Source organism: Barbus barbus (assembly GCF_936440315.1).
Source record: "Barbus barbus genome assembly, chromosome: 8".
Classification (NCBI taxonomy): domain Eukaryota; kingdom Metazoa; phylum Chordata; class Actinopteri; order Cypriniformes; family Cyprinidae; genus Barbus; species Barbus barbus.
The window spans coordinates 29,883,695-29,955,783 of NC_136736.1; the positions used below are offsets into that span (position 1 = coordinate 29,883,695).

General features: G+C 35.9%; 3 protein-coding genes and 1 long non-coding RNA gene across 5 annotated transcripts; all 4 read left to right on the forward strand.

The window, feature by feature from the left end:
• Positions 1-3,278: 3,278 nt before the first annotated feature.
• Positions 3,279-9,258, forward strand: ifi44a1 (interferon induced protein 44a1). Its single transcript, XM_079424018.1, has 8 exons — positions 3,279-3,312; positions 3,410-3,476; positions 5,884-5,917; positions 6,414-6,621; positions 6,820-6,966; positions 7,073-7,250; positions 7,409-7,509; positions 8,845-9,258. Exons 2-8 carry the CDS (start codon positions 3,434-3,436, stop codon positions 9,016-9,018), a joined length of 885 nt encoding a protein of 294 aa, XP_079280144.1. The 5' UTR covers positions 3,279-3,312; positions 3,410-3,433; the 3' UTR covers positions 9,019-9,258.
• Positions 9,259-10,961: 1,703 nt separating this feature from the next.
• LOC306874181 lies at positions 10,962-16,539 on the forward strand. Its single transcript, XR_013784601.1, has 6 exons — positions 10,962-11,090; positions 11,305-11,447; positions 11,920-11,977; positions 12,674-13,224; positions 14,952-15,369; positions 15,590-16,539. It is a non-coding gene; the product is annotated as an uncharacterized lncRNA (long non-coding RNA).
• A 523-nt stretch (positions 16,540-17,062) lies between these two features.
• On the forward strand, positions 17,063-20,433 carry LOC306874180 (monocyte to macrophage differentiation factor 2-like; the record flags this gene model as incomplete). The annotated part of the gene is made up of 6 exons (XM_079424019.1): positions 17,063-17,140; positions 17,957-18,117; positions 18,367-18,441; positions 19,092-19,193; positions 19,907-19,976; positions 20,059-20,433. 6 exons carry the CDS (start codon positions 17,063-17,065, stop codon positions 20,260-20,262), a joined length of 690 nt encoding a protein of 229 aa, XP_079280145.1. The 3' UTR covers positions 20,263-20,433.
• Positions 20,434-27,272: 6,839 nt separating this feature from the next.
• On the forward strand, positions 27,273-49,261 carry LOC306874424 (ras-associating and dilute domain-containing protein). Of its 2 annotated transcripts, XM_079424461.1 has the most exons (16): positions 27,273-27,437; positions 27,525-27,854; positions 29,161-29,732; positions 34,577-34,857; positions 35,584-36,261; positions 37,134-37,171; positions 37,329-37,486; positions 37,643-37,758; positions 40,216-40,480; positions 41,589-41,761; positions 42,827-42,977; positions 43,076-43,266; positions 44,280-44,697; positions 46,038-46,177; positions 47,904-48,043; positions 48,191-49,261. In XM_079424461.1, exons 3-16 carry the CDS (start codon positions 29,198-29,200, stop codon positions 48,288-48,290), a joined length of 3,384 nt encoding a protein of 1,127 aa, XP_079280587.1. In that variant the 5' UTR covers positions 27,273-27,437; positions 27,525-27,854; positions 29,161-29,197; the 3' UTR covers positions 48,291-49,261. The 2 variants fall into 2 exon arrangements, with proteins under 2 accessions (XP_079280587.1, XP_079280588.1); XM_079424462.1 differs by lacking the exon at positions 27,273-27,437 and having other exon boundaries at positions 27,754-27,854; positions 46,125-46,177.
• Positions 49,262-72,089: the final 22,828 nt, after the last annotated feature.

The window sequence follows — 72,089 nt, forward strand, 5'->3', positions numbered from 1 at the left end:
TTGGTTAGCAGGTAAGGGCACTCTTTTTCTGCCGGTACGAACTACACCAGTCTCTGAATCACCACTCTGCATCAACTTTACCACACGATGAGCAGTTTTCACTGTTATTGCGAAGGCTTTACTCACTTTGTGTGCCAACTGTTTTTCTTCACCTTTAGTCTTTCTTTCATTTCTGTTAATGATGACCTCAATGACGTTGTAGCCGATGATGGGGTCACTGGCAACTGCTGGGTCGTTCGACACTAGTATTGGCACTTGTAAATCATTTGTTGTGGTGGGGTCACTGCCTAATCTGAAACTGACTTCAATCCAGCCGATATATGGGATAGGCATGTCATTCGCAGCAAAGACTGTCAGTGTCTCATCCTCCAACAACTCTGAGATGGGTCTAACGATGGTGTGGGGGAGATGGTTCAGTCGCCAGGGGTCATTCACTATGCTGGACTGTGCTCCCGTGTCCCACAGGGCTCTAACTGGGCAATTGTCCATTACACAGTCCACTATACACCTGCTTCCTACAAGGCTTACCAACTGTGACTGGTGTCGAGGGGGTATATAGTTAATACTGTTTGGATTGCCACTGTTGAGTTGGACTCCTTGGGTCTAGAGGGGCTCTGGGCATGTGTGGATTTTGACTGAGAGTCTGATTGGAGCTCCTGTACTTTGGGAGTTCTACCAGCGGTGGACCTTTTCCGTTTCTCCTGTCTCTCACTTTCAACTTTGGCCGCTTCGTCCACTTTCTGTATAAGTTCTTACGCTCACATCATTGAGGTAGGGTAGGATTTGGAACTTCACAGAGTCACTCAACAGTCCAGTTTCTATTGAGCGGAGGAACTTGCGCTGAATGACAGCTCTGCTGTACTGTTCGTCAGTATCCTCATTTGCTGCTTTCCATAACAGCTTCTCCTTAAGCTCAATTGCACGGAATACAAAGTTCAGGGCAGTCTCTTTGGGCTCTTGCGAGATGTTAAGAAGCCGGTGGTAAAGGTCGGTGGAGCTATCTACCTGATAGTGGCCTTTAAGGATGGTGAGGAGTGCATTAAGGGTCAGCCCACGTTTGATCTCTAACATGTCTCTCAATGGCAGCCCCGGACTGACAGCCCTGATTACAGCTTCGACTACTTCAGTCTGTGTGTGCCCCTTTTCTATTCCCAGCTCAATCTGGCGGACTAAACTGAGATATGACACTTTATCCCTCTGACCACTCTCCCCAATTTGCCCACAAATTTTAAACTCCCTTCGCAGCGTTACCTCAGGCAATGGGTGAGTTGGCTCTAGACGACTTTTGGATGTGGAATCTGTAGTCTTTAGAAGTGACGTATGTGGTGAGAAGCATTTTTCCAGTTCCTCCGTTGGAGCTGGCTCTTCTGATGGGTATTCTTCGTCTTATCTACCACACCTTTTACTTTGTCTTTCAATGAATGTTAATAGATCAGCACAATACTGTTTAACTTCATCACTCTCTTGTTTCTCCTCAAGTTCATCTAATACGCCCTCGGCCATCTTGATGAGTGCCCTCCGTGTCCTGCTGCGGGACTCTCCACTGTCCAGGCCATCACATTTCAAGTACCTGCAGACATCTACGAGAGACTCTTCCCCAAGCTGCCACAGAGCTGCACTCACTTGATCACGCAGGATCTGACTGGCGTCCATCTTGCTGAAGGCTCGTCTCATTGGGAAGGAGGGAGGTTAATGGTGCTGGTCACTCTATCGCCTCCTCCTGGCTGGCTCGCCAAAATATGTTACACTTTCAAGAAGGATGTGACATCCGTTCTTATGGCAACACATTTATTTTCTGTTAAAACAATATGAAAAACACAGGTTAAATGGGGAACGCTTTCCGTTGCGTGTACACAGACACTAATGACGTACTGAATGCTATTTCTGTTCTCTCAGTCAGCTATCTTAACAGAGTATCATAAACAATAACATGTCTTATAGTGCATATGTTTATGCAGATACATGGCACTGGACACATTACTCTTTAAACCACACTCAATTCTCAAGAAATATCTGCTGTAAACTCATAAACTTCATTATCTACTAGATCTGAATGTGTTCTGTGCCCACTCGCACACAGCGTAAAGAAAAAGTATGACAAATAACATCTAAACATCACAAACCCACTTTAACATGAATACAAGCGAGTAATGCAAACCCTATAAACAAACTATGAGGATGACTAATTATTTTATATCCATATTACTCCAGCATCGATAACTGTATGAAGCTGTATTCATACTCTTTTTAATAATTTTGAATCCTCTATGAAATATGCTAATGAACTGACTTTATCTCATGAACTAGATCTTAACCGAACACCAGTTACTATGTTTTCCATAACATTATGACAACATGATTAATAAAAGCATTTTACCACTGAATCTGACTGGAATTCTTATTAACTGTATTTCACGAATGTTCTTTCAAATGTAATGGCTGACAGAATGACGTCAAATGAAGTTTTATCGTGTTAACGTATTCTCATAGACACGTGTGTTTTCTTAACTCAGCTGTATGTCACTACACATGACTAATCAATGTTCGTACACATCTATTTAATTCAACATTTTGCATTCTTATCTCCGCTATGTGTATTTTTATACATTTACTTCTCACTTTGCTCGTGCTGAAAGTTACTAGTCTTTCTTGGAGTTGATAACACTCTCGTCCGCCATTTTATGCACGGCACTCCTACTCACGGTTACAGTCACCCTTTCTTAATGTCTCAGGCCAGATATCCGACTCTATAGGAACACAATATACTGTTGGGCATCACTACTGTAATGATTATCGTCAGCTTACCTGTTAAAACAATATGAAAAACACAGGTTAAATGGGGAACGCTTTCCGTTGCGTGTACACAGACACTAATCACGTACTGAATGCTATTTCTGTTCTCTCAGTCAGCTACTGATACGTAGTGTAAGGCTTGGGTGCCCCCTGCTGGCGAACCTGAGTTTAACACTAACCAGTTTATGCAGAACAAGAATCCAGTAATGGAAGTTAATGACAAAATCATTTTCACTGTTCCCAGACAACAGTTTTCTTTTTTTTTTTTTTTTAATCCAACTTTCTTAAATACCCGAGGCTACATGTGCATGTATGTGTGTGTACATACAATGTATATAAATTTATATATATATATATATATATATATATATATATTGTTTTGTTCGAAATAAAAAAAAAAAAAAAAAAAAAAAAAAATCTATTATTTAAAGTGAAACTGAAAGTTAGACCAGCATGTATAAATACAGCCTCTGATAAGAGCTGCCATCACATCACGCCTACACATCCCAACGAGCACAAGTCAGTAGTAGTCCTGTGATTCTTATTACTCTGTTCAATTTAAAAAGCTTTGTGCATTTCTGCAGTGTGGTGTGGTATTATTTTCTGGGTTTTTAAGGGGAAAAACGACAAATAGTCAAAAATGGGAGGTGGATCATCAAAACAGACAAATGCAGCACCAGAAGGTAAGTATTGCTATTTAATGAAATTTGATCTTTTCAAATTCATAAAATGTATCCGTTTAACAAAATGACCTTACAACATTCAGAATTCAAGGACTGCATTTAAAAGTCTGTTTGAATGACTTGATTAAATCGGTTTGGATGCTGTTATCACTTCCAGGTGACTGTTAGAATACAGTAACCTGGCAAGGACTGAACTTTTGCAGTGTGGGCAAACAATGTCCAAATAATATTGGTACAGCACAAAAATGGGGTGTGGTTTTGAAACAGAAGTAAGCAAATAAAATAATAGCAAACAAATAAAGATAATTACAGCTTGCTCGCAGAAGTTTTCTATATAATGTCTAAATCTAATCTGTGATTGATGTAAACAACAGCACTGAACTGCGCCGTAGCCTATAAACGTGGCTGTTCCGAAGGGAACCCATTTCTTCTCGAATCCACACTTACATGACATGATGTCTCTTAAGACTGTCGGCTAGAAGTCTGCTGCAGAGCTCAGCAGAAGTGTGCAGATGAGGCTCATAGCAGGATGCTTGCTGAAACCTAAAATAACAAATAGGACAACCAATACGGACATGCGTGCGTGGCGGCCTTTTATGTGCTCAAAACCAAAAGTGCATGTATATGGTAGTGTGCTATTTGGACGTCACTTAGGGCGGGTGACGACCCACTCCCCCCAAACTTGTTACAGCTATGTGTAAAATTATTAGAAAACATGTCAGTCAGTACAAGCCTCTTTATAAAATGTACATTTTCATAATAAATATTTCAATAACAAAGAAAACCAATTGTGTGCGTGTTATGGTGTATGTCTTTGGTAGTCAATTTCTGAACTATAACAAACAGTGGCGGCTGGTGAAAAATATTTTAGGTGGGGCTGTTTGTGTGGGGGGTCTGGGGGCTCCTCCCCCTGAAAAAAATTAATTTCATAAATGTGATTTCCTGCATTCTGGTGCATTTTAGGCCACCCATGTCCTTTGCTTATACCAATAAAATAACTCAAACCAGTCAATACCAATGGTCTAAAAAGACAATATTATTTGGACTGCCATGTAGAAATCAACAGTTTCACAGGTAATGATAATTAACAAGTTGCATGTTTATTATGCTCCGTGTCCAGATAGAAAAAGTGCAAACGCATAACGATAAATTATTATTGGAAATACAACAATCTAGTTCTTTAATCAATCCCCAGCTGTAGACTACATATCTTTAAAGTTCACTGTAGACAAATTGGATAATGGATAACAGTCTGTGTTGATACTAGAGAAAGAGAGAAGGCTCTCAAAGAAAGGGTGGGACAACATTCTTGAAGAACACCAAGTATGAGAAGAAAAATTATTTTAACATTTTAACTAATATGAAACACAGTAATCCAGCTCAGAACTTCGAAACAAAAAAGCAAAGCAAACATACAGTTACATTCCTATTGAGATTACTATTTTAATGGCAAATGTGTGTGAAACGTGGTGTGTGACTGTGAGTGAGAGAGACTGAGTGAGTAAGAGAACGACAGCATAAAAATGAATCAAAATTGTGGCAACAGATTACAAGCAATATTATTAAATACATTTAACAAATTAGAATTGAGTAATAATTAATCTAAATAATTCCTTAAAAGTTAACCATTTAAAATGAGTAAAATTTACAAAAAAAAATTTTAAACAAAAATATCTGAATTAAGAATTCTTTCTTTTTTTTTATTTACATTAATGCTACTCGACGTCGCCGGCGCTGCCATACTGCACTCGCACTCCTCTGAGGTAAATGTCCCGCGCAGCAGGTGCACTGCTCTAATCTTGGTACTAGGGGCGATATTTTCCAAACCATAAAATTCGACGACGATGATTGTCAAAATATAAACTTTTTTGCGTAGCAACAGGGGAACCATTGGCTTAAATTCCAGCACTGTAGGGCTGAGCGAACTGGAGCCCAGGGAAGACAGCCTATTGGCTAATACTACACCAACATGAAGTGAATGCAAATATCATTCTGGAGAGTTCTAAACACATTCTAAAGTAAAACCATTAATAGCATGTCATTAACACAGATCATTTTTCAAAATGAGAGATTATTAAAAACTTGTTATTATTAAATAAAAAAATAAATAAAAATAAAAAAACTGGCAGAGAGGTCGGCGCCCCAGCGCCCTCTATGGGCGAGCCGCTGCTGATAACAAACGTTGGCTTATGTTGGCTTATGTTGTCCACAAGTTGGTGGTGGTCATGCATGTTATTGAGTTCATCCCATCTAATTTCTAAGTAATTTTAATGGCATTACAAGCATCCTCTGTCTCCTATTTTTTAAGCAGATTACACAATACTGAGAAGCACATTCTCAGAAAGAGATACTATTATTGTTCAACTGAACTGTTTATTTCATCTATATGTTTTCTTTTTCTTCACAGAACTGGATAAAGCATGGAGGAAATTTGACTGGGGGTCAGCTAGTTACTTAGACAAATGCATTTCTACAGTATTATCAGTATCTTATTATCAGATAGCATATTAAGAAGATGAAATAGGCTACTCCGAGACACTCATGTGGTGAAAATAAAAAGCCTTTAATTCCCTGGGATAAAGCTTTAAAACTGTTAAAAGTGTAGAGCTACACTAGATGATACATTTTATTTATTTATTTTTTAAGATTATATTTGTTGCTTATTATTGTTTTTGCTGTTTTGAATTGTTTTTACATCGAAGGACATTGTGTGCAGGCATTTGTTCCCTTTAACCTGTTTCAAAATATCAAACTATAAATGTATTTAAAATGGAGATTAAAAAATGCATTTGAAAAATTTTAGAAATTGACAAACATATCACATATCGGCTGAATAAAATGCCTCAAAAAATTATCCTCAAACAAAAAGATCCAAATGTTTATTATATAGTCTCATTTTTTATTTATTTAGTGTGCAGATAAATTTGTCTTTTGTAGACAGAAGGAAGTGCTGAAACGCCATCTAGAAAGGTTTGGACTGAGTAATCCAGATGTGACAAGCATCAAAATCCTGGTGGCTGGACAAATTGGAGCAGGGAAGTCCAGCTTTGTTAACTCTGTCATCTGTGCCTTTCAAGGAGAAATAGTTTGTGAAGCACTAGCTGATGCTTCTGAATCAGCTGTCAGTCGCAGTTTCACACGAAGAGTGAGCATCATTTGACTTCTCCACAAACCATACTTAAAAAAGGTCTTAGAGCTAGGAAAATGCAGCTGCTAAAATTGTAGGAATATGTTTAAGGAAATATAGATGAATCATCAATCAAATAAAATCAATCAAATTTGTTTAAAATCATGAGTATTGTGTGATATCGAATAATAAATGTGTCTTGGTCTTTGTTTACAGCTGAATACATACCACATCAGAAGTGAAGATGCAGAATTGCCTTTTGAAATCATTGACATCATGGGCTTAGAACCTAGAAATATATCTGAACGTGAACCAGATGACATTGTCAAAGCCATATATGGTCATGTGAAGGACGGATATAAAGTAATAAATTCATTTGAAAATACATACATTAATTTGATTAAAAATTGATATCTGAATATGTGCAATATCTCTCACATTTTCTTTATTTTGCCTTTATTTCACATAGTTTAGCGAGGAGAATTCACTTGCAAGCGGCAGTGAACATTACAATGAAACCCCTTCACTGTCTGATCAAGCATTCTGCCTGGTTTACGTCATAGATGCAAATACATTCCAATTGTGTAAGGATGATGAGATAATTATCCAAAAGTTGAGGAACATCCGCCAGAAAATCAGCGATAATGGTAAAGGAAACAAAAAAAAAAAAATAAAAAAATCATGATTTTTGGATTAATTTTAAAGATCATATGAATATTTGATCTACATTTCAATAATCAATGAAGTTAATTAATACTAAGTGCTCGAAGTATATAATTCATTTAGGCATTCTTTCTTGTTCTAGCTATTCCACAAGTGATTGTCATGGCTAAAGTAGATGATGCATGTCCACTGGTCAAAGATGATATAAGGAAGATCTACACTAGCAAGAAGATCAAAGAAAGGGTAGGTCATTTAAAGGGTAACTAAGCCCCTGATCAGAGCCTAACTGTGCGTTCACACCGCCGCCGGCGAGAGCGTCAAAATTCGCCCTAGCCACCCTGACAGCGACGCTATAGAAAAGATTCGTGGACGCGCTGACGCTCTGACGTCGATCGTATGCTCGTCTTGTATTTAAAGGAGCCGCAAAGCAAACAAGCAGGTTGATCTTGTGCCGACTGACCACAGGTAGGGTATAAGTTAACCTCATGAAATATTTTAAATGTGAAAGTGAGAAATTTATCAATGGAAAGAACTTTATTGTAGTTCTTGGTATGTTTGCTAACGAAATAAACCAATTAAAAGCCATTTGTGTGGTGTGGATTTGTGTTCATGGTTAAATGCTAGTCTAATTTCAACATTATAGGAGACATTTACTAGCTTTGGTCTTTAATTAACATTAATTTGTGTGCAGCCTACATTACAAACTGTCCAGATTGAAGTGTAGCCTTAATGCAATTGGTCAAATCGGTGTTGTTTTGAGCAAATAAATTGCATTCCCGCTGAAAAACAAACGTTGAAAATGCCCCCTATATTTTTATTTATTTATGTCCCTGTACACAAACAAGGACACGTCAAATATTATCGGCAAACCCGCCACAGCAATAATTAATCTCTCTTCCATTTTGCTTGGGAACTAATGTGGTCGGAACCAAAGTTTACAGGGCTGCGTTCTCTGGAACCCTCTCAAGCGGAGGACTTCTGCATTCCGATTGGTTGCCGCCCAACCGCGTCATAGCTCATTACCATAAAGTTTACCTACTTCAACTCTCCTCGACGCTCTCACCGTCCAAGACGCGCCGCGCCGCTCTCGCCGGGGCTCACATTGAAAATTAATGACTTCCGGCCACTTTGACGCTCTCGCCGGCGGCGGCGTGAACGCACAGTAACTCCACCCACTGGCAATATTTGAAAAATGCTGAAAAAGAGGGCAGAGCCCAGAGGGCGGGACTGAGCGGGGGGCGTGCACCTGAGACCCGCGGTGACGGATTGATTGAGCTCGTGCAGGGGCGTGGTTAGTAAGTGCCATCATACGTCACAGGGGTATGCAACGTCCAATAGGAAAATTCAACTGCAGCCGCCACCGTTCAACCTGAAGAGGCCAGTACTCAGACGTTTTAGTTTTTACACCATATATTGTAGAATTAAAACACTTTATAATCAATGCACAGCACTAATAAAGACACAGTCTTACAGATCATTAACTCAAAAAAGTTGTGTTAGGGTTTAGTTACCCTTTAATCATCTATGCATGTTGTGTTCTAGGTTTTACCAACAATTTTGTATTCTGTTTCTGTCCAGATGGAGTTGTGCAGTGTCAACGTGGGTGTGCCATTGAGCCACATCTTTCCAGTGAAGAACTACCATGATGAGATTGACACAGATGATGATGTTGATGTTTTGATTTTCAAGGCATTTGATCAGATTGTGCGTTCTGCTAATGCAAGACTGAGGCGTGGTGCTTCCAACCAATGAGTTTTTAGGACAAAAACCATCAATTTTTTTTTTTGATTTTTATTTGTATTTAGGGTTGAATGAAAGATAAATAACTAAAAGTAGCCTATATCATCATCTGACTCAAGACAGGTTCTAACCAACCATTTGACAACAGTAAAGTGACTATCACGCAGTATTAGAAATTAATACACAAATTAGCTGTGTCAGTGTGATTGACTTGAACACAATAAAAACAACAACAACAAACTCAAATTGATGGTCAACTTTGTGCATTTTGCTCCCTACTGAACTACTGTACAATTTTGTACCCTTTTGGTATCAACTGGCACTACATTTTAACTCCTTCAGCATCTACACATAGCCTAGTGCTTAATGGCAGCAGAGAATGCTAATCAGTATGACTCTATTATATAACCTTTAATTAACCCTTGTGCATCAATAAAAAAAAGTTACATATAGGTCCATAACGGACAAAAATGTCCATGTCAAAAAAACTCATAAAAATGTGAAGCTTGGGAGCACAGACTTAAGTGTGGTCCCATTTTAAAGAAGACCCATGGCAGATTATTGTTGAAGTAAAAAAAAAAAAAAGATTAAAAAATTAAATCAGAGTTATAGAGGTTTAAGTTTATGAAAATGATTTATGAACAATATTTTATATAAAATATATTTTATGAAACATTGAACTATAAGCCTGCTAGAAAAATCAAAACCATAAATGTAAACAAGTTGTGTTTCAAATTTGAGGTTGATATCTCAAATATTTAGCTTTCAGTACGATTTTGTTTGGGTGCAGTGCCATATTTTTCCCATTAGATGCCAGCAAAACTCCGCTGGTGCACACAGTGATTGGATTTGTGATTTGTAGTGGAGTTTTTCTCTCTCAAATTTTACAAGAACACACACGCAAACACACAATTTTTTTTATGACACACACTGACATCATTCCAACACACCCACACAATTATAGTTGCATTATTTATCCAATTGGCTCTATAATATGCAGAAGAAGAAAACAGGAATAAAGCAAGTTTTGCTGTAGGCCAACCCTGAAAAATGGCACCATCTGGTAAAACATTTAGAATGAAACAGAATGAAAGCCTATTAACAAAAATTGCATCATTTTACAATTAAACGGCACTGCGATTAAAAAAATAGCAGTTTTAATGGGTTTCAATGGGGACATTTTTGTCCAAAATGTACTGAGAGGAACATTTTTTTTTTTTGTACCTAGTGCAAAATAGATTTATTAAAGGAAATGTGGGTGAAATAGTACAATTCCAATAAAAATACACACCTGTGCCAAAATATATACAGCTGGCAATAACACAGAAAAAATTATAAAAAACAACAACAAAAAACGAAACTGAAAATGACAAAAATGTCCAAAAGGTTGCACAAGGGTTAAGTACTATGTGATGCAAAAAAAAAAAACTTTTTTCAAGTAAAGTCTCTTCAAGTAATGATATGTACTCATTTAATTACATAAAATTCCACAGTAAATTTCCAAAGAACCCATGGTCTTCTGGTTTTGCCGTAGTGAGTTCTACTGGTACGGCCCAAAAACTAGTCGCTTGAAGTATAGGCTACCACTATGTTTTGTGAGGCACCCAATTTGCTCCGGCTTTCCCAGCATGTAACAAAAGCATCTGGTAAATACAAACATATTTCCAAGAAAAAGGCTGAACATAATAGTTATGTTAATAGTGATGTAATAGAAAATGTTATAGAATAAAAAGCCATATAAAGATATGGAACAAATGACAAGAGAAGTTATGGCAGCATGCTATACCGAATTCAGCTTGTCTGCATGGAGATATTCCTGACAAAGAAACTGTATCTAAATTAAAAATAACTTGTCATTGGATACTTGTTATTTTGTGGTCATGTCTGTATTTTATGCAAAGACTCAAGCCAGCCAGCAGAGGACATGCATGAGCTTTGAACGCATCTTTGATTCCGCTGGTGGAGGTCACAAAGAAGACTTCTTATAAAAACCGTGGCACAAAGCTAGTCCTTCCTTTTTGTTCAGTGAGAGTGTTGCAGTGGAACATGTGCGCTTCAGAAAGTCGCAATGTGATCGCAAGCATGTAAGTACTCTTCTTTTGCTTTGTTTAGTGCTTCAACGCTTTCTTAAGAAGGCGATCATAATGATTTAAGACTATCAATGTAACGGTTTAGTAATAATGTGTAAATTTAAGGCCTTCGTTGCGTGTGATTTCGTTAAACTCGTAAATCTCCCGTTAGATCTTCGAGGGGCTTGAGCTGGGTTTACACATGTTAACTTCTCTGTTCTGCTTGTAGAGTTTCCAGTCTGTCTCGTGATGGGATTGCTGAAGCACGTGGCCTCGGAGGCCTTCCGCCATAGGAGTCTGTAAATGTTGAACATCTGGGTTTGATGCATCGATTATGGATCGCAATGAACGCAGCGAAGAGTTGAGTTTGTGGTAAGTGAACTAAGTTTAGTCAAATTATGCTTTATTTTGAGTGAATGTTGGAGCCGCTGATGACTTCTAATACTTTTCTGACACCTCGTATGAACGCTGCATTACAGCAGCTGATTATAAACTCTAGTCTGAGGCTCTTTTGATTGATAAATGCCATTTTGTGAGTTTGCAATTGTTTTTTTCCACATGTTCTTTGAAATTTGTAGAGTTTAGTCTTTAGCTAGTTTAATCCAGGCCCATATTATTAGTGTCTTATTGTGTAAACTGTGGTTCTATAATATGAGAATTAGGCTACCATATGATATACAGACGTGAATAAGCCCCGCCCCTTTTGGGTGAAATTAATTACTTTAGATGAGCACCTAGCTACAGCAGATATGGACACTTATTGGTCAGTGTTTAAACGGACTTGTGGTGTTTGACATTTAAGGTATGATGCTTGTTACTAATGTACTACTTTTGTTTCTATCAGCTGTCGGCTTTGGAAGAATGAAGTTCCCGTCTAGAAAGATGATGTGGCTTCATAAGAGGTGAGACCCTTTCATTTTCCCACAATTTATTTCTTGTGGTTAATTTCTCGCTCAATTCAAGTGTGCTTTATTGGCATGACAAACTATACGTTTGTATTGCCAAAGCAATTGCAGCTGGGCTGCTTACAAATAGTGCACATGGGTATTAGCAGAAAGAAAAATAGTGTATAAGTATTTAGCATGTAGTGCAAAATGAATTAATGTAAGTATATAAACTAGAAATACAAAAATAAGGGATTTGACGATTTACAGAAGCAAAATGTACATCCAAGTAATAGAGTAATATGGCTTAATAATCTGCATAATGATATTAGTATCCTTAATCTTGATCTCTATCAAAAAATCTGTAAGCAGTTGGAAGTAGATTACAACTTTTCAAAGTTGTCCAATACGCATTGTTGTTTTAAGACAACTTTGAATATATATTTTTTATTTTTTGAGCCACTTCAAATGTTGACTACTATGAGAGCCTGGTAGTGACCTGTTTTTAGGAGGTTGTGGGAATAGTTTATAATGGCATATATTTGTACAAACACTGCAGTGATGAGAAACTGTTTAACTGATCCATGGTTAATGGGTCTGATTGTAAACTCTCTCCCTGAGCTGTGCTAAATACTATAACGTACCAGAATGCATCTCTGGACTGGGCGAGGCTGCGTGGTCAACTTATGTTTTATATCCGTTTGTTGTTTGCAGGTGTAAGAAGACCAAGAAGTCCATTGGTGTAGTTTGGACCGCTCTGCAAATGTAACTCTGAATGTAGCGTTATGGGACTTTGTATGCACTTTAGATGCATGGATGAGTGTCTTTCTCAATAAAAGTGAACAACCATTAATTTGTGTAGTTATATGGTATCATTTGAGATACTGGAGTGGTGCTAGTTTCATTAATCTGGATTATGGTGTCTTAATTTGTAGGTTTGAGGTATTATGCACATCAATAAATGCTCTTTACCATTATGAATCTCTAATAATTTGCTAGAGCATATGGCATGCGTGCAATATCAGAGTGACTGCACTGATCTAATAGACAATGCATTGTATAAACCAGCCTCCTATACGGATGATCCACTCGTTTCTGACGGCAGGAAGCCCGTTACATGCTCCCTACTTCCGGATTACTGCTCATAATGTTGTGTAGTTCATCAGCCGAATGATATTTAAGAGCGATGGTTTTTATAGATCCGTGTATCTGAAAGCCGCTCTGAACTGTTTTCATCTGGACTCGAGCAACTGTTGGATTTACGCGTTTAACCTTAAGTTATCCTCTGGGGTCAATATGACCCCAAGCGACTTTTCTTTAGTTAAAAATAATGGTTCCCTTTATCTCAGTGGAATAAAATCTTGTGACTTTTTCTAAATTATCTATCCATACACACACAAAAAAACTGGGCTTGATTTGGTTGTTCTAAAGGTATGTAAAAAAAAGTCACACTCATGACCTTTGGGGTCAATATGACCCCACATTGAAATGAATGGGAAAATCAAAAAAAAAATGTTTTTTATTTTTCATTTGTCAAAAAAAATCTGTAAATCCAGAATAAACCTGAAAATTTCCATACCACAATGAAGTCCTGGTACTAGAGCACAAATGTAATGTGGAACGAACATGATCACTTGCACACACACATGCTCACGCACACAAACACACACACAGGTGTGACTCCAATTGAAAGCATTTTTTTTAGAAATTGACAAATAAAATCAATAATTCCAGCATAAATCTGAAAATTTCCACACAGAAATGAAGGCCTGGTACTAGAGCAAAAATGCAATGTAGAAAAGACATGCTCACTCAACACACACACACACACACACACACACACACACACACAGACAGGTATGACTGCCACAGCCAAATAAAATCAGCCACAAATGCAGAACAAAGATAAAAGGGGTGAGACCTAATGCACACACACATGCGCACGCGCACACACACACACACACACACACACACACACACACAGACACACATGCGCACGCGCACGCGCACACACACACACACACACACACACAGACAGACAGAGAGAGCAAGGGAGAGATGAAAGGCAACTGACCTGTTCAACTTTGAGAAAGTTTACTCTGAGATCTAAGAGCTGCAACTTTATTTTGAAAACAAAGAAATAGTTCCCACACCAAAGGTATAAAAGAGGGTCTTTGGTGTCACACAGTTCATTCTGTGTCAGTATGGCAAAGCGTTACACTCTCCTGGAGACTTTAGATTGCCTGCTTGATTCAAGTGAAACTGAATCATGCCTGGAAGACACTGAGGGCGATGACTCTGAGCCATTTGAGACATTTGGTTCATTAAAATAAATAATATTCAACTACAATCTGATTCTAAGTCTTGTCCTTTAGGTGTTTCTTATGTGGCAATTTCTGTGGTATTTTGTAAAAACAGACATTTCAAATCGCTTCAAAAACGACCAAAATTCTACTATTTGAAAGAATATTTATTTTTAATGTCTTTAATAATGTTTATACATGTATAAATTCACAAAATCTATCACAAAAGTTATAATATGAGCAGTTGGCTACATCCAGTAAAATGAATGGATCTCTATTGCCCTCTTCTGGGTATCTATGGACAATACAATTTCTTTCTTAAATTTTAATTCCTAAAGGTTTGTCTTTGACCAACAGATGGCAGAATTGTACAGCTAACACCTAGATCAATATCCAGAAACAACTTATATTTAATTTAGATCATTGTTTAAGTATTTTTTTCATTAAAAAATAATATTTTACATGCAAGCTAATGGTATAGTTGAGGAATTGTGTGGTAAATAGGTACAAAAGTACTTTGTATATCCAAAAACACAGCATTACTGTACAGATGAGAAGTAAACAAAAAAAATAATATATTATATGTACTATTAAAAATGTACATTTTTTTCACAATCATTCTTTAAATTTTGGGGTCATATATACCCCAAATGCAGTGAGTGTGAACAGGAAACTAAGGTTATAAGAAGGTTAAATGAAACTTGTAAGGTGAGTAAATGTCGGAGATGAAATGTGAAGTTTAGCATGTAATATTTTCAGTGCTGTTCTTTAAATTTGTCTAGAGCTGTCTTTTGTGATGACACCCACGCGCCGCAAAGAAAAGCTAATGTGTTTATACGGAAAATAAATCTTGTCGTTAAACGTGCACGTGTTGATTAAATCGCGTTATAATGTTTATACGATGGTAATCTATAAACAAGCGTCGTTTTACAGATTTGCGTGTTGTCTGATGTTTGAGGGATTGGTAGAAAAACACGGCGTTTTGATGTTTATTAACGAACAATTGTGACTATTGTTCAAATTCGACCATAAACGCAAACCGGGAGCGAAAGAGATGAAACTCTCCGGGATTCAGCAGTTCATCTGGATCAGCTCGGTTCAGGACAAGTATAGGTCTCTGCAGCAAAGTAATGGGAGTTACCAGATCGGGGCGTTTTTAGACCATGTGTCCTGATTGGCTGACGTCATAGTGATGGTAGGTTTAGGGGTGGGGTTAGGTAAGGGGGATCATTTTGTTTGTATGATTGAGAAACTCCCAGCAGTTTGAAAACACCCACAAATTCAGAAACGCCCTCTTTTACTCTGCAGAGACCTCAATCTCGTTCAGGAGGATGCTGATGGGAGAGACTCATCCAGAGATGCTGGACTGCCTCTTATGGTTTCAAGTTAACATTGTTTTTATGGCATAACGACGTGACTTTATGCAAAAAAAAAAAATTAAAAGACGGTTTGGATGGTTTTTGTTGTCTTTTGAGTTTATAGTAAAACAATGTCTGGGTGGTGTCATACAAACAAAAAATGTCAAATTATCTGAGTGAATTAAGTTTGAAAATATTTAAAACAGAACCGTCAGAAGTGAATCAGATTGTTTTGATAGCTATTTGGACCCTTTTGTGGAAAAAGCATATTTTGGATTAAATTAGTTTATACATTTCTTGTTCTAGCAATGCCACAAGTGATTGTCTCACAACATTAAGACAACACTAAAAGATCAGATCAAAAATTTTATTTTTGTGGGGTGCATGAGTTTCAGCAAATGTTGCTTGAGTGACCAGTAAAATGTATACTATAACAAATTTAGGCCTTGATATTTGGGTTACTAACAATAGAAATTAGGACAGATGTGTGTTATACGTTGAACTAGATGTGGTCATTAAGAGAAACACCATACTAAAAGTCAAATCAGACCTAATTGCAGATTTCAGTCTAGATATCGTTTAACCTCAATGCATAAATCTGTCTATATTGTTTCATACCGTGTGCTCACAACTACTGTTATTCTTGCTTGCTTTCTTTTTGGTTCTGGCAAATAGCTACTCCAATCTCTTTTTAGTATTCAACCCCTCTAAACATGAACATATGAGACTGACATTTAGGAACATAATGTACAAATCATCCTGCTAATTAAAGTGAAGCTATGTGTAATCACTACATTGCTACAACTGAATTGTCCATCATTGCATGGCATTTCTAGCAAGGTCTAGGTTTATTCTACAAGAGTTTCTCTATTTGGCATAAAACAGTGATCATGAATTCAAAGTGTCACGAAAGAAGTAGAAAAAAGAAACCACACACAGCCTCATTCCTTTTTCGTCACAGTCTCTATGTTTCCATGACAACAGTGACATCAGCTCTGTGCAGAGATGTAAGGATGAAAGACTCCTCTGCTGTGGTTCTCTATGGTTACTAGCCTCTTCCAGCCAACAGCAAAAGTTATTGTGAGTCACATGATCATTTGACCTAAATGGTGACTAACTCATTAATTACAGTAAAACAATACATATAATACAACAATGCAATAACTGAAAAAGGCAGGTTTTTTGTTTTCATACATCGGTTAAATATGTACACCAATCCCATGGAAACTTTATAATTCATTAGACTTTATTGAAATGACCAGTTTAAAACAACTGATTTAGTTAAACAACATTTAATCACAAATTTCAGGAGCAACACTCACTTTGTCCTTTTAAGTATGCTTTAGGTAGGTATTAGTAAGTTATGCATTACTTTTTTAGTTTGTAGTTAGCATTACTTCATCCTGTACTTTCTAGCTCTTTTTTTTATATTTTTTAGATTTATGAACAATCGCGCACCATCTAATAAGAGATATCAGCCGACAGAATATGAGCACGCTACTAACTGTGCCACACATGCGGTGAGTTGTGTGTTTACAGTCTTAAAGGAATAATTCACACAAAAATGAAAATGTACTCACTCTCAGGCCATCCAAAGTGTAGAGGAGTGTGTTTCTTCAAATGAACAGATTTGGAAAAATGTAGCATTTAATCGCTTGCTCGCCAATGGATTCTCTGCAGTGAATGGGTGCCAACATCAGAAGACAATATCACAATAAGTAATCCACACAAATATGTTGGTGGATTATTTATGATGTGAGAGGACAATAGGATTATGGACTCATATTTTAGACAGAAGCAAAGATTTAAAATTGAAACGTCTTAATGATGGATTTGTTTCTTACAAACACAGCTGTTCACTTCAAGACATTATTAACTGGAGTGGTGTGGATTATTGTGATGTTTTTATCAGCTGTTTGGACTCGCTCTGACGGCACCCATTCACTTCAGAGGATCCATTGGTGAGCAAGTTATGTAATGCAATTTTTTTCCAAATCTGTTCCGATGAAGAAACAACTCATCTACATGGTTGCAAAGAGGCAGAACACTTCTGGAAATTTTCGGTAAATTTCTGGAAACTTTTTTGAATTTTTGGAGTTTCCAGTATTTTTAGGAAAAATTGGGAAAGTTTATTTATTTATTTTTTTTACAGAAATGTTCTGCCCCTTTTTAACCCTACTCATCTACATTTTTGACGGCCTGAGGGTAAGTAAAAAAAAATCATTTTAGGGTGAACTATTCCTTTAATCATAATTATGTATATAAAATTATTTAGAAATTATTTCCTCTACAGTTTACACTGGTGATCATGATCTGTGACTGTATTTTATCCTCAGCTCTGGATCGTTCCTAGCATTGTGGGTGGGATTTTGTTGTACCTCTTATCTGATGACCACTGGGAAGAGATTTCAGCATGGCTCTATGGGGCAGGACTATCAAGCCTTTTCATCATATCCACAGTTTTCCATACTATCTCCTGGAAAAAGTCTCATCTCCGGTAAGAGTATGACCTAAAGCTTTTTGAATAGTTTGTGTACTTTGAATCCAGACTCTTGAACATGAATGTCTGTCTAACGAGTTGCAAGTGTTTTTTTAATTTCCTGAAATGAAGCTTGTGTAGCTGTAAGCGTCTACATGTTACTTGCAATATCATCATCTTTCAGGCCTAAATGATAATCCAGCTTCATATTTATTTACAGATGAACTGGAGAAGTCTGTTACTGTTATCTGTTACTTTACTTTCTAGATCGGTTGAGCACTGTTTCCACATGTGCGACAGGATGGTGATCTATTTCTTCATTGCAGCGTCCTACACACCTTGGTGAGCTCATGTCGAGAGTGAATGTTGTTTTTGCAGCAATTTGAGAAATTGGTTTTTAGTCTGCATTAGTGGATTTGTGTTTAGCTTGCATAAATTAACACAGAGTTTCGGGTGGGGAGATGGATAACAATGTAAAGACCAAGGGTTTATAGGTGACCAAGGGTTTGTTTCCACTAAGATTTGTGAATGAAATACTGATGGTGTCAAAGATTCTGATTCCACAGAAAAATGTTGGAGCACCAATAATTAAACGGCTTAAACGATTTCAATTTAAAATATTATGTCAAGCCAAACCAGTGTTTTCATAAATTTAGATAATTTTCTGAACTACGTTAAACTGATAGTTTAAAACAATTCCCAGCCCAATTCACATATTTAGCTAAATAAACAGCTTTTGCCTTGCTTTGGGTTTTAGTCATTTGAACTGGTGCTACTTGATACACAGTTGCATAGCTTTGAGTTATGAATGTCAATTATACTTGTATTTATTTATTTGGCAAACTTCTTTCTCCAAATTGACATACTGTACAGTGCATTTAGGATTTACATTTATGAGTACTTATATATCCTGAAAATGAAACGGTGAGACTTTCACAGATAGTTTGATGTTCAAAATACCTTTAAATAAGAAACTAATGTATTTATGGCAGGCTGACGCTGCGGGATCTTGGTCCATGGGCTGCCCACATGCGTTGGGTGGTCTGGGTGATGGCATCTGGAGGAACTGCCTATGTGTTCTTCTTCCATGAAAAGTATGCATGTGTTAAGAGTATCAAGATAATCATTAATAATGATTAAGAGTGTTATGATGAATAATGATTAAGATAGCATTGATTTTTATAATTTGTTGATTACAGTACCCTGCATCATATTTGCTGAATGAAATCAAACTTACTAATTTTGAGGTGCTGATTCCAAAACTAGTGTCTTTTTTTTTTCTCTGGCATCTCACATTTTTCCACAAAATATGTGCATTTCATAGATTTTTTATTTATTTCTACAACCATTTGAAGAAGGTGAAGAAGTCTTGTATTGTAAGCAGAAACACTGCCACAAAGACATGATTCTTGTCTTTCTCTGAGCCAGTTATTTGCTCAGTTCTCAGCTGATTTTCACATACATGATTGATTCTGAAGACATCATTTTATGCCTAAACCTGATTTTCACTTTTCCACTGCTTTGCAGATTGTAAGTTACATAGTATTTTGAATACACATTTTTTGTTATTAAAATGACTTTTGACTGCTTTTGTTATTTTGTATTTAGTAGTTTTCCTTTTTTGGTGAACAATTCCCTTAAACCTGAGACATATAATTTGAAATATCTTGAAAACATTCTAATACATATAATTTGAAATGCATGGCTGCTTGAAGATGCATGACTGTGTTATCTTTTTTCTGTAATGATACAAAAACATTTTCTGTGTTAAAGGTGAACATATTTCTTGTGTAACTTTGTTTTACAGGTTTAAAGTTGTAGAGCTGATCTGTTACATAGCAATGGGTGTTTTCCCTGCTCTTGTCATCCTCTCTATGGTAAGAAAATGAATGCTTGTTAATTGAAAATGTTAAGACAGACTAATTAAATAAATGAAATGTCTGTCTGTTTTCTTTACAGGCAGACAGGTCAGGTTTATGTGAGCTGTTGGTTGGTGGCGGGTGTTATGTGTTGGGCATGATGTTCTTTAAAAGTGATGGAATAGTGCCCTTTGCTCACGCTATATGGCACCTGTTTGTTGTAATGGGAGCAGGCATCCATTACTATGCCATCTGGAAGTACCTGTACACACCTGTCAATCAACCAACCAGTACGGCCCGGTGACACACACACATGCATACACCTAACCACAAAATCAATTGAATATATATTTGTCACTAAAGTGCTACAGTATTGTTTATTTGCTCTGTTGTGTTTTTGCTAGCGAACGGTTTGACTGACGCCGTTCTTGTCACTTATTAATAGGTCTTTAACTAGCACATACAACAGAAATGACATCTAGTCCAGGCAGCAGGGGTCATTTTGGACCTGAGGCCGTGTGGATCCAGAACAAGAACGTTTCTAGAAAACTATGGACGTATTACATGAAGGTTTACAATTTGTTTTAAAAGTAAATGTAAAATCACTGCCAGATATTTGAAAAAACACTCATCCTGGATAGTAATTACTTGACGACAGTTTAAAACCGACTTGGGATTATTCCACAGTAATTCTGCCACTGCCAGTGTGGAGATTGTCTTATTCTTGTCAGAGATATGAGTACATTTCGTATTACTGTACACAGCATCAATTATCCATGCTTCTAGTCTAGTCTGTTGCATTTTTGGATGTGTAATGTCTTTGGAAAATGCCACAAGTGCTTGATGACTATGTCCAGGGAAAGATTTTGCCTGGACTGGTCATCTGATTTCATGGTTTCATGGAAAAGTTCAGGCTCTCATATAATGATTGCACAATTTATTTATTTTAATTTTTTGTGACCTTAAAATGTTTCATGTGGTAACATCTATTTATTGATTTTAATCAAGTAAAAATAATATTTATCATTTTATTTCATATTAAATGACTGAATCACCATGACTACATCATAGGATTACACCAACAAATCATTTAAAGGGTTAATTTATAGAAAAATAGCTAACTTTTTACAGCATTGAGACTTGCGTGGTGCCAATTTAAGGCTTTTGCCTGTTTTACTGCATTCCATTTCAGTGAAAATCTGAAAACAAAAATTGTTTTTAGTTGTTATTTATTCATTTCAATTTACAGCTGCTGTAGATGTTGTATTACAGATCACTTTATATGAGAACTTAATAGGGTATGAAAAACATCAGCTATTTGCCTTCATCGTTTAAAGGTTTCACAGAGAGGAGTAAAAACTTCATTTTGAGAGAATACTGATGTACTGACTTTAGTCAGATTCACCTTAGATCAGTTTGAGAATCAATGCACCCAAAACTGAAACCTGTCATCATTTACTCACACCTTTTTAGTTCCATACCTGCATTTTTTTTGTCTTTCTTCAGTAGAATGCTAAATTCAATATTTAGCGGGATGTCCAGGCTGCTCGTTTTTTTAATGAAAGCTTGTTTCCACCACAGGATCAAAAAAGGCAGTTGTGACTTTTTTAGGCCTGCAAAATCGTGATTAATTGCATTCAAAATAAAAGTTTTTATTTACATACTATGTGTGTATATTTATTATGTATATATAAATACACACACATAAATGTATATATTTAAAAAATATATATTTGTATGTATATGTATTAATACTTGTATATAATTAATAATTTATATAAATATTAGTGCTGGGCAAAGATTAATCGTGATTAATCGCATCCAAAATAAAAGTTTTTCTTTATATAATATATCTGTGTGTACTGTGTATATTTGTTATGTATATATAAATACACACACATGCATGTATATATTTAAGAAAAATATGTTATGTTTATATATTAAATATATTTATATATAATATAAATTATATGAATATAAATATATACACGTAAATACATGTAAATATTTTCAAAATATATACTGTATGTGTGTGTCTTTACATATACATAATAAATATACACAGCACACACAGATATATTATATAAAGAAAAACTTTTATTTTGGATGCGATTAATCACGATTAATCTTTGCCCAGCACTAATAAATATAAATATTTTATATATAAAACTAACATATTTTTCCTATCTATATATATATATATATATATGTGTGTGTGTGTGTTGCATGTATGTGTGTATGTATATACACAATAAATATACACAGTACACACACATAACTTTTATTTGGAATGATTTAATTAATCGCGATTATTCGTTTTGCAGCCCTTTTTTTATCTCACAATTTGGACTTATTCTCTTGAAATCATGAGAAAAAAACAAAAAACTCAGAATTCAAAGATGTAAACTTAGAATTATAACTTTTCTCTATGAATTCTGAGTTTACATCTCGCAATTCAATTTTTTTTTTCTCACAATTGCTAATTTATGACAATCGCAATTATGACTGTTTTGAGTAGTCATAGGAAAGAAATTGAATTTTGAGATAAGTAGTCACAATTAAGTTTATTTATTTATTTATTTATCCATACATGCATCCATCCATCCATCCCTAGGCAGAAACAAGCTTCCATACTTTTTGGAACTGGGGCCGTCCAGCTTCATAAATAATAAGAATACAACAATAAAGTACTCTAAATGTTGATTTACCTCCTTTCGTGTTCTGTGCAAGAAAGAAAATCTTACAGGTTTGGAACAACATGAGGGTGTAAATGATGACAGACTTTTCACTTTTGCATTAACTATAATACACATTTAGCGCATCGTGTGATAATACTTACTAACGTCTCAGCTTCATGGTCTGTATACCACTGGTCAAGGTTTGTAAACTAGCCATCTGTTCATTGGACTGATCAGCCAAAGCTCTTGCTCTCAGGGTTGTCATCTCTCTGGCTGGAACCATAACAATTTCTTAAGCATTCCATTTGTGCTGTGCTCCCTTGGGCCATACATATTTTAAATAAATAAAATAACTGTTTAATATTCAAAATGAACTTGAATTTTGTAGATAACTTGTAATTTTGATCAGGGGCATGTTGGTTGTCACAGATTGTAACGCAGACACACTCGCACACAAACAAACAAACAACAAGTTTGCAGTTTTTACTTCTCAAACTACTATTGGGAAGTCGTGGCTTAATGGTTAGAGAGTTGGACTCGTGATCCAAAGGTTGCGGGTTCGAGTCTCGGGCCGGCAGGGATTGTAGGTGGGGGGAGTGAATGTCCAGCGCTCTCTCCACCCTCAATACCACGACTGAGGTGCCCTTGAGCAAGGCACCGAACCCTCAACTGCTCCCCGGGCGCCGCAGCATAAATGGCTGCCCACTGCTCCGGGTGTGTGTTCACGGTGTGTGTGTGTTCACTGCTGTGTGTGTGCACGTTGGATGGGTTAAATGCAGAGCACGAATTCCGAGTATGGGTCACCATACTTGGCTGAATGTCACTTCACTATATTAAACAAGTATTTAAATTTGTATGGCCTTCACAATCATATAAAACTCTTAACAGTTACTGGTTGTAACAAAATTTTTCTAAATGTGTATTGCTTTGCATCTTAAAAGAAGTAATATTTCATGTATTATGAATATAGAAAGTGTTTGGTCAGTAGCTGTAATCCAAACATACTTAGCTACAAATTGATTATAGTGTTGATATTTATGTTCGCTGTGTTAATATTAAACATTTTGCAAGCATCTCATTAGTGATTTTTGATAAAGATGTTTTATTTGCTGAAATGTGTATTGAAACACCTCGCCTTATAAGTGAACATGTATTTACGCTTTTAGTGTTGTAACACTCTGTCAGGTACGTTTTTGCTCCCTTAAAGATTTAGATGATAGCAAGGGCTGTTTGTGAAGGTTTCAGTTTGAACTTGAAATTACTGTTGATTTATTTTGCCTTTTATTTTTATTTTTTCTATACGAGTTGCATTAACGATATCATTTTCTGTAGATAGCCTACATGAGACCGTAAAGATACTTTTATTAACCCAGCAAGTGTTAGGCTATATTATTGGTGTTATGGAAGTGTTGCATATAATGTTACAATTGTAATACATTTTTGTATGTTTCTAAATTATTTTATGACTTTCCGTTATTCTGTTGCATAAGTGTTCCCGTTTTGCCATTGTTGACGGTGTAAATATCTTTGTTTGGTGTATTATTTTTTATTACAATGTGTTTTGATGCAATATGAAGTTTACATTCATCATACAGCTTTCACTGCCACTCAGCCTGAGATTAATGCATTTATATTTCCATTGACCTCGAATTTAGCAAAACGACACAATTTATTGAAACTGATATGATGCTTGAGGAGTTGTGTTAGCTAGCTAGTAAGAATGCTTTCTGAATGTACAAAAATCCTTCCTCTTACTTTCGAGCACTATACAATTCTGGTTGGCTGGTGTTTGATAAATGCAGTCATTAATTGTGGATTTAACATGTAAACATGATTTAAAGCAGTTTACCTCTGACTCAAAGCCAAAAGAAAATACACCGTAAAAAAAGACCAAATTATAGCACAATGTAATGCTGTTTTACCCTGACAAATTTTACATAATGTATAAATGTAGGATTTTGCACAGTCTGTTCATGATACTTGATACCAAACTTTCATACATCAGACTGCCTAGCTGTCCTTGAGTTATGAAAAATATTAATTCAGTAAAATGACTGAATCCTCTATTGAAACTGAATCCACTTGAAACCCTGACCTCACTGTAAATATCATGTGCCTTTTCTAGTTTGGGTGTGTTTCAGAACAGTTCGAGGCTTTGTGTTTTCACTTTCTGCTGATTTGCTCTGCATAAAAAAAAAATGTTAACCTTTCACATGAAGGTATTTGTGATTGTGATTTTGCTGCAATGTTTGAATTGCCCCAATTTGTTGTATGTTGTTATTTCATACAAATGCTTTTTATCAAGGAAACGTCCTCCTCTCTGAATCATTATTTGAGTCTTGCATTCTATGCATTTTTTGTGTCTGTGGTTAATCAATAAATGAGAAGAAAAAAAAAACTTACATTAAAAATTATTCCTTACATTATTTAAAGGTGCTGTTACTGTAAGTTTTTGACTCTACTAAAGCATAAAAATAGCATAATATGTTTGCAGATATTTAAGAAACATGCTAAGTTAACATACTTGTTTATCTGAAAAACAATGCTACAGTCAGTTATTCTACTTTGAAAATGTGCGTTCCGGGCCGGAATGTCGGGCTCTGTTTTGGTTTGTGAAACCCGCCCACTGCCAGTTTACCCAATTGTATTTTGGCACCCTGGGCTGCCAGTTGGTGTAAAACGCAGCGTATTTCATGTCATTCATCATCACGTGCGCTCGTTCCTGTTGGTGTCCTTAATCTGGCAAACATACACCAATCCATACATACAGCACTGAACATTTATTGGGTAACATTTAATGTAAATGTCATTTCGTCTGCCTTTAAATAAATCATATGTTTTCATTGATCATGTCAAAATTCAGTAGAAATTAAATTAAAAACATCTGTATAGATAATATCTCAGCCAGCGGTTCCGCCACCAGATGCCACAGATTTAGTTTCCTTAGTTGTTGCCTCCTTGTGATCATTTTCTGTTTTTCAGTACAGGCTTTGAAAGAATGGCAATGTTTTGAGAAAACGAGGCATTTTCTTTAAAGCATTTTTCATTTTGATATCAGGGATCAATCCATTCTACATACGGATTTAAACACAACATTTCATTTCACAATTGAGTGTGAGCCAAAATGTCCTGGGATCAGTATTCTTCTCTCTGATCTGCCGAATGTCCCAGTAGAGGGCCCACTTTACACCCTCAGGAAACTACAAGTCTATTAGTCATTCCACTGCATTCAATTATTCATAGAGATCTGCCATGTTCTTAAAAGACATTTTCAGTAAAGTGCCCAAATTACACTAAATGGCTATGCCCAATCTCCCTTACGAACATTTGCATAACATCCATTCTTTAAGCGTTGAATTTGTCATTGTAAAGCAGTTTTGACTTCTTTTTAACTGCTGTTTCTATTAAACAATCAAATAGTATAGCCAAAATAATTGTAATAGAAATAAATAAATACATTGACCCACTCCACAATTGGATATATGGATCTTAAAACTGACGTGCATGGTAGTTAATATGTCTGCTGTTAAGTAGATAAGTTAATTCATAGTTTTATATGAATGTTCTGACTGTGAGTGTCCTCTTCCAGGGAATGGGTGTTTCAGAAACAGCGAGTAGGTAAATATGGATCATATCTGAATATAGCTCAGTAGAGCTGAACTAGGCTATGCATTTGTACACATACAGTGGCGCCAAAAGGTAGAGTATATTCAAATTTTGTAATTACTTTTCATGGTGTGCTATTTTTAGTGGATGCATTAAGTCTTCATTGTAAAAAGAAGAGCATATTTTCAAAGAGAGTAGAATCACGGGCATTTAAAGAATATAGTGTAAGTTTATTGCATGTTATTTGCAACTATGAAAATGTATTATAGTTTACAATATATGCAATTAAGCGTGCAATTAATTAATTGTGTATTTGTTTTACCCACTTTCAGTACATCTTTACAGGCAATTTCATAATTCTATTGTCTCATAAATATTACTGCTGAATGTACTGACAAGCATTTACAGTAAACTAAAATATATTTTACTAACATTGCTTTCTAGACTTATGTCATGTGCTATTTAAGTATATGCTATTTGTAATTAAACATTTGTAATGTCGAAGTTGCAGTATAGGACATTTGAAATATAATAACTTTAGATGTCATACTAAAAAAAACTAAATTATAATGACATGCTTAGTATGTTAGTCAACACATCAAAATAAGTGTTTTACTTTAAAATATGACATAAGATTATTTAAAGGAAAACTCAAAAATCTGCTGAAGCTGGTTGAAAAATTTTAGGTTGGCTCAATTTTATGTTTTTACGGGCTACATTAAATAGGCTACATTTAAGCACACTTCTTTTTCAAGTTCAGAAAGGTGTAGTAGAAAACCAACCAGCTGTAGTTCATTACATCAATATTGAATTAATCTTGGACAGTATATTATAGCTACTTGGACTATAGCCTATACCAAAGTCCCTGTCAGGTCACGTTTTCTAGATTTTTTTTTTTTTTTTTTTTTTTGATCTAAAGCAAAATAAAAAATAAAAATAAACAAACAAACAAAAAAACATTACGACCGGTTCAACAGACTGCATGTCTGTTAAAATACAGCCTCGTTTTCATGTGGCATACCGTCCGCCTGTCTCGGTTCGGCTTTTTCCGGCTGCAGTCGGTTCAGGGGATGCAGACGCCGAAGCATGCAGACTCTAGTGTCGCCAGTGGAGACGGGCAAATAAAAGAAGGGGATAAGGGATAAACAGCTCCAACGACAGCCCAGGAAGAGCAGCGACAAAATAAAACCAGCAGGTAACGTTAAATCATTCAGAACACAGCACCAATAGGCTGCATTTCTTAATATTGATATATGTTTGACACCTCATTATTACTGTACAGGTAGACGTTGTCGCATTCCATGACAGTGACTGGGCGGACCTAAACTGTATCCCACCGGCCCGAAGAGCTCATTTAACACATGAGCAAGAAGAAATACTGGCAAATGTCAATAATAGGAGTCAAGCGAGCGGCTTGTGAGGGATCAGAGCTCTGAGACTGGCTGGCGGAGCCCCGTTAAGACGCACAAGCGGATTAGGACTCGCGAGCAGGTGCTTTGTTGGCTCGCGCCGTCTCTAGTGGAGACCCGCAGTAGCCCGACGCGCTTCTTTAACATTAATGCCTCCAAATGAGCGTCTCTTCAGCAAACGGGGAATAAAACGCGCTTGACGGGTAAGAGATATTTTGCTACCTCGAGTTTGATGTTTTTGGTAGTCTTTTCGAGAACACAAATTAAACTTTCTTTCTTGTACGTCAGTTAAAAAGTGCTGATCGCAGTTACATTACAGTACTGTGTAAAATGTTTATGAAGGTTAAATTATTCATTCCCATTTAATGCCCTGTGCCTTTAAGAACCATAAAACGGTTTATTTAAATAATTGTGCGCATTTCAGGAGGGTGCAGAAAGGGAATGAATGAGTACTTTAGATGTACGCAGTACCTGATAGATTATTTAAATGAGGGGCAGCATGTCAACTACATGCAGTTTGTGAACAGGCTTCACGAGCGCACGGTGAAGTATTCTCACGCACGAGCAGATGCTCTCCGTTCAGACTGCCGAGTAGTGGGGATTTTAGCTGATGCAGTCTCTCTCTCACACACACACACACTGTTAGAAGGGGTTTCTCATGTCTGCACCATTGGAGACACTCATCTCTGCAGTCTATCTATCTATCTATCTATCTATCTATCTATCTATCTATCTATCTATCTATCTATCTATCTATCTGTCTCTAATCATCATGCAATGAGCGCCTTTAATTTTCTAATGCAAATTTTGGATTATTGAATATTGTGAATGATTGTATCATAGCTGCCCAGATCTATTCCTCATAGTTTCCATCAAGCTGTATTTTCCATCATATATTTGGCAACATCCCTGTTTGCTTTATCCAAAAATTCAGCCTTGCCCATCCTGTCTATTTCTGTCTGTCTTTCTGACTCTAGGTGTGTGTGTGTGTGTGTTTAAACTCATCTATATCTCTGGTTGTACAGTACTGCCATGTTCCTCTGATTTAAACCAACATTAGATTATAGAGTTGAATTCAGATGACAAGTTTACTGTAGCCTACCTTATTGCATATCTGTGAGCTTTTGAAGCATCTTTGATATGTTGCCACAGTTCTTCTGGATTCAGTCTGTCTCCGTTTGTTCTGTTTCTTCATGTGATTCCAGACAGACTGGATGATGATCAGGTCAGATCTTTGTGTGGAGCACTGGCTGTTTTCACACTCCTTGTCCAAACAAAAATCTCACTGGATTATTTCAATTAATGGCAAAATGAATGTTTGGAAATGTAAACTGATATTTCCTACTGACACACTAAAGCAAAAGATAGAAATAACTGACTTAAACCCATTTTTAGCTAAAATACTAGTGTTCTAATAATTTTGGCCACCACTGTAAATGTATAAATAAGGCTCAAAACTCAACTTGTCAGCTCTCTGTTTCCAGTTATTACAATTTGTTGTTTTCTCAGTTCTAGGAGTTTTTTAACCAGTGCGAGTTCCGGCACCATGTTCTACGGTTCCTCATCTGCCAGCATGTCTCTGCCATCCAAAAACCGGCTGAAGCGTCAGAGTCGCACTTTTACCCAGGTTCTGTACCGGACACTAAGTTATCGGGATCGTCGTTCTGTGACCGACCTACCTGAGCAGGTACGGGACGATCCAGCTGAGCTTTCCACCCAGTCATCTGCACCAGGTGTTCTGAAGATATTTGGTGATGATATCAGCGCCGGTGCTAACTACAAAAGTGTTCTCGCCACACCTCGTTCCAGTGCCCAAGAGCTGATAAAAGAGGCGCTTGAGCGCTATTCTCTAAACAAGGCCTCGGCCTGTAGCTATGTGTTATGTGACGTGATTGGACGGTTTGAGGGCCCAGATCGACGGTGGCGCACTGAGTGCCTTCGGGCGCTAGGAGACAACGAGAAACCCCTCCTCTTGCAGGACCTCTGGAAGCCAAAGGATGGTTACTCTCGCCGCTTTGAGCTCAGGCGAAGAGCTGAGGTGGAGGAACTGGCAGCAAAAGAGAAGGACACAGTCACTGCAGGTAATGCACAAATGCATTCACTGACAAACATGCTCAGCAGAGGACGTTCTTGTTGTGTGATTGTATTTTCTAATTAACTTAAACAGGAAAATCTAGTACAGCCGAGCAAAAAAAGCACACAAGATTTATTTTCTTTCAGTTTTTGCTTAATTTCAGTATTTACCTTTCAATACATCTGAATGAAAATATTATATTACAATTACAGGACCAAGACAAAAACATTATAACTATTTGAAAATTTGATGTTTTATGGAATATGTTTAGAGATGTTTATAATACAAATAATTTATTATATGAAAATAATTGAATAACAATAATTTAAATTAAAAATTCTAGTAACATTTATAATTATTTTTTTAAATTAGAATAATTTTAACAACAATAATAATTTTAATGTAAGAAATTATAATTATATAATAAATACAATTCAGATTTTTATTCAGTATTAAGCTAATTGTTAGCTTCCAGTCCAATCACACTGTTAAGATTAAAATAAAAATCAAATACAGTTTTTCTTGTGCTTCTTATAATGGGGCATATTTATTCAGAAAATGTTTTGGCTAAAACTTTGACAGCTAGTTCAATATTATTGGATATTTCAGAATACTGGATAAGTCAGAAGCGGAAATTGGAAACCTCTGACCATAATACTTTCCAGTTAATCACACAAAACATTTTTCACATACATATTTTGTATTTTTATGCCAATTATGGCAAAGGTAAATATCATGAACACTTTATATATTAATATCTTTATATATTACACTATGAACATAATGGTGTACGATGCTTTTCAGTCGCAACCATCTTTGAAATGACATCAGTTCACACTTTAAGTGTGTTTTCAATCTTTCCAATCATTATTTTTAAGTTTGAGGTTCCATAGTTGTTTGGAATAATGCAGTATTACCATGTTGTGAACAATATTAAGCTAACTGTTAGCTTCCTGACTAATCGCACTGCAATACTATACTTCTCTTGTTTTGAATTATAATCTTGTTTTTAAACATTTGGTTGCCCACATTTGCAAAACCGAAGCTTAACATCTGCTATCACATCACTCTTTTTAAGTGCTGATAGCTGGAGATAAGAGTTGTGTTGAACGTATCACTACTATCAACACTGTGGTGCTATGATAACTGCCACTACATCTTAATTGCTCTTTGGCGTTCAGGGCTGCTCAGGTTCACTAATGCCGACACACAGATGTCAGAGCAGGTGCCAGAGATAAATGCACGATTGGGTCTGCCGTAGTATGGCCGGCCTCCAGTAGTTGAATTGAGGTCTCAGTTTCACTATTTTATTTGTGCTCTTTTATTGCAGACTAGTCATAACACTGCCTTTCAACTCTCACTCTATCTCTCTCTTTCTGTTTGTGCCTGGATGCTTTGTACTAAATTACAAATTCAACAAGGTGGCCATTGAGCCAAAACACAGGGTGGAAGTTAAATCAATATCAGCAGGCAAATTGCTCAGGATAATTTATCCTCAGGTTGAACTGCTTTTCTTCCTGGTGGGGTGAAGAGAATGCATGCGTGTGTTGGTTTCTTAGTGTAGCTGTACTTTGGGGCCATATTTGTCCCTAGAAGTGTGCTATATTTGATAAAACCTTCCCTTGGAGACATCCTCAATTGGAATTTTTATATATAGTTTTATTATTCTAAAATACAAAACATTTAATTGGATTGGGATCATGCAGTACTATTTATAATTATCTTTAAATTAAAAATGTATAAGGTTAATTTGTCGATTTTCAAACAGCTTTGTATTGTTGCTTCCTTGATTTTCAACCAGCTTTGTGTTGTTACAATGTTAGTAGCATATGTACTTTTTCTCTGTAACCTAAATCAAGATATCCCCATTTACTTGTCAGCAACAGTCGGCCGGATGATGTTTTACACCATTTAGCAGACTTTTGAAAGTTTCAGGGGTTTTGTGAAAACTATAGATCGTACTTCCATGTTTTTATATTCCTGTTCACAGACAGCCGGATCCAACCAGTGCATTATGGGTGTTGAAGTTTTCCTGTCTGTATTTGTCACAGCCCCTTTTCTCTGTTTCCTTATAGTCAAAAATGCCTTTTACCACATTGACACCCAACTTTTATTAAACAACATTTAATTTAATAAACAACAGTGAATTGGTCACTTAAGGTAACTCTAAACCCAGTTAGCTCTAAAAATGAGTCTGTTTTGTGTAACTAGAAGCTCCAGTTAATCTTACTTGTTGGAAGAATCATCTACTCAAGTAACGCATTATGGAATCCTGGGAATTTTCCCAATTATCGTAAGCTTGCTACTGTTTTATTTGGTGCATAATTTCTCATGGGGTGCATGTTGAATATACACATTTATTGTCATTCTTGTGACTGCATTTTAATTAATGAAAATGTCACAGGCTTATTTGGGGATCTTAGTCGTTAAGCTTGTTCAGAGTGGTCTTCTTAACCTTGGCTTAATATCCTGCTGTTTCTTCATGGGAAGAGACGCTGCTCCTCACGTTGGGACTGTTCTCAAAAATGAATATGTCTAGTGATTTTCACAGTCAATCAAAGGGGAAGTGATGGTTGAGAAGGTGAGGGCATTTAGATCAAGGGTTTATGAAGGTCACAGATGAGTAAAGGTGAGGAAGGGATGGGGGATTACATTTGCAAGTCAGCACACCATCTGCACACACACATATTACTCAGTGACAGATGCTACTGGGGGCTTTATGGATAGTGTTGAGGTATTTACCAACACATGCACGTTTTATAACAGGTTTGGATTGGCAGTTATGTCTGCATTAGCACCATGTCAGAATATTGTAGAACAATAATTCAATTAACCTATTCCAACCTATTTACAGTTTCTTGAATAACCAATGGTTGCTGTCACGTCAATGCCGTGTCTTCCCGTATCTTTAAAAATAATTGTAGAATCTAGTATAGAACCAAAATCACATGAAATGAAAATTCCAAAAAATCTTTATTTTTTTTCACATGCCATAGAAGAAACCATTTTGGTCCCCCCAAAAAAACCTTTCAGTAAACAGTTCTTAAAATAACAATTTTTAGTTAGTGTGAAGAACATTTTGAAGAATATTTTTCTAAAGAAACTTTTTCCACTATGAAGAAGCTTTTGTGCAATGAAAGTGTTCCATGAATGAAAAAGGTTCTTCATGTATAGAGGCCAATAAAGAACCTTTATTTTTAAGAGTGTTAAATATTAACTCATATTCAACATCTATACTACTATGCATCACAAGAAAATGTAAATAGAGTTTAATGGTACAATTTGATTGCTTGAGTGAATGAATAGAATTGTGTATATTCATGTTTTTTTTGGTGATTTGTATTTGTTGTGGTGTTTACCCATGCCCAGGGACCCACACAAACTCCCCTGTGCTATCTTCAACCTTGAGTAGAAGCGGGCATGGTAGATGCCATCGGAGCTCCCCCCGGGGCTGGCGTTTGATACAGCCCTGTACAACTATTGTTAAAGGTGGGGACTGTCCTCAGGTATGGTGTCAGCCACCAGCCCCACCTCCATATACAATACCATTACTTTGCAGACCCATTATTTACCGTATTGCTTCCTGCATCAGTGCTGACTTCCTATACCCAGCATTATACCACCATTTATTACCCCCTATGCAATTATTAGTCATATCCCTCATTGCATGTCCCTATCGGACAAGAATATTACGCTTACTTTATCATGCCTCTATATATTTGATTTCATTTCTGCTTTCCTCTCGATCTGAATCCAGATGTGTGCATTCAACTATGATGTGCAAACTCTAATATAAAATCTGGAAATATTTTATTTTTGTACAATCCCAGATTAGCTGGGAATATGTTTTAGAATTTTAATGTTTTTGAGAGAAGTCTCATCAAGGCTGCATTTATTTGATAAAAAATACAGTAAAACAGTAATATTATTGGATATATTATTTTAATATAATATATATATATATAATATATTTTACAATTTAAAACAACTGTTTTATTACTGTGAATTTTCATTCATTACTTCTCTCTTTAGTGTCACATGAGCATGTGCTAAATTCATTATTTTATAATATTTAATATTATTATAATATATATATATATATATATATATATATATATATATATATATATATATATATATATATATATATATATATACATACATATATATATATCCACACACACAGAATTTAGTTTGGGCCCAAAGAATGTAGTATCTGTTTGTCGAGGTCATATTAAACTATTTTATCCCCCAACAAATTAAGAAAATGTCCTCACTTACTCACCCCTATGTCATTCCAAACCTGTATGAATTTTATGATTTTCTTTTGTGAACACACAAAATAAAATGTTTTTGCAATATGTTTACACTGTTTTTTCTAGACATCGAATGGGAAAAGTGAGCTCTTCAGATATTACAAAAAAGCACCAAATGTACCATACAATTAGTCAATATGACTTATGCACTACATTCCATATCATATAATTGCTTTGTTTAAACTGAGGTTACTTAGTATGGCATGAAACCTGAAATGTTTATCTTTATTACACTTTGCATTTCACCTCCATAGTCACTCCTTTTTGTGCATTGTTGTCCTGTAATGCTTTAAAAATACTTGAGTGTATTATCATGATTTAAGATCACTGGAATCTTCTAATAACAGATAGCACAAATTAAGGTTAAATGTATTTTATGACATTTCTAGTTATATTTTTGTATTATTGTTTTGAACAAACAATTTTGAGTCAATATCTTTTGTTAAGCTCGTCTGTTCAGTTAAACCCCATATGGTTAGTTTTTGGCTCATGACTATGAGTCACAATTACCTAAGTGGTTTTCTCTTCCCGACAGATATCAATGCTCAAGCAAGGAAGCTACAAAGAAACCGTGCTAAAGGAACAATGACACTCCAGCACGGCTCCTCATTTTGCCGCAGCCTCAGTGAAACCAGCCTTAACTTGGTGGGTCTGCCTGGTGAGGAACCTAAACGGTACTACTCCACCCTCCCAGGGCCAATCAGAACACGCTCTGCACGAGACGCTGAGACCCGTAAAGAACGAGATGGGGGCGGAGTTAAACACTCTCTCTACCAATCACCACACTTGCTGCTCCTTCAAGGGTATAACCAACAGGTATAAGCAAAAATAACATCTATCTATCTGTCTGTCTGTCTGTCTGTCTGTCTGTCTGTCTGTCTGTACGTACGTACATCAAATGTTTGGGGTCAGTAAATATTTTTTAAGACATTAATACTATTTATTCAGTAAGGGTGCATTAAATTAACCAAAAGTGGCAGTGAAGGCAATGTTTTAAAATGTAAAAATCTGGTATTTCATATAAATGCGGTCCTTTTGAATTAATCTTGGAAGCACCATTCTTTATATTCATATCCATATTCTTGAGCACCAAATAAGCATATTAAAAATGATTTCTGAAGAATCATATCACTGAAGACTATAGTAACGGCTGCTGAAAATTCAACTTTGCTATCACAAGAGTAAATTACATTTTGCAATATAATAAAATAGAAAACAGTTATTTTAAACTGTAATAATATTTTACACTATTACTGTTTTTACAGTATTTTCAATAAGTAAATATGGTGAGCATAAAGAGAAATAAAAAAATATATATATATAAAATTGTCCCAACCCCAAACATTTGAATATTGCATACTATACTACATCATAAAATGAAAAAAGGTCAACTTTGATTTGATACGTCTCATAAGAATGTGTTTTTAAGCCGTTTTTAAGGTTTTAAAGGTTTTTTTTATTGCTTTTTTCTAGACGGATTTCTAGCGTTTTTTTTTTTTTTTTTTAGTTTGTTTATTGTTTGCTTTGCTTTTGTTTTGTCAGGATTGCCTGGTTTACCTGTTGAATCGAGAGCAACACACAGTTGGTCAGGAAACAGCATCAGCACGGCCAAATATCTGCCTGTCATCTCCAGATGTGCTTCCACTTCATTGCCGAATACGTCGTGCACCGCAGCGGCGCTCTTCCTCGGACCACCGATTACTTCTGGAGCCCGTCGCTCACGGCAATGTACTGGTTAACTTCATGCGTATTGAGCGGCCCACTCCACTACGTCATGGGGATTTGCTGTCCTTTGGTGCACATTACATCTTCCTGTACAAAGACCCACTAAGTGCGAAACCTCTTCCTGCCCAAACTCTCACTCGACTTCGGGCGCTGGCACGACTATGTGATAGCGAGTCAGGGAGTGTGCCTGAGAAAGGGGACGCATGTCGTATGTGTGGGGCCGTATTACATGAACCGATGACGTCTCGGCGTAGCTCTAAGACTCCTGCACGAAGTGCACAGAAACGAAAGCTTGCGCTGGAATTTGAGCGGGCTCACGAGGATGCGCTGGTGAACCGGGTGCTGACGCTTATTGAGCCGAGTGGAGATGACCACAAGCTGACACCAGCATATTTGCTTTGTCTTTGCATCAAGCACTCAGCGAATGCATTTCCACCTGGCAGCTTCGGTAAACTATTGCTGAAAATTGCCAAGAGGATTCAGACCATAGCATGGGTTAGTACTCACATCAGCAGCTTAGTTGGGTTTGTGTTTTCCATGTTAAAATGCAAATTTAATGTGCAGAGACAAAATAAAAGTAAGTTAATTTTAGATTTATTTCCCTGAAAAGTAGGAATGCACAATATATTGGTACCATATTGGATATTATATACTTTACCTTGTAGAAAAGTATTGTTTGAAAATGTTAATTTCTTGCAGCAAATACCCGTGTTTGGCATAGTCATGGTCTGTCATCTAAACCCAAACTACATTTCCCACAATTCTTCCAACTGTTACACTGTAGTCGATATCATGTCACTGAGACTGATTGTATTTCAGTATGGGAGAAGAAAATGATGGAAAGGCAAACAAAGCAAGTTTTGTCTCCATGACTTTCCAGTGATTAATTTACAATGTTGCACTTCAAAAATATTTTTAGATTCTGCATGTTTGCAATGTCCAAGTGCAAGTGTTTTTTATTTACATAATGCATAGCAAAAGCATTAGCATGATGAGGATAAATCCCAAATGACCCAATTGATTGATTTTCTGCTGTGTCTGCTGACCTTTTGTCTTTGTTGACAAATGCATTTGCCTATGTTGATTTAAACACTACAAAATTAGTTGAATCGTGTAATTTGTGAACGTCCCTTTAACCTAGTCCCAATGCAACTATCCTGAAGCATTTAATGACTGTCTTTAAACTCATTAATTATTAAAATCCAATTTTAGAAGGTCAGCCGTCAGCTCCAATATTAACCAGCCAAAGAAAAGAGCAAGGACGAAAAGTCTGAAAACATAGAAACGATACTAAGGTATTATACCTCCCACGTGAAGCTATTCAAAATTTTATGACATTAATTGCCGTCGGTGTCTGTGTCTCACAGGAGAAGACAAAGGAGTTGGCACAGAAGCAAGCTCAGCAGTGAGTATCATGTTCCGCCTTATAATACGCACATGTGTGCACTTTGAACGCGTGACACTCTAAGGTCATGCGGTGCTGAATAGGCCGTCGCTAATTCTGAATAAGGCATTGTCACTGAATCAAACCGATGTATGTGTGTTTTTCTGTGGTTATACAGTCAAGATCCTGCCTCGCTGTCTCTGCTCAGTATCTCAGACCTAGTACCTGATCTCCAGTTCATATTCTTCTGGATGTCCAATGCCATCGAAATACTGTATTTTATCCAGCAGAAATCACCTGCGTACATGCAGACTATTGAGCTCATGGATGATAAAGGTATGAAACACACTCTGCATGGATTGAGAACTGGGTCTACAGGGTCTAATACTGACTAAATTAAAAACACTAAATAGACAGGAGGATTAGAGGGTGTAAAAGACACATAAAATACTGCTTTCAGTCTAATTGTATTTTTTCTGTTCCTTATTGCAGCGGGATCTAAAGAATCTCTCCTCTCATCAACAATATCAGCAAACGAAGAAGCTATGACCATACTAGAGGAAGTGATCATGTACACCTTTCAGCAGTGTGTTTACTACATCACTAAGGTAAAGGCAGAGGTTGAAAGAGTACACAAATATTTTACTCAAGTAAAAGTTACATTACCTTAATGAAATTTTACTTAAGTACGAGTTTCACAATTTGAGTTGAATTACTGAAATAAATGGACTTTTCCATGACATTCTAATTTACTGAGATGCACCTGTATGTAATCATGCTGATTTTTGGAGAAAAATGGCACTCTTCGTGTAATATTGATTTATTGTATGAAATTATATAAATATAAATTTTCTGCACCTATATCTTCAATTTTGTGATCATTTTAACAGACTGAATCACACAGTGAAAGAATGCACTCTAAATGTGCATGTGCACTAGTCTAATCTAGACTTCACACACGGTAGGAGTGTTTTGTTTGGTTTTTGGTTAAATACTGATAATGTCAAATCGCACAGCGTTAAAACAAACAATTACGATATCGTCGCAGACAATATCGCACACCCTGCACCACTGTGTTTTTGGCTAATTTGTGCAAAACCTTTTTCTAAACTGCCAAAGCTTCATTTTAACCACCAATGCAATGATGCAAGTATTTACCTTACCTCTACATGCTTGCGAAGGGTTGATGTCGAGATTTTATAAGCTGCTAGTTTGGTCTCCCTAGGCAAACATAATCGAGCATAAACATGGCCAGGGGTTCACTTAATTTCCTTCGAGTTCAACTTCATCTGAATACGATGGGGTTTGGTTTTCAGCTGGGTCTGCTCCACTAACGCCTGTCTGTTCGTCTGCATCTTTCTTGTGATTTTAGCGCCAGTTCGTTCTCCTGCCCATTATATACTGCAGTAGTTTCCAGGGAGCGATTTTTTTTTTTTACTCAGTAATTAATGTGTTTTAAAATCTAGCGATGTACAATACTTCAAACAAAATATACTTAATAAAGATAAAATGACAGATTTTAAAAATTACTTTAAAAGGTAGAAGTACTCAAAAAAGCTACTCAATTACAGTAACGCGAGTAAATGTAATTCGTTACTTTCCACCTCTGGGTAAAGGGTAGTATTACGTTATATGTGTGGCGCCACCATTGTAAGACGTTACCGGGGCTGCTGGGAATGAATTATTTAATGTGTGTGTGGCTGCTGGTTTGCTTGTATGTCTTTAGGTCTTCTTCTCCTCCACCTTAAGTCCTCATTGTCTTCCCTATTTGTAGCCTGTCAATCATTTTTGATTCATAAAAGTAGTAGTTAATAGCAATAGTAATTAGTAGTATTTATTAGTAGTTAATAGTAATTATTTACTTAATGATATGGTAGCTAATTTCCTAAATAAATTGCAGTTTATCAAATATCAGTATTTTGAATAATGAAATGATAATTAAAAAGACATTACGTTATTGTACCAAATGAGTAAAAAATGTAATACTTGTTACAAACCGTGGATAAAGAGGTCAGTTTATGTAATTTTATTTACTTTTCAAAAGTTCGGGTCTGTAAGTATTTTTTTTTTCCTTTTCTTTCTTTTTTTTTCCTTTTCTTTTCTTTTCTTTTCTTTTGTCTTTCTTTTTTAAAATAAATAAATTAATATTTAATTATTCCGTAAACTGATCAGTATGCATTCAAATAAATGTTCTAATCATTAATAAATCCTTAAAAAAGATTCCAGAAATATATAAAGCAGCACAACTCTTTTCAACATTGATGATAAGAAATGTTTGTAGAGCACTAAATCAGCATATTAGAATGATTTCTGATGAATCATGTGACAAAAGAAAACCGTAAATTCATAGAGGTTTGGAATGACATAAGGGTGAGTAAGTGAGGACATGTTCTTGAATTTTTGGATAAACTAGCTAGTTTAATATGACTGTGGCAAATAGATACTATCGAGGATTATGAACCAGGAGGGCAGTTTTGGTGAAATGGAGATATATATATATATATATATCAAATGAAAGCTCTTAATGAAAAAGTAAAGTACTGGCAAAAGTACTGTCATCCATGAATGTACACATTTTTATTATAAACAATTGAAATCAGTACACAAAGTCAGATCAAACTATGGTCAAATTTTTGTTTTGGCTCTCCTGTAAAGTTGGTGAAATGTCACTTACGCCTTTCTGGTTTTCACCCCTCGATATATAGGCCCAAACTAAATTCTGTATTTATACAGTATATATATTTACAGTTATGCATTTAGCACATGCTCATGTGATACTAAAGACTGGAGTAATGACTGAAAATTCAGCTTTCCCATCACAGGAATAAATTACATTTTAAATATATTACAATTGAAAACTGTTATTTTAAATTGTAATAATATTTAACAACATTAATTTGTTTACTATATTTTTGATCAGTGTCATTTGGGACAAATTTGAAAGACTTAATAATTCTATATTAGATCATACATTAAATTGACAGCTCTATAAATAATGTGTATACTGTATGTAGGTGTCTGGTTGTTCATGTTATTATAACAAATGGCTGTTCTTTACATTTCAGACCTTGTACATTGTGTTGCCCGGGCTGTTGGACTGTAACCCCTTTGGGACGGAGTCTGGATCAGAGCAGTGCCGGCGGGCTGTTGGAGTGTGTGTGTGTGCTGTGTGTGTGATGCCAGAGGCGGTTCGCAGGGTGGTGTGTGTGTTTCAGACTACATCAGACCTGCTGCAGCAGTACCAGGTCCATTCAGAGATTCAGAGTCAAATGTTTGCCTACCTCTTCTTCTTCACCAACGTCTCACTCTTCAATCAACTCATCGATAAAGGTTTGTTCAAGCTCAGTTTCTAGAATCTTTTTACCTTTTTTGTTTCTGTGTAGCACACACACACACACACACACAGACCCAAGAGACACGCTCAAATATTACTGTCATATATTTTCATTAAGCATGCTGCTATGGCAACAACAGGCCATAGGTATAATGTGTCAGCAATTGTAAGCAGAAGAAAAAGGGGTGAAAAGCTTACAAATAAAGTATTAAGAAATCAGAATGGAAACTGATGAATTGGAACAAAGTATTTATTCTGCCCTCTAGCGTTGAAGATACTCTAACTTGTGAGCCAATGGACTTTCTCCATCAGTTCTTGGAATAAATATTTACTTTATTTCTTTACAGATTGTCTTTTTTTTCATGGTACATGACAAGAAATATTCAGCAGAATGTGCAGGCTGCTCTTCTAATACAACAATAGCAGAATTACAAAGATGTAAGATAGCCAGTCATTGTTCACTTGCTTAACTTTAAGATGAATTCAATATTAATTAAGTAACTGATTGATTAGGGAATATTTTTTAAGTGAGATTTTTATTAGTGAAGAAACCATGATTTAATTTCATTCGTTCATTCATTCAGAAAACTAAGAAAATTCAAAAGAACAGCATTTATTTTTAACATTATAAATGTCTTTACTGTCATTTTTGATCAATTTATTGCATCCTAACTTTTGAACAGTAGTGTATGTTTAAATATAATATATTTAATGACCATAGTTGTTTTTGAAATTATTTTGTCAGTATTGCTTGTTGCAAAACCAGTACCAGTTTCCTTTTTTAAAGGGTAGTGCGAAACATATGTCGTTTTTGTGTGCATTACACATGGTCAGGTGAAGATTATTTCTCCAGACACCCATAATCCTCTTTATGTCATAACAGACAGAGGCTCAGAGCTGGTGTTACACACAAGCACCCACTTACACTCACACAATTTGACACTGTATACTGTAATAAACTGTGACTGCAGTTGTGAATATTTACTGGAACCATCTTCATTTTATTACCAGTATTACAATATGCCATGATTCTGAAAAGTGTTTGTTTAGTGTTTTCACATGCATCATTTCCATAACAATTGTATGTGTGTTTGTGTGTTTTAGGCCCCGCTCGTGGCTGGTTTCAGCGTTCACGGGTCCTGCAGATCCAGGCAAGTGTGAAGATGCTACTGGACTGGGCTAAAGGAGCGGGGCACAGTCATCTCGCCCAGAAATTCTTTGGCAAGTTTTGTAGCGCTGTGAGCATCCTGGCCACACCCCCACAACAGCTTTCACAGGTAACACAGTTCATATCAACTTCATATCTGTTTTATATAGCAAATCAGGTTCTTCAGATAACTTTCAAGTAGTTTGTATCAGTGATCAGTTAAAAAAAATCAATTATATATTTGAGTGCAGAAATTCATGCATAATTAATTGTTTTGGATTTAGCTAAATTCATTTTAAGATAATGTATTTTAATTAAATAAATTGTGTTTTTGTCACATTTAGAAAATCATATTTTGATTACAGTCTTATTTATAGTTAATTATATGTATTCTTAAAAAATAAATGTGCTTCATGATGCCATAAAAGAACCTTTTTTGTCTAAATGTTTCCATAAAGATAATTTTACATCTGAAGAACCTTTCTGTTTCACAAAATGTTCTTTGTGGCAAAAGAAGGTTCTTCAGATTATAAAAAGGTAAGAAAGAGATGGTTCTTTAAAGAACCTTTTTGACAATGGGTCTTTGTGGAACCAAAAATGGTTCTTCTATGGCATCGCTGTGACAAACTTTTTAAGCACTTTTATTTTTAAGAGTGTGTTCAAATAGAAGAAGAAGACAAGAAATAATTTCAATATTGCACTGATAATATAAGCTTCTTGTTATAAATAAACTAAAATATGTAATAAAAAAAATTATTAAAAAAAATGTATAGTAAATTTTATAGTAATGTAGTAAACAATTTTAATAGATAGCTTAACTGTAGTTTAACTACTGAAAATTATGATTATGATGAAGAAGGTTCTTAACACTGAGACAAATGACTCTTTTAAGAACTGATTAATGAAAGCTTATTTGGAAACAAATAATAATAATTTAACCTTGATTTTTATTGTGTTTGTGTTTGTGTGTGACAAGTAAGGAAGCTTTTAAATCATACAGAATTATCTTTTTTGAAAATCTAAAATAGGAGAAAGTTTTTTGTGGGAGGTGTAGCTTTAGGGGTACATTTAAGGTAAGGAGATAGAAAATACAGTTTATACAGTATAAAACCATCTATGTCCCCATAATGTCCCCTTGAAACATGGAACACCAATATGTGTGTGTGTGTGTGTGTGTGTGTGTGTTTGTTTGTAGATGAGTTGGAAAGCTTTGTGTGCAGAGCATCCATCTCTGAAGCCTGTGCAGCTACACAGAATCCTCACACAATACCAGCTCATGGCAGAGCTCGGTCCTCTACCAATCTGGCAACCAAGCAGTGAAGATGAGGCATATATCTACAGAACAGGTTGATACATAAAAGAAATATAAATGAGTACTGTCAACTTGATTTTCAGAGACTTTGTGTATTCTAGTGTACATTATGCATATGTGTCTTTTCAATAGTTGATTTGCTAGAGAGTTTTGAGAACCACCCTCCTATTGTGCTGCCGAGTGCTGGATTCAAGGTGGACCTGGAGAGTGACAGTGTGGAGGACAGCATATACCGCCAACTACTGTACGTTCGTCATTTCCTTTGGGGTCTTCGCTCCAAGACCCAACCTTCTAATGGCTGTGCAGACCGTCAGGATTCCCAGGTAAATTTTGAATAAAAAAATAATAAAACACTGCTGGTAAAAAGTGTCTTAAACCTCTTAAAAAAAAAAAAACTTTTGAAAAAAGTATTTTCTGCTCATTAAGGCTGCATTTATTTGATCAAAAATAGTAGTAAAAATAGTAATTTTGTCAAATGACTGTTCTATTTTAATATATTTAAAATGTAATTTATTCCTGTAATGGCAAAACTGATTTTTCAGCAGCCATTACTCCAGTATTCAAAGTCACATGATCCTTAAAAAATCATTCTAATATGCTGATTTGGTGCTCAAAACATTATTATTAAGATATATTCATCAGCATTTTGCTTTTGCTGGTCATTCTTAAAAAATGTGAACTATCTTAAGGACTGTAGCTCAGAACACTAAGATTTAAATTCTAGACATGAGTCATTCTTAATCTGATTACAAGATTAGCTGTTTAATTAGGAGCTGCCGGCTAAATTATGGCCATGTGTGAGTCAGTCTACAAAGAAACGCTACAAATTTTCCAGTGTTACAACATTGTTTACAGATTATCCAAGCCTTATTTCATTGTTTATTTGTTTCTGTCATCAGTTTAATTGCCATATGGTATAATTCTGTTAAAGTTCTTCCTCCACCAGAGTACTCAAAACACCTTTATTTTTATAATACAGGGAGATCATAAAAAATATGAAGATAATAAAATTTCTCCAATGTATTGTGGGTTTTCTGCAGAGTTCAGCCAATTCTATTAATTTATATGCTAGTCACCATATTAATTTTAGCTGTGGAGTGACTGTGTCTTCAAAATATTGTAGAAAATAAAACAAATATAAAGTCCTTTTCTCCAAAGCAAAATTACACATTTTTAAAACTCACCATAGCATTCTATTCTTAAATACACCAACATGGAAATAACTGACATGTTTGACATTTTTTGTTTTTACCAAGAGTTGTCAACTTCTACTTTGCTCTGTGAGAAAATATGGCTATTAATAAAATGATGATAACATGGTAATTTGGTTCTCCAGCGTGAGCCTCCTCAGCCTCACTCCAGTCCACATCCAGCACCTCCTTTACGTGGGGAGGGAGAGGGGGAGGTGCGGGGCTCCTCCACGGGTCTCGGAGGAAGAGGAGATGGAGCTGGAGCCGAGGAACGACCCAGAGACAAGCCGCCGCATAGCATTCACTACAGAAACGGGACCAGCATCCGTCACGCCAACCAATCCCAAGCGACAGATTCTTCCTGTATAATGACTCCACCTAATACGCCCCTCTATCCGGAACACACGTATATACACTCAAACACACAGTCCAATCCAGCCCACTACCCTGAGCATGCTTCACAAGAGCACACACATACACACTCTCACACAAAGTCCAATGGTTGCATGCGTTCAACTCCAGAGCACAAGAAAATCAATGGCTTCATCAGCAATGGCATTGAAGGCAAGTCAAAAACGCCTTTTGGGTCGTGGATGTGTGTGTTCTTTCTGCTAGATTTTGTCTCTTGGGTCATTCCTGTTATACAGTACATTAAAAAATTTAATGATGTTTTTAAAGATGTTTTTCTTTAAAGGAATTGTTCATCCAAAAATGAACATTTGCTTAAAATGTACTCACCCTCAGGCCGTTTAAGATGTAGATGGTCATCAGAACAGATTTGGAGAAATGTAGCATTACATCACTTTCTCACCAGTGGATCATCTGCAGTGAATGGGTGCCGTCAGAATGAGAGTCCAAACAGCTGATAAAAACATCACAATGATACACAAGTAATCAACACCAATCCATCCAACGTCTTGTGAAACAAAAAGCTTTGTGATGTATTTGTCAGCTGTTTGAACTGATAAAACTTTGTATTAAACTTCATTGAGTTAACTGGATTATTTATAAAAGTCAAGAAAATGTTTCCATGATCAACAGGATAGAGCTTATAAAAGGATGGCAATAAAGACCATTTTTAATATTTTGAAGTATATTTTGAATTATCACACCAAATTTATCAAACTAAAAGTATTTTTTAAAACACAAACTAATAATCACAAAATTCATTACTAATACTTTTTCCTTACTAGTATTTAGTTATTTAAAAGAGGCTAATGCTGATTTAATAGTGCTGTTGTTTTCTCACCAAAAACTGTCCTGGAGCATGATGTCATTAAGGAGCTGGCTTTTCTTAAAGGCATATTACAAAATATTAAAGAAATATTAATATTCATATTAAAAACATTAATATTAAAATATTAACATGACAGAAAGAGAGGACAATTGGGTAAAAAAATACAAAATAAAAATAAATAAATTCATTACCAATTAAAAAAAAAAAATCACTGCTGTATTTCCTTAATTGTGGTATTGCGATAAAAGAAAATTTGGGACATAATGCAGACGTGAAAATGTACTGTGTAATACGAATGACTTTTAGTGTTAGTATCTGCATATGCTAGTTTTGATTATTCAATAACAGACATATAATCATGTCTGATTTGTGTACATTTCTTTTATTTCACTTGAATGAGTTTATGTGTGAATACACACATATTGTGTTTATTTCTTATGAACATATGCACAGATTTCTCTGTGTATATTTCTGTCAGTTTTCTATGTGTTTACTCTCTGCATCATTTAATAACTTTGTTTGCATGTGCAGCAGATGCATTTTCCCATTGAGAACATATTGATTTTGTTTATTGGCCCGACTACAGAGTCTGTGTGTAGAGTCTGTGTGTGTGTCAAATGAGCACTGAGTCCTGTGTGTGTGTTTGTTTATCCCTGCCCCACTCCAGGCCCTTTGAGTGGTTGTGGTTTTCCTTTCCCTGTCCCTGTCTCTCATCTGGCCCCAAACTCTGATGATATCTGTTCCGTCTTTGTAGTGGACCTGGATAAAGGACCTTACGGCCTGGGAATGGGACTTATCGATGGGCTTGTGAGTCTCTGCAGTATTGCTCTGCTGAAATTTAACACTGGCGGTCAATGTTCTATGCATATAACCCATAACACTATAGATTTGTTCTAAACCCTAGACAGCATGATGCTCATACATATACTGATAAAAAAATGTGCCTCTACCTACGTGTTTGTATATCTCCAAAAAACATACCTTAATAGGTCCCACTTTATATTAGGTGGACTTAACTACATTTAAGTACTTTTAAGTTAATAATTTGATACAATGCACTTATCGTGTACATACATATTTTTACATTGCACTTATATTTAAAAAAAATACCTGCATGTAATGAACATCTGTAATTAATTTCTGTAATTACATTTATAATGTTGACCTATCCCTTACACCTTAACTCACCCTTAAACCCACCCATACCACCAAACCTGTCGCTAACCTTACCCATATTCCACATCAATAGCAGCAAAAGTCTTTTACAATACAATATAAACATAATAAGTACATTGTACTTATTGTTGATGTTAGTACATAGTAGCCACCTAGTGTAGGTGGGACCCCTTCATACAATTCACTGCAATTTCCAAGTGAAATGAACACTATAGTGGCAATAAAACACTAACAAATTTTGTTGCTTTTCACACAAATTAGGAATACAGATTTAAAAAAATTAAATAAATAATGCCTTGTTTATGTGTGGTTCCTTTTCAATTCTATGTAATGATTTCAAAACATTTTTATCACCCTGCATGATTGTAAAATAATTAAAACTATAATTTTTGACATTTTAATCACATAACAGCTCCATAATAATGGCTTTTCTGATGCTGTAAACTTGCTCAGAAGCTCACCCGGTACAGCATAGCAGTACATTTGGGGAAGAGTCTCGAATAACACAAGTCCTGATAAAAGAGCTCAAAGACTTGCAGGAGCAAGCTAAATTGTCATGGTTGCTTCAGCAAATGTGTTTTTATTTCATTTTGCTTTTGGTACACTTTTTAAATGCAATAGAGCATTAACCTTTTAGCAGCTCTCGCCGGATATTTCACATCAACTGCCATGATACATACAGCAATCAACATAATAAAATGTTTCCCGATTCATACTTACCTGTTTCACAACAAACTGAACAGCGCTGCTTACTGGACATTTCATTTCTAAACTGCTGCAAAACGTACAACAACCAGTGCAATATAAGATTGCTACAATCACATTTTGTTTCGGATAAATCTGAAAGTCCTTTAGCCCCACTCGCTGGACATTTCACTTTGAAAGTGCAAGGCAACATGCCAGAAGCATGTCTGGGTATCATAAAAACACTCTCTTTAAGGCTGTTCAAAAATGTTGTCAGCAAAACGATGCTGCTTTATTTTTATTTAGCCCATATATAATTATTCATGGCCATCCTAGAATTGTGAAAAGCTCATTAAAATCATCCAATACAATTGACAAGTTAAGATCAATTATTTTATTTATAGACAGCAAGGCAGCTTAGATACAGAGCTTGTGTTTAAGCCCTCAATATTATTATAAAATAGCAAAAGACTTTTACATTTTGTGCTGATGATTTCTATTTACTGGACAGATGTCTGATTATGGTTTGCACAAAATTCTGATTGATATTATGAGCTGTAAAAAAAGAAATACTAGTCTGATGGAACTGATGCTTTCACTATGATTCCATATTTTCTGTTTTAAGAAAAAGGCATCAAATAAGTCTTTGTTTTCTCATTCTCTATATACACAGCATACCCCTCTGAACTCTCCTGGAATCTACATCAGGACACTGATTCCAGATGGACCAGCTGCTGCAGATGGGCGACTTTGCATTGGTGACAGAATCCTGGCCGTGAATGGGACCAGTCTCATTGGAGCTGACTACCAGAGGTCAGTGCTCTATATGCATCATCGGCTAGCGGATAATGTTTGCAATCAAAGTGTTAACGTAACATTTTCCCCAGGCATGATCCTTTGCAATATAAATGTGTTCTTTTAACCCTGACATTTGAATCCTGCTTTGCCTGTCTCTCACAGTGCTGTGGATTTGATTCGTCTGGGGGGAGGACGGCTCCGGTTTCTTGTCGCCAAATCAGATCTCGAAGTATCAGAGAAGATCAGTGCCTCTTCCTGCTGAGAGAGAGGCTGCAGCTGTGACCCTCTACCTAGACGAAATATGAGGAGGACAGCGATTCCTCCTTTCCGAGACTGGAGAACAAGCACACTATAGGACCTCTCAGCGACTATATCTCAGCCCTGTACAATACTGCACTCTTTCTCAGTTAGAAGGACAGTTTGACATCTCTGTCTTTCTTTACCTCTTAGCCAATCTGGTTTTGTTTCTTGAATGTCAAGGAATATTGAAGGTAAAGGGATTTGTGCACATAATCAGGCTGATATTGTAAAATCTAATTAATATTCACATGACCGGAAACATGAAATGGGGCAAAAGTGGGGTTTTAAAATGATTAATTTGCTTTATAAACATACAAACAGTCAAGAAAACAATAAAAAACAGAAACATTTCAATAGCCTCGCTAAAAGGCACAAATGAGTCTTTATCTTATCCTTAAAGGTTGATAAAAAGATCTGAGATGAATCTTTTCTTTTTCATTAATAAAAGCTCTCTTTCAGATTGATGGTAAACAAAACTTTGGCTCAAATACTTGATGGTTTCCCCATTGAACGTTATATATGCTGAACAACTGCACTTCAAGTACAAATGAAATGTCATGGTGCAACTTTCTTCCTCTCTGCATAAATATTTTAACAAAGTTATCAGTTTGCTATGTTTGCAGTATTTGCAACGACTTTAAGTTCACTAACACACAAACTGCATATATACAAGCATATCATTTTCAAAATGATAAGATGTTAATATAGGACATAGAATTCATAAGCTGTGTTTTGTTTATATTTGAGAGAACATGCATCTGCACAAGTTTTTGAATACAAAAAAAGTGTTTATTTTTTCCATTATTTCATGTTTGTACTAAATATGTACTGCAGTATTTCATAAATGCATTTTTTCTGAGTTGTACTTGTATTTGGAAGATTTATAATGTAATATACCTTGCTATTAAATCGAACGTTGAGAAGTCAAGCTACACTTTAGTATCATGGTCTTAGTATTTTAAAGCGCTGGCTTCAACATTGTCCAGCAGATGGCGACAAAACACTGCAGATGTTTTGGACAAAACGGTAAATGAATCGGTTCTACTATTTATTGAAAAAGACTTGAGCCGGTTCTCCACAAAACAGCTATTTATTTTGCTTTAAAATCCGATTCAACTATAAAGTCAGAAGTCGTCAACCCCTTTCTGTTGTGGAATTAAAATGTTAGAACCTACAGAGACGAGAAACGTAAACTACAGGTTTTAAGTCCAGCAGAGAGCAGTATTGTCCCACTTTTGATGATTTCAGAGGTAGGTCACTAACTCACTTTCACCTGAGACTGTTTAAACATCAAGTTACTAAATGCATCGAACAATATTTATAAATTACTGGATCCTCAAGAGTTTAGAAGTAGGCTTTCAGAAGAAATGTGGAGACTTGTGCGTGCTAGATCATGCCCAGAAAACACTATAGCCCATCCTGGCAGATATGGTGTGAAGGAACGTTTTCAACGAGTTAATTGAAAATCTTGACCAAATAGTCTTAGCTGACAACCTAAAAAAAAACTTTAGGTAGTCACGGAGAGTCAACAACTCATTTCCGCGAATCGACTCTTTCAAACAGTTCATTTCAAAGAATCAAACTGTAATTGTGTAATTAAGTCACCACGTGACATCTTTAACATCCCTTTGACATGCTGAAATTATCTGTCTGAAAGTTGCTGCCGTTTTTTTTAATTGTAGCCTATTAATTATGAAATATTGAGACTTTATTACAATTTAAAAAAAAAAGTAATTGATATCAAAGAACCTACATATAATTTGCTTTTAGGCTACATTAAATAACAGGCTAAGTTGGTTTACATTTATTAGCTTTAAAACGTTTTTGTAAGCCTACATTTTGATATAGCCTAATGCTATTCATTAAAATCTCAATTTCGTGTGTTTTGTTAGGCTATTTTCAGTTGTCAAAAACAAAACATAAAAATGAAACATTTAAAATGTAGCCTACAGTCGTCATATTTGGTTATTTTATTCGTAAAATGATATTCTTTCTTACTCTTAAACTCACCAGCCGGGTAGATTTTCAAATGCTTATAATAGCCTCAAATGGAAGGCTGCATCCTCAGGAGGTCGCATTTGTAGGCTGCATACGTTATCAAGCCTGCTTTTTTTTCCGTTAACTGAGCATTACCTTCGCGAATCATAAGCATATTACAACAATTTACGCATAACTAAGAATAATGGTCAAAAACTGTTAATATTCTAAAATAAGATCTTCTTTATGACGTATGCAGCCTACAAATGCGACCTCCGGAGGATGCAGCCTCCATTTGAGAAATGGCCATGAAGTTCTGTGTCGGCAAGGATGTTGTTTAGGATGCAGTAGACAGCGAGTTAGCTCACTAGCTTTAGGAGACACAGCCTACCTCAGCAGCGCACTGACAGGTGTAAGATTAACTTTGTTAGGCGCGTGCGCGTCCGTGCGCGACAAATTAAATTAATGGAACAAATTTCCCCCTTAATTAAGATAAAAATTCGTGTCAGCTATAACCTTGCCTAGTGCTAATTATGTACAAATGATTTATCATCTGTTTCGGAATATTAATCTTCAGCTCTTGCAAGCACGGCTTGTGTTAAGAGATGAGGCTTGATTAACACTGACAGGTCTAGTAACTGCTCTCTCCCTCGCCTCAATTAACAGATAGAGGATGCGCAGGCAAGCAGAACCCTATTCTGAATCTGCAGTTACTAGAATACCCGAGCTTTCAAACAGCTGCAATACCAAATCCTTATTATGGGCCTTATTCAGGCTAGACGCCATGTTTCATTTTTCTCAACTGAAAACGAGGCGATGAGGGAAAAGCCTGTTCAACACTTTTGTGTGTCATTCAGTTGACATTCAGAAAAATTTAAAATACATCTTTTTATATAAAAAGAATCTGGTGACACTCTGGAAAACGTGTTGTGAAAATTACGGCGCAACATATGCCTCATTTTTATTCTTGAAAAATTAAATATTGCGTCTAACCTGCCAGATTGTCAACATGAAGACTTTGAAACGATTTAAACCATACTTTCTGGATAATGTAGCCTAATCCATCTCTTCTCCATTGTGTTTACCTATTAACCCTGATACATTAATATCAGTCACATCAGTGCACGTTTTTCTTACTGTTTTTTTCTGAAGGCAATTTGCGAGGTTAAGAAATACATCATGATACCATCTCTATCATCACACTGCTGCTGATGCAGAGTGACAGGACACTAAGCTGCTTTATAGCAATGTATGGGCTCGCAAACTGTATCGTCCATCATATGAAATGAGCAGAAAGCACTAGGAACAACAAAGCCAGGACATAGTCCACATTAGCTCATTAGTTTATGGGCCGCACACAGCAAATCCAGTAATCTTGAGCACACCTAAAATGGGTTGCAACACTCAGACATTTTATTCTTTATGGCAACATTATGGCCAAAATGACTTCAATTTCCACTAAATTAGTGGACTTGTGTTTCTGATGACTTAAAGGTAGTTGCATATATAGTTGTTTTTTATTGTTCATATGTGTGTTTAGCTTTAGTTTCCATATAGCAGCCCATAAGAGAGGTTGATGTGGTGGTCAAGCAGGACCAAGGTCTTATAATGGTGGATCAGTCTGAGGTAGATGCTGAGAGGGAGATTTATTCAGGGGCACTGACATTCAGTCTATATAGTGCTGATAACAGTGAAGACCCTGGAAACTGCACACAGCAGCAGATGATGAATGGAGCATCTGACCGTAATCACTTATCGTTTCAGCCTCCTCTTCTCCTCCTCCTCTTATGTGACAGGAGTACCATCTCCGAATCGCCTCTTCCTGCCTAAATATTCACCGTCTCTTCAAGATCTCCTTATCTTGGCAGCAATGAATCTCACATTTTGAACAGTAGTGTCTTGTAGCATGAATTCATTTATTTCAGGGAGTTGAAAACGATAATACAAATACTGTATTGAGGGATTTTTTATGAGTGCACTGGATCAGTGTTTATAAGGAAATCAATTATGTTGGGATATATATATATATATATATACACACACACACACAAATTCACTAGCTAATTCAAATAACAAATTCACTAGCAATTTCTGGGTAAAAATTGTTTCTAAACCATTTTTTTTCTCCATTGTAGGGGAGATGGGATCCAATACGATAGCAAGATAAACCTTGTTCAGTGTTTTTGCCCCCCTCCCATTAATGTTAGGTTGGGGCAGGTTGTCACAGATATTATTATTTTAATTAAACTGTGATATCTGTTGACCAAAACAATGGTTTGATATGTCTGTACAGAAACATAAAAAAAATAAAAATCCAGCTATAAGGAATACTCACTGAAAGTGACAATTATCCCAGTATAGGTCATCTTAAGACAATTTAATGTATAAAATTAGAATAAATATGTCTAAGATGAATCTAGAAATAGCAGTGAACCCACAGAAAGTTGGGTGGGTATAAACGATGCAACAAATTTTGACATTTGTGTTTAATAAGTGTATGGGGTTTTGTTGTGAGAAAGCCCACCATACTGTTAGGGCACACTCTTGTGATCAGGAGGGCAGAACTGCTCCCTGCAGAGGGTGAATAAATCCATTTTTAATGACAGTTGCTTGTAACTAATAATCTTCGGCGCAGCAGGTATACGACAGCATATGGGTTGAGAAAACTGGGACGATAGCTTCAGCCACTGGATGGGTTTTTAGAAAAGCAGGATGCAGTCTCTGAGTACAAGCAATCGTACCGTGCGAGCTGCTCATGAGCTTGATATAAATATTCCAGATAAAGCTTTCAGTGGATCAAGGCTGCACACAAAAAGCAATAACCAAGAATATATATAAACATATTGATAACTGATGTGTCTTGTAAATTGGCTGAGGTAAGTGCACTTGGCAGTCTGATTACATTCACAGTTGCAGCATTTATATCTGAAATACTATATTTGACCTGTTTAAACTTAATCTGTAATGGCTGGCAAATAACCATCTATTCTTCAAGAATGTTTGTTCTATCTCAAAGGGATTTTCACACTCCACCGGACACTAAATCTCTATAGATTCTCATTGAAATGGGAACCTGGAGGCCGTGCTCTTCATTTACCAGCACAACCCCCCTTTGCTGCTTTCCCCCATACACTTCCCCTCATACTTTGAGGAATAGGAATCTCTTCCAGATGAAATGAAGGAACTTGACACAGTTCGCTTTAATGGGGTGACAAAATGAATCACGACTCCTCCAAGTATCCATCACGACCAAAAAGGTGACCACAAATGATCTGTGAACCACTATATATTGATTACCCGTGTACTACAAGTGTCGGATTTAATGTTCAAAAGGGCGCCTTGGACAGCTGCAGCCTTAACTCTTCTTTGATAGATTTTAATGGTGAAATATTGATTTCTGTCTGGTCAAGGTCTACTGGTAGGGGCCAAAGTCATTTGTTGGGCAGAGCTGGACACCCGGTTTGCGAGTCACAATCAATCATGCTGGCACAGTGCGCCAAAAAAGGGAAGAAAGGGAAGAAAAAAGGTCTGGAAACGCGCGGACCAAAATACGATTCCCTGGCCGTACTAGTCTCGCCGCCGCACTCCTTTATCGTCGGGGAAATAAAAGGAAATATGAGCGCGATGTCAGTTTATTGAGTGGAGAGGCTCGGGCAAATTGCACATGACGTTGGGTAGCTGGAGTGGCCCGCGAGTGAAAATGAAGGAGTGGAGAGAAAAGGAGCGACTATGTTTTATTTAAACATCCTTCGGGAGACTACAGGCTCAGGTGATCTGTTGTGTTACAACTCAGTGCCCCGTTCCCCTCCATCCGCCGCGATAACAGCGAGCGCCTAATAGGAACCCATCAATCACAATAAGCTTCCAATTTCGCCCGGTGTCTCTACACTCTCAGCCACTGTTTAACGTGCTCTAATAACGGTGATAACATACTTCTATAGCCGCAGATAGCGACCCGAGCTCATCCGAGAGGTCATTTACCTCGCGCAGATTAAACAGCATCTCTTTTACAGGAGGATGTAATATACGAGAAGGAAAGTGACACGATTCCGAGAAGAGTGAGGCAAAAGCTCAAAAGTGCTGTATAAAAACATAGGGTATCCTTGAGAGAGGGCAAAGGTACACAGATGGAAGCGCGAGATCTGATTGTGATTATGTTGCTTACCTAATGATTTTTGCTCCACTGGTTTGCTCGATTGCACCGGTGGAGGAAAGGCAGTTTATTAGTGTGTCAAGGTAACTGGAATCGTCTGTGGCCCCTCTCTCTCTCTCATCCCAACCGTACACGACGAGCCTACGAGGTGAGAAAGACCTACTCGAAGAGATAAATGCATAGTGGCTGCGGTGGTGGCGTGCTAATGAACATGCCACATTTGCAAGCCCGCGCCGTCAAAGCGCGCTAATTACACTCTTTATCCGAGAGATGTGATGGCGTTAGGTCAGCAAGAGAAAAGGCCTTCTTGGTATAAGCTAGTGCGACATGTCGTTTATTTATTTTTTTTCTTGAAAATATTCCTTAAACAAATTTTACAAAAACTTAATTTTACAAAAAATTGTAGGCTACTACTTTTGTTGAACGTGCGTTTTATCGGTCAGATAAACGTTTTTCCAAGGGTCTCTGGACTTTACAAAATAAAAGAAAAGCCTAATAAAGGCACCTTTTGGGGTTCATTTAGATTGTAGGCAACTTTTATAAAAAGGCAGAATTACACAATGTGTTTTGAGCTCGTGCAAATTTAGGAATGCCTTGTTAAAATGTGCAGAAATTCCACAAATTATATTTGAGGGGTGCATTTTAGGGTGCCTAAATCCTCCAAAGCTCTGCGCCACTGTGGAAATATGAGGAACCCCAAATGGTGCCTCGAGAATCTTTTTATTTTTACAAAGAAAGCAAGCTTTCTGGAACTGTAGTGACCATTGGCAGGCACGGGTTTTATATGAACTCTACATGATTCAGTCCACGGGATTGAGCTTCTTACTGAATTTTCTCTAAATCCCCGGGAGGTGGCGCACAGTCACTTATTTACAGAAGGCCGTGCAGATTCACCCGCAGAGCTTCACGAGGTGTGTGTAGCCTCGTTCTGCATCGTACAGCCATATAGACCGTGCGTATCTGAGAAAGAACATATGCATTTAAGTTGTTAAATCGCTTTAGGCTTTCTAGTTGTTTTATACAGTCCGTCTTATAGCCTATTCTAAGTTGACGCAAAAGACTCTTTGTGTTTAAATGAATTAACACTAACACTTAAAATGTATAGCCTACATAAATGTACGCTGCCATTAACATTTGCTATTGTTTATAAATGATAAATTAGAAGCAGAATGCCTGTTGTAGTCTATTGCATTTATAACACCAAAACGGAAAGATAAAAAAATATATAGTCTCCTATTTTAAATAGTTTTATTAGCAAAACGTTCGAAGCTCAAATTGAGTTTAAAACATTGTGTGAATTTGCTGATTAGTTACTATATAAATGAATTAGCCTAATGCGTCACGTTATTAGGCTATATGGATATTGTTTTTAAAGTTTTATTTATTTAATTATTTATTGTTTCTATACCATCTAAAAAAAATGTTAAGAATCCCTATTTGTTCCCTGTTTGTAATAGGCCTAATATCGCTTGAAAAGTGCCAAATGTATTTCTTCAGGCAGGCTGTAGTATTTTCTCAGTCAATGCTCTTAAAATATATACTGTATTTAAAAATATATCATATTTTATCATTAAATATAAATAATTCCGTGTATAACAACAGTTAGGCTAATAAAAGTGCAAGTGTCCGAATTTTTTAAAGTAAGATAGACGTCTGAAATTGAAGCTAATTGTCAGCAAAATGCTATTTTTAAGATGTCAGGGTTAGGGTTTGTTTACACTATCTCGACCACGTTAAGGTCTAATTATATTTCAGAGAGACTGATCAACAGAAGAGTTATTTTTGTGTGGTCTTGCCTCAGGCAGACACCGCCCTCTTCAGTGAATTTTACACGTCCTTGCTGTATTTTCACTTACTCTTGACCCTATTTGGAATTTCTACATTTGATTTTATGTTTTAATGGCCCGGTGTTATTGTGCATAAATGGTTAACTTATTTATATTACAGCATGTTTATGCTTCTCTGTACTGCGTGAATAAAACCCTAGGAATGTAGGATCAGTATTTATTAAACGCACCTATTTTTTTCCATTCCATTTTTTTCTTCGTAAATTTCAATTTATTTAAAAATACATAAAAACAGGTTTATTTTAATAGCATTTAATGAGAATAACTACTTTTTATTTCAGCTACTTTTCTTGCCTCCTATATTGTTATGTTAACTAAATTGTTGGGCATTTAGTGTCACACATTAGAAATGAATCTTCTATTAAATGAAATCACTGTTTGGCATAAAAAGCACGTTCAGAATACCTAATTAACAAGCGGTATTGGTAACGGAGGAAAGATGGACTTCCTATTGCTGTCCTGTTTCCATTGTGGATCTTATTAATGCCATGGACCTGTCAGTCAACGATTTGATCATGAGTCATGTTGTCTTACAGAACAATACAAGAGTCATGTTAGGATCTCCCCCAACAGAGGTTTTCAGCTCCAGTTCTTTGGCAATCTCATTACATATTACAATTTAGCTAGTGATTATGCATCATGAATAAAAAAAACTGAAGGAAACAGAATTTTTAAACAGAATAGGCCATAAAAAATTTGAAAATGTTATTTTAAAATTAAGATACAGATCATATAACAACTCTACCTACAGCATATGTACAATTCATGTGAAATATTTATATGCATTTCTTACTTAATTTATTTTTTTTGCTTTTGTTATTAAATAGCTTTAGATTGCAAAGTAAATTCTACATTTGCTGTGTTCTTGTACGTGTGTTACTTAACGTAAATCTTGATATCTGTGTTTTGCAGCTTAATAGCATAAAGTTAAAAAAGTTCTGTTTGCTAAGCAGGTTCTACACATCAGTGTGAGGACTTTGTTTGGCAGAACAATGCTTGCAGTCACACTTGAGAAAGCTGATCACTGTAGCATGGGTGCACCGGGAGGCCCACCGCCTTCAGAATCACTGGGATATCACACAAACAGATGCTGCATAAACACAAGAACACACTCTGGAAAAACTCAATGCTCACAAAATAATTCGATTTCAATATATGACGCGTTTTACAAAACATTTGTGGTTTTAAAAAATAATATAAATATGTACATTTTAGAATATTGAACAATTGCTCTATGATTCAAGTGTTCTACAATTGACTCAATAAATAAATAGAGTTTCATGTCCACATTAACTTCAAAATACCGCTCTTGAATAAAGCTTAATGCTCTCTGCAAAGTCCTCGTTTTACTTCATTGCACTGAAAAAAATGTGACAAATTTTTTTTTTAAGGTAAGTGGTCGCAAACAGTTTATTTTAGCTGCATTTAATTACAAAAAAATATGTTGAAAATTAGTCGAATAAGTTTAAATGTACCTAAAATAAATTGAGTGCAACCACTTACCTTAAAAAATTGAGTAAATTCAATGAATCATTTTTTTTCTGTTATGATTATTTGCTTAGATGTACAATTATTTAGGGGCCGCTGTCAAGATTGCACTCGTGGACAAATAGTATATTTTATTTTCAGAAAATCCCCTAATCTTTTCTCCACACTCATGGTGGGATTCCATGTATTTTGTTGTATATTTTTGGTTACTATTGCAGAGCAGGACAGCTGTGACCAAACTCTATCATATGTGGACCACATCCATCCTAATGGGGTTAGGGAGATGGAAAGGGACAGTTAAAAGACAATGGATGGATTCAGCGTTTAGTGCAAGCGAAGCATGTGGGATAGTCATTATAGCATGATTTGCAGTGTTGACATCCATATAACCTCTATGATGCTGCAGTCATGGAGGTCTAGTGAGGGAGTTAGATCAAAAACCCAGGTTCTGGATAGATAATGTGAACCACTCCAGGACCAGACCTCCTCAACGACAATTAAAGTCTTCACACCGTGGACCAAATGTAACCTTTTGGTACAGTTCACTTTCAGAAGTTATTATCCAGAAATATAACAGCTGTCCAGACATTCTGCTCTAGAATTCTCTATATTTATTGTCATTGTAAAGGTAATTATACTAATTATGCCAGTGGTTGTGTGCGAGCATGACTTTAATCGTTTTTAAACTTTGATCTTTATTTCTGTAATAAGTGCTGCAGCACTGCCGTCTAAGCTTTAATTTGAAGTTTTGTCATGGAAATTAGACTTCAGAAGTGACACTGTGATTATTTCCACTCTGCTGCAGAAATTCATTCTCTTCAGCACCACTAGAGCTGGGTGCCCAGATTTACCCTGAATGTGAAAACATGTAGGATATGACAGGCAAAGAGAATATACCATAACTTTTCAGAGAAAACGTTGTTGCTTTAGAAGTCTAGAGACTGTTTATTTGAATCCTCTAGTTTTAATTTTTGATGACAAGTTTACACTAAAAAAAGATTGTAATTTTAATTGTAAAAAGACTGTAAAATACTACAGTAAAAATCTGGTTTCTTACTATATGATGTAAAACTGATAGATTTAACCTCATTTTTCATATAATTTATCATCTTTTTTTAAAGTCATCATATAATTTGCACTGAAAAAAACGTAAATGCCACTCCCAGAATTCATTGTGACAGCTTACACTGTAAAAAGTGAAAAAAAATCTGCTTGCGATGAATTTATTCTTCATGAAGCTTTCTCTTTACCTGCAGTGTTATTATGGTGTTTTTTCAGTATGTTAAAGGTACAAAACAGAATTATGACCTTGATATTTGAGCAGAAAAGGACTGTTCAATTTACTTATTTAAAATTATTATTATTATTATGAAAATTAGTTTTAAACTGTTAATTTTACAGGTTGCTTTGTAAATATGTTTACATTTCTGCTGGATTTTTACAGAATTATTTTGGCAACCACAGTGGCAAGGTTATTATTTATTTTTTAATTTTTTTGTGGAGAACAAATTCCTATATGGCCATTAAGATCTTGAACACTAGGGGCAATATGCAATAAGCATCCAGGGTCCATAATCACCATATAGACATTCACTCCTGAGTATTTAGATGAGTTGTTGGATGATATGTTTTTCAGTGGTTGATTCTTAAATTATGTTTAGTCCCCCTGAATCCTGAATATGTGGTTACATCCTTAATGATTAGAGGGGGGGATGATTGTATTCACAGTGGACTGTGGGTGAGGGAATATATTAATGAGAGTAGATTGTAATGTATTTAAATGACTGATGCTGGTCTAGCTGTTTTAAGATGCTTGGGTTTTGTACTGTAAGTTGTAGTTCAATAAAACTCTCCTTTAAAGGGTCCGATAAAAGTATATTTTAAAAGGATATTGACTAAACTCTCTTTAAAAAATATATTCCAAAAAAGGAGGTTTTCGCATTGGTGCCTAAAAATAACCATTTTTGGTTCCCCAAAGAACTAGTTTTAAAAACAGATTTTAAAAGAAACATTCTAAAGAATTTTTGAACACTATAAAGAACATTGGAAAGGTTCCATGAATGTTAAATGTTCTTCGTGGATGCCAATAAAGAATCTCTATTTTAAAATTGCCATTGAGCTTTTTTTATTGTTTTGTAATGCACATAGGCAGAATAACACATTAAGATCAGAAAATTACAATTTTAGCTGCAATAATGTGTCAAATGTTGATTGAATAAATCATGATCTTACTATAATGATCATGGTTACAGGATCAATTTGCATATTTAATAGATTTCAGATTTGTGGTTTGACTTTCTGTTTGCAGGAAGCTTGATTATTTAGATTAAGTGATGGAGTGTTTCCTTTAAATCGGCAGCGGGGCTGTTTTCGTGTGATGTGGGTGGGTGGCGCCCCTCATGTTAGGGTTAATACGAGGGTAGGAGGCATCACGAGGAGGTTATCTCCCGTGAGCCGCCGCTTACAGCTTTAGTCGTCACCATTTACAGCCGTTTAACCCTTAACCTGCAACACAGGGTCAGCTGACAGCTCCTAGAGAGGCCACAAAGCGGATTTATTCAGATGAGCAGCTCCTGCTTACTAGACACAGTTGTTACCTTTGAATATTTTGAATTGTTCAGTTCAGTTTAATTATATGAATTTTGCATGTGTATTTTATTTAATGGGAGGTCACATATCCAGTCAATGTGATTTTGCAGCTTTGCTAAGTTCAGTTTATAATGTAGTTGTACACACATTGTAGATGTGTTTCTAAACCTTAAAGGACATTGTTAAACTTCCTGTATTCTGTAATCTTTTAAAGTCACAGAGTTTATATATATATATATATTATAGTTAACAGAAAAATATCATTAGAAACTATTTGTTTTTAGTTAATTATCAATTAACAATAACTATTCTTCAATAAAAAATAATAATTATTAGGGGAAAAAGAAACATGAAATATGATTTCAGTTTACATCTTGATTATTTAAAACATTTTAATTAAGTTAAATAAATAAAATAAAATTTTAATTCATGTTAAATGTTCAATATATTATTAATAATATGAATTATTGTTAATAATATATCGATTTAAATCATTTTTTATCCAGTAAAAATTCTCACAAAATATAAATATATTATGTATTTAATAGAAAATAATCAGTATTTTGTATATTACTTGTAGTAATTATTATTATTATTATTATTATTATTGATCTCTTTTTCCAGAAATGGGGAATTACGAAGTAAAAGGAATGTAGATAAATATAAATATTGTAACACTGACACATTGTTGACCATGTGGCAAACAAGTAGATTTATAACCAGGTAAACATATCTCTCTATATTTGTGTATAATGCCTGTCTTGACATGTGCATGCACCCTCTGTATTTGTGAAAGATGTTGGAGATTACAGAGGTACCATGTGTCTGAGTACCGTCTGGGTCTCCGTGACTTAAGTGTAGCACACAACTGACATTACTCTTAGAGAAGAGGTTAAAACTCCAGGCCGAATGCTAAATCGAGAGAGGCTTCGAAATCCACCGTCTTAGCATTCCACGATGCAGTATGTACAGGCTGACCTTAGACAATATATTGAGCGGATGTCAGGACAGAAACCACGGCTGAGCACCCCTCCTCGAACGGCAAAGGTTTTAAAGGTAGTCTTGACGTATTATATCCGGATGATTGATAATAATGCTCCTTATAGCTTCTCACAGCAAACGATCCTGCGTTACACACAGATTCACACTCATGTTGTTTCCTAATTCAGAATATAGTGAAGAAAATAAAAAATATAATGGCTATGGAGTCAGATTTGGGTTGCAATGCACAATTATTCAATTGTTTATTTGTTTATATACACAGGAAGGTCTCTTATGCTCACCAAGGCTGCATTTATTTGATCAAAACAGTAATATTGTGAAAAACCATTACAATAAAGTTTTCTATTTTAATATACTTTAAAATGTAATTTATTCCTGTGATGCAAAGCTGAATTTTGAGCAACTATTACTACAGACTTCCATGTCACATGATCCTTCAGAAATCATTTTTATATGCTAATTTGGTGCTCAATTATAAGCAATTATTATTGGTGCTCAATTATAATTTTTTTCTGCTTAATAGTTTTGTATTATATCTGAAATAACATTATAAATGTTCAAAAAATTATTTTTCACTTTTTATCAATTGAATTAATCCTTGATTAATAAAATGATTGTTTAAAAACATATTTGAATTTATTTAAAACTTGTTTTTATAACTTTTAAAGGGGAATTTGACATTACACATAATGTGAATTATTATATCTTTGGGTGAATTTAGCATTTTATAAAGAGAATAATTATGTAAACCCTGCTTGACGGAGGGGGAAAAAAGGAGGAATCTTATCTGCTTTTCTGTCTCTCAGTGCAGACCGAACAGGGACCCTGGAATCCCCTAACGCTGAGGTCCTGATAGAAAGGTGAAGGGGGTGCAAAGGGAATAGGCGCATTTTGGTGTTGAATGAGAAGCGACCGGGACGCTACTGCTGAGAACGGAAACATGCACAAGCACACACACATCCCGTCTGTCTTTAGAAGAGACCTGCCACATAATTAAAAAGATAAACTCTGTGATCACTAGCCTGGAGATAAGGGTCCTGTGAGAGGGGTGGGTATATCACACACACACACACACACACACACACAAACACATTCTGTGTGTTTACGCTTTTGTAATATAAGCGAAATGAAATATGCTGTCACAGATATATTAATTTCATTAAATATTCATAAAGGCATAATGACAAATGTTATTAGTCAATATTGGCTATTACAATAAACATGTTGTTTGATATTCATTCAGTACAATTGTAAATGAATTCCTTTGCATCTGCGACAGCCAAAACATGTTCTGTGCATAAAAATGTCTTAAAGTAAGTCTGCTGACTAAATAAAAATAGAGCTTTGCATATAGAGCTGACATATTTCTTGTCTCATTATTTTTCCAATTATGCCATATACTGCAGGTGCAGTTTTTGCATCTGAACTTAGTTTAGTTGTAGGCTCAGTCTGGTTTAATTTGACTTCCCTATTACGCTTAAACAAAAAGCATAACGTGTTCTATTCTAATTTAGATTTTAAAAGCAAAAATAATGATTGATGGCCAGTTTAGTTGTTTAATTGCATAGTTTGTTTATAATATTTGATGTCTAGCCCTTTTAGTTCGCAAATAGCTGTAAAGTGCAAATGTTTTAAAATATGGTTCACATAAACAGGCCAGTTCAAAAATCCTGTAAAACAGACAAATAATGCAACTCTCCATTTGTAAGCAAAAGTAAAGGGCATGTGGGCCCTTCTAACACATTGATAAGGGCCTCCTCTCGCCTGTCTCTCTGTAAATGCTTTGTCTGTGGCTTTAACCCTGCTGTGAGGTGTCAGGGTTTATCAGCAGCTATGAGGCCCTCTCCACATCTCCTCACTGACTGACACACACAAGGGCTTTTAATACTTCACCCTTATTAACACTAGCGCTAATAGTATTGATAACGGGGAAGAGAGGTAGTGCGCTCACAATAAGGGCATCTGTCATTGTCTCTCTCTGCAGGCTGCAGAATCTGTTTTGGTGCATTAATTCAATCGCATTATTGCAGCGAAAGTCACAGATATAATGGATTTGTGCAGTCTAACAGAAAATGGCTTACACAATTAGGTGAAAGTCAGGGTCCGGCCCGCATATCAGCATAATGGGGAAAGGTTTTAATATGCCTAAAAATAGGGTTAAACGCACACTCCGATTTATTATGTCCAGGTACAAGGTTAGTTGGATATTGAAAAACATTATTGATTTTAATCTCTTTGTTTTGTGCATTAACGTTTTAGTAATTGAACCTGTTTCACTTCTTTTTTTTCTTCTTTTTTTTCAATCAATACATATATACTCTGAAATTAGGTATTATACCGGTGCTGCCTGTTGCTGAAATGATTTTTGCATTGTACAAGTGTATCTAAATATAGTGGGATTTAGTTGTATGATTCAAAAACAACTTCCTGAATAAATTCCTGAATATTTTATTTATTTATTACTTTTGTTGGTGTTGGTGTAGAAAAGGCTGTAAGTCAAACTAGACCTAGTCTCACTACTAACAAAAAGAATTATATAATAAAGCATCCAAAATTCTCACATGCCATTTCATAGTCGTATTCTGAACTATTATGAAGCTCCACTATGAAAGTGCAAACTCAGCCATGAATATTGCATTTCTAATAATACCGTACACGCACAGTTGCACAAATACACATATACACACACTCACCCTGACACACAAACACAGGCGCACAAACAGAACCCGACGCACTTTGCAGTTTTATTGCCCGATGCATAATCTCTTATTTACGCGGCCGTTGAGGTGTGTCCTCCACAGGCCGTTGCTCTTCGACTGACAGGCTGCACCTCTTTACCCACAATGCAGTGGTAAATTCAAGACCAGGCAGCTGTCTCCTCTGTTAACTGCTCTCTTTTCTCTGTACAAGACTTGCAAACACTTTATGCTCCAACAGTACATGAGAAAAGATAATCAGCATGTGGACATAATACATATATAATCCTAAAGAGAAAAACAAATGAGAGAGATCAGGGTTAGTTGTCACACAGCAGAGCAGTCACAAAGGTAATACATACAAGTAGCCTAATTGTGGTTGAGTCAGAAGTTCAATTACACAAACGGGGTTTCATTAGTGATTCTGAATATAGGTTTCAAACATAGTTAAAAACTCATTTTTTTAAGGAAAAAATCAAATTTTACATTTTCACACTTTTAAGCACAAAATTATAGTGACAATCAGAGTAAAGTAGGCTATATGATGACATTTTTATTAGAGCAAGTTGTCATGTGTTTTAAATTATCTCTTTTAACATTTTTTAAATGTATTTATTTAGTTTTTGGCCAAAACAATCATTTGATGTAGCTTTTTGCTTTTTTATTTTTTTTATTTACTGTTTTATGAATTGGTTTGTAATTTATAATTGTTATATTTTGCCTGGAAAGCCTTTTTAATGGCAGTTGACCAGCTACTGGGGCATGTTGTCACAAAAAGGTCAATGTGGGATCCTTTTTTCCTGAGCAGCGTTGGAAATATTCAGTATCTTTTTTTATAGCAATGAATTTACTACAGACACCCTTAGAAATATTAATAGAAGAAGAAAGTGTGACAACATGCCCCGACCTCCCCTACGCTTTAGTTAAGGAATCAGCCTGATTCACTCTAATGATATTTTGATGTGTCTAATAAGGCTTTTGAAACACATGCGCTCTCTCTCTCTCTCTCTCACACACACTCACACCCTTGCTGGCATCTCATACATGACTCCTCTCTCTTGGAGCTGGCTCGCCGCTGCTGTTATCTGACCCCCCCTATCAGGAGTAATCCGGCTTAGCTAACTTAATGATGCCACTTGTGCTGTGCCGAATGTGACGGCGAACTCTATAAATTGCATCCATTAAAATGCAAATCCACCCTTGTCCAGAGTGCAGGGCCTTGACACAAAAGTGAGGGAGTCAAACCGTGCTCCCCCTTCTGTCACTGCGCCTCTTCCCACAAGGAACAAATACCCCAGCGATAACTGATGCTCCGATTATCATTCCTCTGCCATATTGCGGATGGAATGAACCCAGTGTGAAGGAGAGAAGGAAGAAAAGAAGCGGAAAAAACTGCCCCCCGTTTCATTTTCAGAGATTTATAATTTTTTTGTTGTTGTCAGGAAATGAACAAATGGTTATCAATGTAACGAGGGAATCTTTCTTATCGGCTTGCCAGGTTTTTCGTACTGATACTCTTTGCGGCGTATTCCACAGGAAATGAATTTCTTCCTGTGGGCGACTGCTCTTTTTTTTTTCTTTTTTTTCACCCCCTTCTTGCATCTTTTCAATTCGACCTGGCTTCAAAATCTGTCCCTCTGTAAGTGTTTTTCCATAGCGGTATTAAAGAGCTAAGTCGGCTTATATAATATTATGTTCTAGACATTACGATGGATCACAAAGCAATAGAGCAGTTCAGTTCATACAGTTATTTTTTTCAGTCTGTAATTCTGAGTTGGCATCTGTGTACTTTTATTCGCATTTATAGCGCCTGGGCTTGTGTGTGTGAGTGGACTAGTGTGGTGATTTAAGCTTTCTGCGTCATTGTGTGTTAACTCGCACACTTATGAAAATCCAATGAGGAAAATATTATTATGAGGACACTGGGATTAGCTGTCACGCTTTTAACTTCATTTCTGAAAATCAATTTCTATGCACAAACCTTAAAGTCTAGGCTAGAAAAAGGCCTCTGGTTAAATGTTTTTCACATTTCATGCACAAGGAGAAAAGATCGAGTTCATTACTCATGTTGACCTTCGTGACAACATGCCCCGCACAACATGGGGTTAGTTGTCACAATGGGGATCTGCCATTTAAATGACACATTAGCAGGCAGTAAAACAATTATGAAGCACAAAGTCATTCATACAACAACAAATTGTTAAAATATTGTCCAAAAGATGAAGTTACAAGATTTAAAACACACTTTCCTGGTTTCACAGACAGGGCTTAGACTAAGCCAGGATTAGATCATTGTTCAATTAGGACATTTAAGTAATTTTTATAAACATGCATAGAAAAGAACATTACTGGTGTGCATCTTGAGACAAAACAAAGGCACCGATATATTTTAAGACCAGTCAGTGCAAGTTTATTTCAGTTCAAACAGCTCAGACTTACACTTTAGTCTAGGACTAGGCTTAAGCCTTGTCTGTGAAACCGGGGGACTGTCTTTTAAAATAATTTTGTTTATTTAACCTTAATCTTCATTATACAATTAAATGTTGATTTAAGAATAAAATGATCCCTATTTACAACAGTTTTAGTGTATTTGAAACAAAAATACAAAAACCCCGTCTAGAGAAAACAAACATTTATGCAATTTGATATCTGACTATATTTGTCCTTATAGTTGCTGAGAAATAACTCATGTGACAACTAGCCCCAGTATCCCGTAAATGCGGTCCGTAGGTTGATGCATTTTCATAAGCTGAGATCACTCTCTTTTCTTAATCAATAATGAAATATGGAAAATTCCTCAAGTTGACATCTTCATGTCTTAAGAACTAAGAAAGACTGACTAAATACCACAGCTGTCGGTGTGAGCGATTGAACGAGGGACTGATTGATCGAGTAAAACACATCACATCATCACATGTAGTGTGAGTTTATTGAGTTTAAAAACAGTTGCAAGGCCTTTCAGTTATTATAATCTTTATTCATTCCAAACCGTATTGCTATTGAAATGTCATATATTGATATGGTAATGCTTTAATTTTGTCCATCAGGGTCGCAGAGCAAAAGGCAAGGTCGTATTCACACCATTACGTTTTGTTGCATGTAGGCATCTGTAATAAAGGCCGGAGTAAGACACTGGACAAAAGGAGTGTTTGAATTTTAAAAAAGACATTGGACATGGAGCCGCTCAACATAACATGGCTTGACTCGAGGTTTTCTGGACGGAGCCGATAAGGCTGCCCTGGGACCGAGTGTTGAACACGGAAGATGTATCTGAGAGTAATGTTTCATTGTGCCAAAGCGTGGGGAAGCGAACTGCCAATGCTCTGATCGTCTACACCTTTCAAGCTGTCACCGGTAGCCAGGGAAAGCGAGAGAGAGATGAGGAAATGATAGAGGAGGCATGAGAGAGTGATAGATGGATGGCAGAAAGATATAGGTTTCCAATCTGTCGTTCTCCGAGTCCAGAGAGCAGTGTCATGACAACTAGGATTTGGGTTTTGCTTTTTAAGTAAGATGATAAGTCAAGTGTTGTGCAGTTCAGAGATCAGCTCGTGGTAGTGGATTATATTCCTCGAATCATGCCCGTATCTGCGAGTTTGAGAACTGGGATCATCTAAATCAGCATATGTTGTAGGGAGTAATACAAATATTTCTTAAATGGTATGTAAAATGAGTGTGTTTTTCAAATATACACATGCATGCACAAGAAGAGAAAACTATGTTTAGTTTTCTGGAAATTTGGAAAAAATCTGGAAATTTATGCTTAAGTATCAACACTTATTTGTGTAATTATTTTGACTTTGAATGCAGTTTCAGCTCATTATGATTTAGTATTATTAGCTTAATATTGGTGTTTTCGACAATAATAAATAAATATATTAATGTCGTCAAACGATTAATCGCGATTAATCGCATCCAAAATAAAAGTTTTTGTTTACATAATGTGTATATACTGTTGTATTTATGTATATATAAATACACACACATACAGTATATATTTGGAAAATATTTCCATGTATATATTAATATTAATATAATTGATATTATACATATAAATATTTTACATGTAGACATTTAACTTATTTTTCTTAAATATATACATGCATGTGTGTGTATTTATATAAACATAATAAATATACACAGTACACATATATCTATTATGTAAACAAAAACGTTTGTTTTGGATGCGATTAATCGCGATTAATCATTTGACAGCACTTATATATACATATACATACACACATATGTGTAATTATGTTCATTTTACCGGTTCAAGAAAATCTAATTTATTTATATTTAAATTTGTTTAATTATACAAGTCTTTGATTTGTTCTTTGATTATAAACTTAATTAAAGAACAAAGACAGTCTGTTTACAAACACTGAACCACAAACATCTAAGCTATTCAAGCTGGATCTAGTTGAAGTGGTCGTCATTTCATAGTTTCTCATCATCTAGTCAGATGACCTTGATGGCCGGATAAGTGGACACTTTCCCAGAATGCCAGGATGTGCATCTGCTCCTTGAGATATTGTTGGTTAAACAGAGGAATTATTTGCACGGTTGTTGTAGTGGATTCTGTCTGATCACTTTCTTGCTCAATATTAATGTTGATGCTGTTTTTAATAGTAGATTTATGAAGATGCAACAGTAATGGTTTCCATGGTTGTTTGTTTTCTAATTGACAGCAATGTCAAAAACAGTTTTGTCTATTAACAAAAAAAAGATGAAATATATTAATCTAATTTAGGGAAAAAAATAGGTTTGTATTTATTTATTTTTGTTTGTTTGTTTGTATTTATGGTAACCAAAACAAAAAATACTAAATCAATCTATCAGTTGTCAGCAATTGCTATATTTTATTACATAAAATATTTTGATGTCAGGCATCCAAACAGTGTAGTGTACTGATTTTTATTATTTTTTTTTATGTTGTTTTTAAACAAGTCAATATGAATCAGTAATTAACAGTATTTACAGTTTACTACAGTTTTATAGTATATTTCAGAGTAAAAATGAAAATTTAATGAGAAAAACATATGTAGTGTAGGACTTATGCGTTCACGGTTTCTACAAAAATACATTGAAGACTGGAGTAATGGCCTCTGAAAATTCATCTTTGCCATGACAAATACATTTAATTGTAAAAATTGTATCGAAATAGGAAGCTGTTAATTTAGCAAAATATTTAATAATAATAAAAAAAGATAATATCATGAAAAATTAAGAGGGATTCATGACAGAAAATAAAAAGATTTGTTGCAAAAGATTTGTAGCATTGTGTACTGATTAGTTGTACACAATAAGACCTGAACATCTACTGATCAAAAGTTTGGGGATGAATGGATAGATGGATAAATGATTATTTTTAAGGAAGTTAATACCTTTCTTCAGCAAGGATGCATTACATCAAAAATGAATGTAAAGACTTTTACATTGTTTCAAAATAAAAAAAAATTCAAATAATGCTGTTCTTTTGAACTTACTGCTCATCAACGAATCCTAAAAAAAAAAAAAAAAAATTTCTTAAAAATATTATGAAGGCAGATTCTGAAAATTCAGCTTTGCCTTTACAGGAACACATTTAAATATATATATATATATATATATATATATATATATATATATATATATATATATATATAAATATTTTAAATTGTAATAATATTTCACAGTATTACTATTTTTACTGTTTGTTTGTGTTTTTATCAAATGAATGCAGCCTATTAAGCAGCATTTATTTTCATGTTGACTTTAAACATGAAGTTAAATATGACTTGATTGATTTTCTTACAGTGCACCACCAAAGCAGTATTGGAATTTAGCCACTGTGAACAGTATAACACTGACTACAGTTAATACAAAGTTAAAAGAAAACATTTTCATAATGAGACAGCAGAAGCACATAATCCAAAACAAAAACCGAGAAGAGTAATAATCAGTTTTTTCTTATCCGCATGCCTCGATCTCTATCCTCACGGAGTCTGAATATTTGTCACCTTGTCAGTTTGGGAGGGTTGGCGTGTCAAGGCATGCCCAGCGGGTGCTGCGGTGACAAAGGGCAGATGGTTGCCAGGACAACCCTGCGTGTGCGGCCGATGCCAGGCTGGTGCCACGCCGTGACCTAATAAAGCCGGCGCCATGGCGGGTTACGACCTGAAAACCGAGCGCAAAGGCCAGACAGATTGGCCAAGCAGCAGTAGGGCACAATGGGGCACATACTCTACAGACTGACTCCTAATGGATTAATGCGTATTGGTGGTAGACCTCACTGCGTTTATCTACACTTTCTACACATGCTGTCCTTCAGCATGCTTTCTAATCAATCATGTGCCATAGTGTCATATTACTGTGATGTTTCCATCTGTAGCCATGTATGTTATGCATACAGTAGACTAACTCCTAAAATAGGATGCACTTGAAACTGTTATTGTCCCAAAGATGTATTTTGTATCATGTCATCTGATTAATGTTTGCATTGCTGCAATATTCGCTTTCTTTCAGCAGTATAATGATCCGAGTGCTTGTGGTTTGAGATGCAATCATTTGGGAAAGTCGTGGCCTAATGGTCAGAGAGTTGGACTCATAACTTAAAGGTTGCGAGTTCGAGTCTCAGCTCTGGCAGGGATTGTAGGTGGGGGGAGTGAATGTACAGCGCTCTCTCCACCCTCAATACCACGACTGAGGTGCCCTTGAGCAAGGCACCGAACCCCCAACTGCTCCCCGGGCGCCGCGACATAAGTGCCTGCCCACTGCTCCGGGTGTGTGTTCACGGTGTGTGTGTGCACATTGGATGGGTTAATTGCAGAGCACAAATTTCGAGTACCACATGTGGCTTGGCCACATGTCACGTCACTTTCACTTTCATATCGTTGGTATTAATGACATGTTTACATAGCAAAAGCTCTTAACATGCTTGACGTGCTACTTGAAGGGCCGAAAATCCTGTCTTCACCTTACCAGATTCAATACAGCTGCTAATGCTAATAAGTCAGTGGCATATATGAAGGTTTATATGGGAAAAAAAGGTTAAATGCATAGCAAGCGTAAGCCAGCAGTGGGTTATGTTGAAAGTACTGTGGGTCGACTCTTATTCTTTTGACTAGCTCGCATGTTGTTGTGCTCACATAAGCCACTAGCAAGTGCTCTTTTACTGTATTTGATCTCACTTGTCCTATTCACACATCTCAGTTGTGAAAGTGTGTTAGAATAGGGTTTTCTCTGTGTGGCATGTTCTGTTTGGGATCAGAGAGACCTCATGGCTGTTTAATATGGGTAAAAAAAACATGCATTAAGATTTAAAAGTCAAAAGTTGAAACTTAATGACTTTTCTAAACATACTGAAAGAGAACTTAGTATAAACTCATTTTCAAGTTGATAAAATATTTCAAAAGTTCCTTGTAGAAAGATGTTACATTACTTGTTTAGGGTCTCAAAGTGGTACAAAGTTAAATGCAATATATTTTCAAATGCAAGATTTTCTAATTGGTGTACACTCTGTAATGCCTTTTTTTTTATTTTTTTTTATTTTGGGGTTTTGATTAAGTTAGAGAAACATGTGGCAAAAAATTGATTTTAGGATTAAATTATTATTATTATTATTATTATTATTATTATTGTTGTTGTACACTTTTATTTGTTTATTTACAATGTGAGAAACGTATGTATTTACAAACAATTTATTTATTTATCCATCCATCCCCAGGTATAATATATAATAATGACTGCCAGATGTGTTTTAATTGGTTTAAAGAAATATATGGCAAAAATAAGAGCTTAGATTTAAATTTAAAAAAAGTGAAAGTGAAGTGGCATGTGGCCAAGTATGGTGACCCATACTCATAATTTGTGCTCTGCATTTAACCCATCCAAGTGCACACACACACACACACACACACACACACAACGTAAACACACACCCGGAGCAATGCTACTATTAAATTAGTAGTAGCAGTAGTAGTATACTATACATGCATATTTATTTGTTTATTTTAGAGTGTCAGAAGAAT

What these genes read in the sequence shown, in the direction of transcription:
- ifi44a1 (XM_079424018.1), top strand. Translation starts at nt 3,434, where the DNA reads ATGGGAGGTGGATCATCAAAACAGACAAATGCAGCACCAGAAG. An exon ending in GTCGCAGTTTCACACGAAGA is followed by an intron (nt 6,622 to 6,819) that starts GTGAGCATCATT and finishes CTTTGTTTACAG; the next exon opens with CTGAATACATACCACATCAG. An exon ending in ATGTGAAGGACGGATATAAA is followed by an intron (nt 6,967 to 7,072) that starts GTAATAAATTCA and finishes TATTTCACATAG; the next exon opens with TTTAGCGAGGAGAATTCACT.
- LOC306874424 (XM_079424461.1), top strand. Translation starts at nt 29,198, where the DNA reads ATGTTCTACGGTTCCTCATCTGCCAGCATGTCTCTGCCATCCAAAAAC. An exon ending in GTGTTTACTACATCACTAAG is followed by an intron (nt 37,759 to 40,215) that starts GTAAAGGCAGAG and finishes TTTACATTTCAG; the next exon opens with ACCTTGTACATTGTGTTGCC. An exon ending in CCCCACAACAGCTTTCACAG is followed by an intron (nt 41,762 to 42,826) that starts GTAACACAGTTC and finishes GTTTGTTTGTAG; the next exon opens with ATGAGTTGGAAAGCTTTGTG.